The sequence below is a fragment of the Canis lupus genome, chromosome 5, assembly GCF_011100685.1.
Source record: "Canis lupus familiaris isolate Mischka breed German Shepherd chromosome 5, alternate assembly UU_Cfam_GSD_1.0, whole genome shotgun sequence".
Taxonomy (NCBI): Eukaryota; Metazoa; Chordata; class Mammalia; order Carnivora; family Canidae; genus Canis; species Canis lupus.
Window position 1 is genome coordinate 39,490,986 of NC_049226.1, and position 72,089 is coordinate 39,563,074.

The 72,089-nt window shown below is 37.4% G+C and overlaps 1 protein-coding gene across 6 annotated transcripts; it reads left to right on the forward strand.

Annotated features, from left to right (window-relative positions):
- The first annotated feature begins 10,389 nt into the window (after nucleotides 1-10,389).
- Nucleotides 10,390-53,493, forward strand: ZNF624 (zinc finger protein 624). Of its 6 annotated transcripts, none has more exons than XR_005359568.1 (7): nucleotides 10,390-10,487; nucleotides 19,689-19,776; nucleotides 22,064-22,129; nucleotides 37,466-37,592; nucleotides 38,315-38,410; nucleotides 45,581-50,353; nucleotides 50,464-53,493. XR_005359568.1 is itself a non-coding variant. In XM_038536983.1 (6 exons), exons 2-6 carry the CDS (start codon nucleotides 19,744-19,746, stop codon nucleotides 47,797-47,799), a joined length of 2,541 nt encoding a protein of 846 aa, XP_038392911.1. In that variant the 5' UTR covers nucleotides 10,390-10,487; nucleotides 19,689-19,743; the 3' UTR covers nucleotides 47,800-50,362. The 6 variants fall into 6 exon arrangements, 4 of the variants coding, with proteins under 4 accessions (XP_038392911.1, XP_038392912.1, XP_038392914.1 ...); XR_005359570.1 differs by having other exon boundaries at nucleotides 45,581-50,131; XM_038536983.1 differs by lacking the exon at nucleotides 50,464-53,493 and having other exon boundaries at nucleotides 45,581-50,362.
- Nucleotides 53,494-72,089: the final 18,596 nt, after the last annotated feature.

Below are 72,089 nucleotides of genomic sequence, written 5' to 3' on the forward strand. Positions count from 1 at the left end.
ATTCATTTTGTTCATTGACCTATCCCTAACACTTAGACTGTCTGGCATATAGTGGGCACTCAATAAACAAATATTTGGTGAACGAATGAATCCTTTTAATGATCTCTCCTGTTAGGGGATGAGAGAAATGCTAGTCTTTCCCATCTTCTTTTTTTTAACCCGTATGTAGCTCTTCCATCTTTTTTGTTTTTCTCTCTTCTGTCATTTTCTTTATGACTCATATGTAGCCCTTCATGATGACAAATTTTTCCTGTAATCAAATACACACATATATATGTACATAAATATTCACATGTGGGGACAATGGTCATTGTTTTAAAGAAATGGAATTATATTTTATATACCTTCATATATTGCTTTTATCTTATTTTTTAAACCTTAAAATATCTAGTATAATATTTAGGTCTTTTAAAAATATTTTGTGGCTATATTATATTCCATGTGTAGGTGGATGTGGGAGAAAAGCTAATAAAATAAAAATTCATTGTGATGTTTCTATGCTTTAAACAGATGATTGGAAGTCATTTTAATAATAACTGTGTAGTAGAAAGCTGATCCTTTTCATTTTCATGATCATATTTACACTACAGCAGTTAACTTTCCCCTTTGCATTGGAAATAATCTGCTTTTTCCATCTCTTTCAGGCTGGAAGATCAACCCCCAAACTAAGCAACCTGTTCCTACAACAGATACTTGTGAAGAAGAAACTTGCTAGGGGACCATAATAGGAAGATTCATTAAAAATGACCCATGGAACTCTATTTTAAGAGAATCGCAGAAAAGAGATAACAGATAATTGAGACAAAATAGTTGAGAAAATTTAGGGATGCTGGGTGGCTCAGCAGGTGAGCCTCTGCCTTCTGCCCAGGGTGTGATCTTGGGGTCAGGGGGTCAAGTCCCCCACTGGGCTCCCTGTATGGAGCCTGCTTCTCCCTCTGCCTTTGTCTCTGCCTCTCTCTGTGTCTCTAATGAATGAATGAATGAATGAATAAATAAATAAATAAATAAATAAATAAATAAATGTTTTAAAAATAGTTGAGAAAATTTAAATGGAAGAATAATCACCCATGGAAAAAAATACTCTCACTGGAGAAAGTTACTTCTTGTTGAAGTCTATTCTCTCTCAGGAACAGAGAATTCTTTTTTTTTTTTTAAAGACTTTTTTTTTTTTTTTTTATGTTAGTCACACAGAGAGAGAGAGAGAGAGGCAGAGACACAGGCAGAGGGAGAAGCAGGCTCCATGCACCGGGATCCTGACGTGGGATTCGATCCCCGGTCTCCAGGATCGCGCCCTGGGCCAAAGGCAGGCGCTAAACCGCTGCGCCACCCAGGGATCCCAGGAACAGAGAATTGTTACAGAAGACAGTCATCACAAAAGCGATCTATGTGGACAAAGTTGTAAAGAAAACTCTAAGCTAATTATTCAATCAGGAATCTACTTGGGCAAGACAATTTTCAAGACTACTAAAGGTAGCAGAGATATGGAACAGGCCTAGACTTAAAATAGATAATTAATGGTAAAGAGGAATCTTAAAAATATAATACATGTGGAATTAGTTTTAGGTTATCACTTACTCAACACCAGAGAATGCATACTAAAGAGAAACCATATGAATGTGATAAAAGTGGGAAAGTTGTCAGTCAACCAGCATACCTTAATCAATATAAGAAAACCCTATAAATGTAATGAATGTGGGGAAACCGTCACTGTTTCTTCAACAGTAATTGCATATCAGCAAATTCATGCTGAAAACAACCCTTATCAGTACACTGCGGAAAAGCCTTCAGCTGATGTGCATACCTTACCCAACATCTGAGAATTGATAATGGAGAGAAACCTTATATACCTCATGAATGTGTTAAAGCCTTCAGTCAAACCTCAAAACTTATCAAGCATCAAAGAATTCACATTGGAGAGAAGCCCTACAAAAGTAGTGATTGTGGAAAAACTTTCAATAATAATTCATACCTTACTGTGCATGTGGACCCATTCTGAAGAAAGGCCATTATAAATGTAGTGAATGTGGGAAAGCATTCAGGAGTATCCCAGATTTTACAATACATCAGAGAATTCATACTGGAGAGAAACCCAATAGATGTAACAATGTGGGAAAGTCTTCAGGAGTAACTCAAACCTTGCTCTGCATGTTAGAGTGCACACTGGAGAGAAACTCTATGAATGTAATGAATATGGTAAGTCATTTTGTTGTACAGAAAACTTAATAGAACATCAGAGAATCCATACAAAGGAGAAGCCATATAAATGTAATGAATGTGGGAGAGCCTTTAGAAATAAATCAAGACTTACTGTACGTCAAAGAATTCATACTAGAGAAAAACCATATAAATGCAGTGGATGTGGAAACGCTTTCTTGTATTCCTCATCTCTTATTATTCATAATCAAATTCATACAGAAGAGAAACCATAAGGCTAAAATGAATGCAAGGAATCATTCAGGCTGGAAACGCTTTCTTGTATTCCTCATCTCTTATTATTCATAATCAAATTCATACAGAAGAGAAACCATAAGGCTAAAATGAATGCAAGGAATCATTCAGGCTAAAATCATACCTAATTTTTCACCACAGAATTTGTACTGGGAGAAACCATACACACCAATGTACTGAATGTAAGAAAGCATTCACTCAAATGGTAAGTCTCACAGAACATGCGAAAGTTCACACTGGATTGAAACCATGTAAATGCACCTATTGTGGGAAATCTTTCAGGAGTAATTGTACATCAGAAGACCCATAATGAAGAAAAACCATAAATATAATGAATGTAGGAAATCTCTCACTAACATGTCTCAGCTCAGTCTGCATAAATTATCTCATACCAGTGAGAAACCTTACAAATGTAATAAATGTGATAGTCTTCCCTGCTAATTCAGGCCTCAATGCCCATCAAATAATACAAATGCAGGGATCCCTGGGTGGCGCAGCAGTTTGGCGCCTGCCTTTGGCCCAGGGTGCGATCCTGGAGACCTGGGATCGAATCCCACGTCGGGCTCCCGGTGCATGGAGCCTGCTTCTCCCTCTGCCTGTGTCTCTGCCTCTCTCTCTCTCTCTCTCTCTGTGACTATCATAAATAAATAAAAATTTAAAAAAAATAATACAAATGCAGGAGAAACCACTTATATGTAATGACTATGGGAAGTGCATTCAGCCAAATGATATAGAATATCAGAGAATTCAAACAAGAGACACCCCACAAATGTGATGAATGTGGAAAGGCCTTCAGAAGAGGTTCTTACCTTGCTGTGCATTTGAGAACACAGTGAAGAGAAGGAATATCAGGAAAGTTTTATCAGTGTATTACAGCTTATGTTTGTTGGAGAGTTCATATCAGTGAGAAGCCATATGCATGAAAGGAATGTGGGAACACCTTCAGGAGTAATTCTGACTTTACATTATAGAGTACATACTAGAGGAAAATCTTATAAATGAATGTGAAAAAGCTTTCAGATGTAGCTCAAGCCTTACCATATATCAGCAAACATAGCAAAGAGTATGAATGTAAAGAATACAAGATGTCATACAATGTCCGTTCCCAGAGAATACATGCTAACATATATTCTGTACATTTAATTACCATGGGAAGGTAAATCTTCAGTAATTATTTACAACTCATATTCATCAAAAAAAAAATTCTGGAGATGGGGCACCTGGGTGGCTCAGTGGTTGAGCATCAGCCTTTGGCTCAGGTCATGATCCTGGGGTCCTGGGGTCAAGTCCCATATAGGGAGCCTGCCTCTCCCTCTGCCTATGTCTCTGCTTCTCTCTCTGTATCTCTCATAAATAAAATCTTTTTTAAAAATTCTGGAGAGTGAAACTTACAACTATAACAAAGATGGGAAATTAATTATATATCCAGTTTTATGGCTTACCAGAAATTTTAGAGTTAATAGATTAACCAGGGATCCCTGGGTGGCACAGTGGTTTAGCGCCTGCCTTTGGCCCAGGGAGCGATCCTGGAGACCCTGGATCGAATCCCACGTCAGGCTCCCGGTGCATGGAACCTGCTTCTCCCTCTGCCTGTGTCTCTGCCTCTCTCTCTCTCACTGTGTGCCTATCATAAAAAAAAAAAAAGAATTAAAAAAAATGCATTAACCATAATTGACATGGGATTTTTTTCCTAATATCATTCTTTAGATTTTCACTGAATACCAAAAATGTTTCGGAAATCAATTTTTTAGTACAACAAATGTAGCAGAGTGAACTGTGGAAGTAAGTATTCAACTTCAAAATTGAGAATTAAAATAAAAGTCTTTGGTTCATCAATCTCTTAAAGAATTACATTAATTTGAAAAATAAAAACTAGTAGATAATCTAACATATAGAAAGAAAATAAAATGCAAAATTTTAAAAAATTAATTTTATCTTCTAAAATCTATATAATTATATTGCTAGATTCTAAGGAAGATAGAAAAAAGAAACCCAACCACCCTAATAATCACTTTATTTTTTTAAGATTTTATTTATTCATGGGAGACATGGAGAGAGAGGCAGAGACACAGGCAGAGGGAGGAGAAGCAGGCCCCATGCAAGGAACTGATATGGGACTTGATCCTGGAAATCTGGGATCACGCCCTGAGCCAAAGGCGGATTCTCAACCACTGAGCCACCAGGTGTCCCCTAATATCACTTTGTAATTTTTGTTTATTCCAAGTCTTTATAAAAATTAAAATAGCCTTGTGTTTTATTGTAGAAATAACATTCTTATTGTAATAAGTGTAAAAATAGAGAAAAATGTTAAGTAAACAATCTAAATCTTGCCACCTAGAAACAAGAGATATAACATGTTTATTCTGGGCCATATATATATGTTTTAATCTCATTATACAGATGGGGAGGCACCTGACTGGCTCCATGCTCAAGCAGGAGCATCTGCTTCCCCCTCTCCTTCTGCCCCTCCCGACTCATGCTCTCTCTTTCTCAAATAAATAACATCTTTTAAAAAAAAAAAAACAGTGATATCTAAAATAGCTTTCAAGCAAAAATTAAAAAGTCAAAATAATGTCTACTCTGAGGAAGATAAAGACTGGACAAAGCACTAAGTCTAAAGATTTTTTCATATTCTTCCATCTAGAACAAAAGCTCAATACATGAAGATAAATTTATGAAATATATAGACACATTTGAAGATGAAAACTTGTATTTCATTTTCAAAATGTTTATAATGTGGGATCCCTGGGTGGCGCAGCGGTTTGGCGCCTGCCTTTGGCCCAGGGCGCGATCCTGGAGACCCGGGATCGAATCCCATGTCGGGCTCTCGGTGCATGGAGCCTGCTTCTCCCTCTGCCTGTGTCTCTGCCTCTCTCTCTCTCTCTCTCTCTGTATGACTATCATAAATAAATAAAAAAAATTTTAAAATGTTTATATTGTGTGTACTGTTTTAAAAAGAAGATTCATTTAAAATCATCTTCAGTATTGCCTTCTTTAAACTCTTAGATCCATATTAAGACAATACTTGAACATCATGGTAATGCTGCACACAGATTATTTTTGTTAAAAAAAAAAGATTTTTTTTGTTACATTATGCCTAAATGCAGCTGCAGTTTGCATTAGGCCAAGAGCTAATGTAACTTAAAATGATCTCATTCTAACCTTATATGAAAATATGGAATTCTTAGAGATTATTTTTTATTATATTCAAGAGTTCTGTTCATTTAAGTTCAAGAACAACAAGGCTGAGTAAGAAAACAATCTGTAAATAAAAATAATTTTTTTTAAATTCCAATTTCAGTCAAAGTAAAGATTTTTAAAAATAATTTTTCAGGGGGCACCAGGGTGGCTCAGTGGTTGACTATCTGCCTTTGGCTCAGGTTGTGATCCCAGTATCCTGGAATTGAGTCCCACATCTGGCTCCCCTCAGGGAGCCTTCTCCCTCTGCCTATGTGTCTGCCTCTCTGTGCCTGTCATGAGTAAATAAAATCTTTAAAAAATAATAATAAAATAAAACTTTCAGAGGTACCTGGGTGGCTCAGTCAGTTAAGTATCTGCCTTCAGCTCAGGTCATGATCCCAGGTTCCTGAGATTGAGCCCCGCATTGGGTTCCTTGCTCAGCGGGGAGCCTACTTCTCTGTCTCCTCCCCCATCGTGCTCTCTCTCGTTCTCTCTCAAAAGCTTTTGAATAAATAAATACTTTTTTTTCTAACTCTCTTACTCCTGAAATCCTGGTGCTATATGAAAGAGTTAGAAACAAGTCATTGGATATGCATAAAGAATGTTGGACATGGTATATATACATGTATGTCATTAACAAAAGTAAAGAAATACTCTAAAAAAGAATGGTAGCTAAGGATTGCCACATTACTTTTTCCAATGAGTTCTGTTAGAACACAAAAGGAATTTCTATGATGTTTTTAATGCTGGTAACAATCATGTGGAAATAATTTCCAGAATTGTAAAGTCTTAAATGTACAGTACAGTACTTTTTAAAGTGTACCTTTGAAAATTTTACATTGTACATTTAAAGGTAATGCAATTTTTTTTTCAATGTTTAAAGGTAGACTTTAAAAAGTACTGATATCATAGAACCATCTTTTTTAAGTTGTCAAAAATTCCATTTGGGGGAACATTAAGATGATGACCAGGTTGCTTTTCTATAGCTCTGATTAAGTGAAATATTCTTAAGAATATGCTGGGGTTGGGGTACCTGGCTGGCTCAGTGGTTGAGTGTCTTCCTTCAGCTCAGGTCATGATTCTGGAGTTCTGGGATCTCCCGGAACCACGCAACCACATTGGGCTCCCTGCATGGGGCCTGCTTCTCCCTCTGCCTGTGTCTCTGTCTCTCTCTCTGTATCTCTCATGAATAAATAAATAAAATCTTAAGAAAAAAATATGCTGGGTTTATGATGACACCATCACTCAATAAAGGTGGTGAAATACTTATGAAAATGAAACCTGATAATTCACTACTTTTTGAATACCTAATTTTGAGCTAATGCAGAAATTTCTTTTTCCTATGGAACTAGGATGAAGAAAACTGACTTTCAAGTATAACTGATTTGTATGGCACAAAAAAAGTATGTATTTTTCTACAGAATCCAGGGGGGGAAAATGCATCCCCATGGCCTGATACATTCCACCATGAAAATCTAATGCCTATCAATGTATTTTTCTCATTCCGATGTACCTTTAAGTTGCAGTACAAGGGTAGAAACATGATGGGAAGAATTTTCATTGCATTGTCACAGATTAAATTCAAATTCTGGGTTTACAGTTACTTTCATCACTTGAAAAATTTTGTTTCAGCTCCTTCTGGCCTCCACAGTTTCTTTTCTTTTTAAAGATTTCACTTATTTATTTATGAGAGACACAGGCAGAGACATAGGCAGAGGGAGAAGCAGGCCAGGAGCCTGATGTGGGACTCGATCCCAAGATCATGACCCAAGCCAAAGGCAGATGCTCAACCACTGAGCCACCCAGGTGCCCCTGGCCTCCACAGTTTTTTAAGAGAAGTCTGCTGTCATTCGAATTGTTTTTCTGCTGATGGTCTGTTGTCCTTTTCCTTTTGCTGCTTCCAGGATTCTTTTTCATCTTTAGTTTTCAGGAGTTTGATTATCATCTTAGACTGCACATCTTCGTGTTTATCCTAGTTAGCATTTTCTTAGCTTCTTGAATGTGAAGATTTATGTCTTTAGTCAAATTTGGAGACACTTTGAGGACTATGATACTCTAGATTTTCAACTGAATCTTGTGTTTTAGCAGACCTTCCCTGACACCACTCTGGTGGTGTGTTTTGGTTGGAGAAAGACAGGCTTCCTCAGAGCTTGCGTTTTGTCTTTCTTTCTTTCTTTCTTTCTTTTTTTTTTTTTTTTTTTTTTTTTTTTTTGCCCATTAGCATATTGGGTTGCCAGCTCCTCCAGCACCCAGGTTGGGGTATATGAGGCAAAACAAAAATGAAGAAAACTTATAACTGTGTCTTTCCTCAGGTTGCAAGATCCCTAGCTGGGCTGCTTTCTGTCTAACCTTAATATGCCTTCTCAATTTGTATTACATATATAACATCAAGAGCTTTTAGCTGTAATTAGTGGGAGATACAGAAAGAAGTGTGCCTTTTCCATCTCACCCCACTATCATTTATGACAATATCTTGGTGGGTATAAATTTCTGGGCTGACAGGTTTTTTTTTCTTTCAGTACTTTAAAAGTGCTCCATTGTCCTCTGGCTTTCTTTCTTTCTTTTTTTGATAAATTATCTTTGAACGCAATAAACAGATATCTTTGTTCCTCTAGCTGTTTTTAAGATTTTCCTTTATTACTGATTTGTAGCAACATGATTGTGATGTGCCTTGGTGTAATTTTCTTTATGTGTTTTCTTTGAATTTCACTGAGCTTTTTAGATCTGTGGATTTATAATTTTCATCAAATTTGGAAGTATTGGGGCAGCTCGGGTGGTTCAGCAGTTTAGCGCCACCTTCAGTCCAGGGCTTGATCCTGGAGACCCGGGATCGAATCCCACGTCAGGCTCCCTGCATAGAGCCTGCTTCTCCCTCTGCCTGTGTCTCTGCCTCTCTCTCTCTCTCCTTTCATGTGTGTCTCATGAATAAATAAAATAAAATCTTTTTAAAAATTGGAAGTATTTAGTTATTTCCTCAAATATTTTTCTACTTCCTCACTCTCTCCCCTCCTTCTAGGATTTTAGCTACACATAATTAGGCTACTTCATATTGTTCCATAACTCACTGTTGCTCTGTTCAGTCATTCTTTTTTTCTCCCTGTTTTTCATTTCGAACAGTTTTTATTTCTGCATCTTTGAATACATGATTCTTTTGCAGTGTTGAATCTGCTCTTAATCTAATCTAGTGGGGTGGGGTTCCTTTTGTTGTTTCAGATATATTTGTTATCTCTAGTAGTTTGAAACCCAACATATTATTTTCCTTTCATAGTTCAGGAGTCACTGGGTTATGTAATACTTTCTCCTTTAAAGGTATCCACTGGCTCTTTATAATCCCAAGAGCCCAGTTTGACAATGCTCAGTTTCACTGAGCTTTCCTCCCAAATCATACAAAGAGAGTCTGCAGAGGAACAGTGTGAACAAGGTAGGAAGACTTGGAGTTTGCCAAGGAGATGGTAGAAGATGGTGATGACAGCTTCCTTGAGCTCAGCGGCTGGAGAGAGGTGGGATGAGTGAGGACTGGCTCTTTATCTTTCCTCCTTGGGGTCCCCTGCCCAGGAAACTGGCCCTTTTCTGTATGTGTCTCACAGACTATGTACGTGCAGGAGGTGAGGGGTGCAGGGAGCCAGCCACCCCTACCTTCACACCAAGACCCTTCTCCAGCCAATGACAAAGCACACGGTGGGCAAGAGTGTGGGCAGGTCGCCTCCCCATAGCGGGGTCCTGGCTAGTGGTAGCCACAGGTAGGGGGCTCACTCAATGTGGGTCTCATACACAATTACAGCAGCAGACAATCCAAGGCACACAGAGTAGGAGTGGGTTAGGGAGGAAATGGTTTCATTGAGGGGAAACTGCCCTAGAGCCCTTACAGAGTCTGTTTCACTATGGAAAGTATGGTCTGGATATTAAAACCTGGAATTAAAAAATAATAATAATAATAATAATAAAATAAATTTAAAATAAATAAATAAATATCAGGGAATTGAGGCAAAGGAAAATATGCTTTATAATATGTAATAAGATAATAAATATCAATATAAACAACATATTAAAATATCAGTATAAATTAATATAAATATTAATTATGTTTTAATCTGGATGAGCTGAGGGAAGAAACTTCTAGTTCAAAACCCCAGAGATTGGGACGCCTGGGTGGCTCAGTGGTTGGGCATCTGCCTTTGGCCTAGGGCATGATCCTGAGTCATGGGATCGAGTCCCGCGTCGGGTTCCCTGCGTGGGGCCTGCTTCTCCCTCTGCCCATGTCTCTGCGTGTGTCTCTCACTAATAAATAAATGAAGTCTTAAAAAAAAAAAAAAAAAACAACCAGAGATTATCATGAAAGCATTATTGATTTTTCAGTCAAGAACTTGAAAGACCCGCATAAGTGTGCACACGCTCTAACCAGGTCTACTGGCATCCGAGACTTTAGATAATTTACAGACAGCCTGTATCTTCTGTCAATGACTTTATTTATGTACTCACACTGAAATGTTCAGTGTCAAGGGATAGTGTCATCCTTCTTTGCGCTGCTCCTACCTCATGCTAGTGCTTGATATATAAATGTTGCCTCTCCATACAAGTTTGTCAACTTGATTGGATTTTTTAGGTCGCCCAAATTGTCGATAAACACAGCCAATTCCCTCTTAAATGCAGACAAAAAGGGAGAAAAAAAGAAGAAATGAAAAAGGAAAAAAAAAAAAAAAACTCCGCGCTGAGGATTCTGGGCGCTGTAGTTCGGCCGCCCCGGCTGCGCAGGCGCACTGGCTTGCCTGGAGGCCAGCCCCGCCAAGCCGGCGCCATCGCTGGAAGCGTTCCCGCCCTGCTCTGCGAGTGCCCTCAGTTGTCCTCAGTTCGGCAGCCAGGTACTCGTGGCCCCCGGCGCCAGGCCCCGGTTCCCCGCCGCCCCTCCCACGGCGCTGGGCTCCTGGCGGCGTCCGGGGCGTGGCCGTTCCCTGCAGCGCCTCGGCCCCCGAGCCGACACGCCCACCCGAGAGGCGACTGGGGCTGGGCCTCCTGCCTGGCCGGCGGCGGGGTCTCGCCCTGGCCTGGCTCCCGGGCGGTCGGCGCGCTCGGCGGCGGCGCGGCGCTGGGGTCGGGGAGCCTCGGGAGCGGGGCCCCCGCCTAGGAGGGGTCGACCAGCGCCGGCTGGCCCCTGGCCTGCCTCTTCCCGGTCCCGCGCCTGGGATGGAGGGAGGGGGGTGCCCCGGTGCGCACTTAGGGGAAGGGGGCGAGGCTGGAGGGAGGAGAGTCCGTCCCGGCGTCTGAACCGGCAGGGATGGCTTCACACTTGGTGACCCGACAGGTGGATGAGCGCCTGTCCTTCGGTAACGCAGGCAGCTTTTTTGTTTCCCCCCTGCCTCTTTTTATAGCATGTCAGAGAATCACTTTTAAATCGCTCGTCTCCCCTGGACGGAATAATGGCATCATTGCTGTCATTGGGAGATGCCGGACGGGTCCAGGGCGTTGAAGTTCTCAGCAAGAACGTGGACCCCTTTCATTATTTTACAACCACAAAGCTGGCTTAGGATCCACCCACAAGTGAAATTTCTCAAGTCTTGGGAAGACGGGGTTGGGGGGGGGAGGGTAGGGGAGAGTCACACTATCCAGAAAAAAAAAAAAAAAAGTATCTCGGAAATTACGACTTTGGAGAAGTGTTGGCCTGTAGAAAGATACCTGCATAATGTTAGAGGTGGAATGAGAAAACAGTGTGGTAAGCGTCGTTTGCTAATAGCTTGTGTTCAAGTGATTTGCCGATGGATGTATTTCCAAAGTAGCCAAACCAAAGTTAGAACCTGGGGATGCGGACAGCCACTGCGGAATTTATTCCTACACCAAACTCCTATGTATACATAGATCCTTCTACTTGTCTACTTGGAAAATGCAGAAAAGTAGAAGAAAGTGTAAACATCACAGACCCAGGTCTCAGAGATCATAGTGGAGTTTTGGCTTATTCACTTTTTTTTTTCTTTTTCTTCATGCATTATTCTTACATAGTTGAGATCAAGCTGAATATTTTAAATAGCGTTGGTTATTCTGATTATACAATTTTAAAAGATGTTTATTGCAGTTTGGTGTTAAACATATTTGGCTAGCATTATCTATATAGCATATTGCCAGGGAGGAGTTTATTAATCTTTACAAATTTATTTTAAGATTTTATTTATTTATTATGAGAGATACAGAGACAGAGGCAGAGGGAGAAGCAGGCTCCTTATGGGGAGCCCGATGCAGGACTCAATCCCAGGACACTGGGACCATGGCCTGAGCCAAAGGCAGATGCTGAGCTACCCAGGTGCCCCAATCTTTGCAAATTTAAAAAGAAATGATAACTCAGGTCATTCTTAATTCATTTTAAAGATGCAGAAAGTGACTACTATAGTTCTTTGAAACTGAAAATGTCTTGGGGATCCTTGGGTGGCTCAGCGGTGTGGCACCTGCCTTCCGCCCAGGGCATATCCTGCAGTTCCGGGATTGAGTCCCATGTTGGGTTCATTGCATGAAGCCTGCTTCTCCCTCTGCCTGTGTATCTGCCTCTCTCTCTCTGTGTGTGTATGTCTCTCATGAATGAATGAATAAAATCTTTTTTTAAAAAAAATGTCTTAAGTCAGTCTTTGTAGGTCCACTTTTGTGTTTTGGGAAAAAATGGTTTTATTTATTATTTCTCTTAGCCTATTTTTCTTTCTGCCTTGTAAAACTGGATTTCTTGACTTGAGGTTGAGTATGGGTTGGTTGGAGGTGGAAGTCAATCTTCAAACTCCCTGAAATACTATGCAACATCATATACATGTGCATTATTCTGTGGACAAGGTCAAATTCTGAAATAGATCTGTAACTCCCAAAGTTAAGATCTACAGGTGTTGATGTGCAGTCATTGTTACTGTTTGTTAGAATAGTTTGTTTTTCTTCCTTTTGTTTTTTGGGTTTTTTTTTTTTTTTTTTTTTTAAGAGAGAGGGAGAGTGGGGGAGGAACCATGGAATGGGGTAAGGAACACAGAGAGAGAGGAAGAGAGAACCTCAAGCGGACTCCCCACGAAGTATAGTCTCATGACCCTGAGACCATTGACCTGAGCCAAAATCAAGAGTCACATACTTAATGGACTGAGCCACACAGGCTCCCCAGAAGTTTCAATTACTGTTTTAAACTGTGTTGGAATTTGCCACAAGTGTTGTTTCTTTCTTTCTTTTTTTTTTTTTTTTAAGATTTTATCTATTTATTTGAGAGAGAGCATAAGCAGGGGGAGAGGAAGAGGCAGACATGGGGCTGGATCCCAGGACCCTGGGATCACCAACTGAACTAAAGGCAGATGCTGAACCTACTGAGCCACCCAAGTGCCTCACAGATGTTTCTAAACTGAAGCAAAGAGTGGTTTAAGAAGTACCAGGCTTGGGACACCTGAGTGGGTCAGTGGTTGAGCATTTGCCTTCAGCTCAGGGCGTGATCCTGGAGTTCCGGGATCGAGTCCCACATCGGGCTCCCTGCATGGAGCCTGCTTCTCTCTCTGCCTGTGTCTCTGCCTCTCTCTCTCTGTGTCTCTCATGAATGAATGAAATAAAATCTTTAAAAAAAGAAAAAAAGGAAATACCAGGCTTGAAGCAGAAACTCAGCTAAGGGAACTAGTAATAGGGCCAGCTTTGCCCGGGCTCTAGAATCGCCTTGGTGAAACATTTCAATTGTATTTTCACATGTCAAAGGAAGACTCTTTAATGTGGGGTTTGGGAGGTAGCTTTAGAACAATATTTCTCAAGGTAAAAACTTTAGGTACTTGTTGACAATGTTGACAAAGGATTTCCTTTTTTTTTTAATTTTTTTTATTTTTGTATTCATGAGAGACACACACACACAGAGGCAGACACACACACAGAGGAAGAAGCAGGCTCCACACAGGGAGCCCGATGTGGGACTTGATGTGGGACTCGATCCCGGGACTCCAGGATCACACCCTGAGCGGAAGGCAAAGGCTCAACCGCTGAGCCACCCAGGCGTCCCCAAAGTATTTTCTTTTCTAAAAGCATGCCTAGGGGCACCTGGAAGGCTCAGTTGGTTAAGTGTCTGAGTCTTGATTTTGGCTCAGGTCATGATCTCAGGCTCGTGAGATCAAGCCTGGTATTGGCTCTATGCTTGGGCTCCTAGCCTACTTAAATTCTCTCTCTCCCTCTGCCCCTCGGTCTCCACCCCCCCCCCCACTCTAGCATACTCTCTCCCTCTCTCTAAAAAAAAAAATAACAATAAAATAAAAATTTTAAAAAGCATGCTTAGTGAGCTTTTTGCATCCTCAAATATAATTAAGATACAGGAGTTTTCTAATTATATTTAGAAGTTTTCTGGTAGAAGAGTCATTTTCATTAGATCTGCAAAGGAATTCATGACCTAAAACAATGTAGAGAAACACTGGTAAAAAAGAAAGAAAGAAAGAAAGAAAGAAAGAAAGAAAGAAAGAAAGAAAGAAAGAAAGAAAGAAAGAAAGAAAGAAAGAAAGAAAGAAAGAAGAGAGAGAGAGAAGAAAGAAAGAAAGAAAGAAAGAAAGAAAGAAAGAAAGAAAGAAAGAAAGAAAGAAAGAAAGAAAAGAAAGAAAGAAAGAAAGAAAGAAAGAAACACTGGTTATTAGTAACTCTTGAGACTTCGGTATAAGAATCCTCTCAGATTTTTCATTCTTTATTCAAGTCTTCTCTTCGCAGTACACCATGTTTTCCTCCTTCAACTTCTTATTTCTTTCTCACCAAAAAAATCTTTTCATTGTGCATAGTGAAACCCCAGGGTCATGGAACAAATTACATGTGAGGGTCTCCTGATAGGGGGATAGGGGGAGCCACCAAATGTGGGGTGACCTGATCAGGTGGAGGCCAGCTGTGAGGGCCATGAAAGAATTCATCCAAGGTGGAACGAAGGAGATAGAAGTTTACTGAATGCATTGCAAAGGAGCCTGGGCAGGCAGGACAGCAAAGGGGAGACTGTCTGCCCCCCCGGGGGGGGGGGGGTAATAGTTAATGGGGAATGTGAGGGGGGATGGGAATGTATGGAATGTTCCTTTACTGGTACCTGTATCCAGGTGTAAGTACCCCATTCATCAGCCATTATTTATGGATTTTTTGAAGTGGGCTATTGGGCCTGTCGGAAGTCAGCCCCATGGTCACTGTGGGCCCTTATATCTCACTCAGGTTTCCATTGTTCAAGTTGGTTACCTAAAAATGGTCTACATTACAGTCTTAAGATAATCATGTTTTTCTTTTTTTAAGATTTTATTTGTTAGAGCACACACGAACAGGTACGAGCAAGAGTGGGGTGAGGGAGAGAAAATCTGAACCAGACTCTGTCCTGAGTGCAGAGCCCTACTCAGGGACTTGCTCTCATGACCCTAAGATCACAACCTGAGCTGAAACCAAGAGTTGGATGCTTAGCCTACTGAGCCATCCAGGCACCCTGATAATCACATGTTTTCTTGATTTAACTAATCCTTACTCACCCCTCCTTACCTGAGAACTTCACATTTTTCTTGCATGACCTTTCATTCTACTAATTGGGAATTCAACTTTTCAGATTTAGTAGAGTCCATGTCATTTGAACAAGAAAGACATTTCTTTCTCATATAAAAGTCTGAGTTGTTAGGTTGTGAGCAGTGATAAGGGTAGGCGACTTTCATCTATTAGGTCATCTAGAAACCCAGGGTCCATTCACATTTTTGCTTCACCACCTGCTGGGGGTGTTGTCTTTACTATGGCAGAAGCTGGCTCACTCTAGTCTCCTTGCATTCCAGGCCTTTGGAAGGGGAAATGAAGATCTGGAAGCCAGGCAGCTCCCTTGTAAAGATGTAACATTACCTCTCTTACTCAAATCCCTTTCACTATAATTTGGTCACATGGGCATACCTGCCTGCATGGTGGCTGGGAAATGTCTCTAGCTGGGTGACCTTATGTCTGGCTGAGATTTCAAGCCTTTGTCAAGTGGAAGAGGAGACTGGCTATTGGAAGGCAATTTGCTACATTGGCCTACTTATGTTTCCTACTGCTTGAGTCAGTCTTAGGAAATTTTTAAGCAAAAATTGTTCTTTGGGAAATTTTATTTTTATTGGCATACAGTTTTAAGATGATTTATATGTTATAGCCCCTTTCTTGTTTCTAATTTTGGTTTATTCTGTTTTTTCTTCTTTGGCTGGTAGCTTATATATTTCATTATTTAGAGAATCAGCTCCTGCTTTTGTCAACTGTTTTCTTATTTATTAGTTTCTTTATTATTTCCAATTTATGGTTTGCTTGTTAATTATTTTTCTTACTTGAATATTTAAAATTTTTATTCTTTTAAAAATGTTTGTTGAATATATTTAGAGATATAAATTTTATCTTTTTAAAGTTTTGGCATTGACCCATGAATTTTTCATCTATAATTCTCCCATTTTCTAATTTATTGGCAATTTAAGTTCTCTCTTTGACTTAATAAGTTCTCAGGAGGGTCTGTTTTAATTCCCTGGTGATTGGGTTTTTTCCCTCTCCAGACATACATTTATAATTCTACTACATCATGGTTGGTTAGAGAATGTCATGAATCCAGTTTTTCCTTCTTTTTTTTTTAAGATTTTATTTATTTTATTTTAGAAAGAGAGAGTATGTGAGAACAGGGAGAGGGGCAGAGAGGGAGAGAGAGAACAACAAGCATACTCCCCTCTGAGCACAGAACCCCACATGGGGCTCAATCCCAGGACCCTGAGATCATGACCTGAGCCAAAACCAAGAGTTAGACACTCAACCAACTGAGCCACCTAGGCAACCCATTGGCATGATGACTTATTTTTGTGTGTTTGTAGTGAGAGCTAGCTTTATTTTTTTTATCCACAAAGATACTTATTATTTCATTTTTAATTGAAATATGATTAACACATAAGTTTCGGGTATACAACATGGTTCAATATATGTATATATTGCAAAGTGATCATTGAAAATCTAGTTAACATGGATATCACCACACATAGTTACAAATTTTTCTCTTGTGATGAAAACTTTTAGGTTTTATTCTTATTAACTTATATAATACAGTATTGTTAACTATAGTCACTGTTCTGTACATTACATCTCCAGGACTTACTTATTTTATAACTGGAAATTTATAGCTTTTGACCACAATTGCCCATCTTGCCCACTGGTCAACCTTGCCTCTGGCAACCATCTCTAACCATCTTTTCTCTGTATCTAGGAGTTCAAGTTTCAGGGGTAGGGTGGCTTTTTTTTTTTTTTAAGATTCCATATAACAGTAAGATGATACTTATCTACAGATGTTTCACTGGTTTGACCTAACATAATGCCTTCTTGGTCCATTCATGTTTTCACAAATGTCAAGATTTCCTTCTGTTTTGTGGCTGAATAATAATCCTGTGTGTATCACATTATCCATTCATCTGTCAACAAACACTTCAATTCCTTGGCTATTATAATTAATGCTACTGTGAACATATAGCTGTGGATATCTTTTTTAATTCATTTTTTTTTGTTTCCTTCAGATAAATGCCAGAAGAATTGCTGGAAAATATAGTAATATTTTTAATTTTTTAAGGAAACTTTCAAGAAATTTTAGTATGATTTGTTTTAGTTTTGTAAAAAATGTTGTTGGTACTTTATAGGGATTGTATTAAATTTGTAAATTGCTTTGGGTAGTATGGACATTTTAACAATTCTAATTCTTCCAATCCATGATCACAGAATATCTTTCCATTTAATGTCTTTTGGTTTCAATGTACAGGTCTTTCACCTCCTTGGTTAAATTTATCCCTAGGTATTTTATTCTTTTTTTTTATTCATGATGCAATTGTAAATGAGATTATTTTCTTAATTTCTCTTTCTTACAGTTAATTATTAGTGTATAGAAACAACTTATTTTTATAAGTTGACTCTGTATCCTGCAACTTTATTGAATTTGTTTATTCTAATAGTTTTTTTGGCAGAGTCTTTAGGAGTTTCTATATATAATATTATGTCATCTGCAAATAGTAACAGTTCTTTTCCAATTTGGATGCCTTTTATTTTATTTTTTTCTTGCCTAATTGTTCTGGCTAAGACCTCTAATATTATACTCTATATAATGATAAGAATGGGCATCCTTGTCTTATTCTGTTCTTGATCTCAGAAAAAAAAAATTATCATTTCACCATTGAGTATACATGGCTTTGTTGAGAGTTTTCATCATGAAAGGATACTGAATTTTGCCAGATGCTTTTTTTTTTTGCATCTTGTGAGATGATCATAGGATTTTTATTCTTCATTTTTTAAAATATTTTATTTATTTGAGAGAGAGAAAGCAATAAAGAGAACATGAGGGGGGTGAGGAGCAAAAGGAGAAGCAGACTCCCTGCTGAGCAAGAAACCCAATATGAGGCTCAATCCCAGGACTCTGGGATCATGACCTGAGCCAAAGGCAGACACTTAACTGAGCCACCCAGGCACCCCTATTCTTCATTTTGTTAACATGGCATATCACATTGGTTGGCTAGCAGATACTGAATCATTTTCGCATCCTTGTAATAAATCCCACCTTGATTATTGTATATGATCCTTTCATATATTGTTGAATTCGGTTTGCTAATATTTTGTTGAGGAATTTTGCATCTATGTTCAACATTGACTTCTAATTTTTTTTTCTTGTGGTGTCCTCGCCTGGTTTTGGTATTAAGATGGTGGCATTGTAAAATGAGTTTGGAAGTGTTCCTTCTCTATGATTTTTAGAAGAGTTTGAGAAGGATTGGTATTAATTCTTCTCAAATGTTTGATAGAATTCACCAATGAAGCTACCTAGTCCAGGACTTTGTTTTTTGATGGATTTATTATTATTATTATTATTATTATTATTATTAATTATTGATTCAATCTCCTTACTAGTAACCAGTCTGTCAAATATTCTCTTTCTTCATGATTCAATCTTGGTAGTTTGTATGTTTTAGGAATTTACTCATTTCTCTAGGATGCCCATTTGTTGGCATGATCTTTTTTAGATCCATATTGTCTTAAACTTTAATATGTTCATATGAATCAGCTAGGGGGATCTTATTAAAAAGCTGATTTTGATTCAATAGGTTCTGTAGTTTGTACCTCAGATTTTGCATTTTTCACAAGTTCTCCAGTAATGTTTGTACTGCTGTTTTTCAGACTACACTTTTGAATACAAAGCTCTTGGATGTGAATTCCTAATAGATGTAAATTATCTATGTAAGGCAGAGACAGATTCAGCATAACCTTGCATAGATTCTTTTGGGCCCCAAAAGCCCTACTGCATGGTGAGAGTGTCAGACTTCCTAGGAAACTGTCATTAAAAAGAATTTCTCAAAATCTGGGAAGCTTAATTCTTACTGCTCCACTGCCCTTTTATGTGTCTTATAGCATCATTCTGCGATTATGCACTTATTTACAAACATAACAGTCTTATTTTGTAACCAAACTTAGCACTTTTTTTTCCCCTGCTTCCTTTTTCTTTGGATTTGCCTGATATAGAATGAGTAGATAGATCTATTTGAATATGAGACTGAGGGAGGCATGTCAGGGCTTCTTCTGAGAGTTGTGGTGTTCTCTTTACATGAAGCTGAAATCTCTGAAAATGTTACAAATTGATCATCAATGAAAGACAGGAAAAGAGGTTCTTAGAATGTTTCATTTTTAGATGAGTAGGTGATTGTGGCAAAGAAAGATTGAATTATTTTCTTTCACATCACACAGCAAGTTGATTTAATGGAAAAGTTGTGGGCATTGGAATTAGACCGATTTGGCGTCATACCTGGCCTTGGCTAATAGTGTAATTTTTCTAAGCCTCATTTTCCTGATCAGTGGAATGAGAATATAATTTCCATTGGATTAATGTGAAGTTCAAATTAAAAGCTCCTTATACAATGTCTGGCCTGCTAGCTGTGACCACACTTAATTAAAAAGCCAAAATTTCCAGGAACAAAGATGTCTTTTTCCTCACTGATCTTGGAGTTTAATCTTGTATTCTTTAGGGAAGTCATACTTACTTGTAATGTCAGGATTGCAACTAGATAAGGCTGAGATTTCCAAGGCAGGATTGATTTTCACAGCTTATTTCTCTTTCTCAGAATGCCTTTGTAGGACTCCACTCTTGCCAGAGAGGGGAACACAGAGGAAGAGACTATGGCTGCTATGGTTTTTACAGTTGGACCTCTGGTAAGTTGGGGTTTCCTCTGGTCCTCACCTGCCTCTTGTTTTAAGAGCATGTCCATTTTTCCTGAAGTCTGTGACTTCCATATCTTACCCACATCCCTTCTGGTATCTGAATCAAATTGTTTCACCCTTGAAAATTGGGCTCATCATAGTAAAGCTTGTAATCTATAAGAAGATTCATTATACATGTTGAACCAAATATCAAGACACATAATCTTTCAAAAAATACTTTTGCTATTTTTGATAAATAGGCAGTCTAGGACATTTACTTTTTTTTTTTTTTAATTTTTATTTATTTATGATAGGCACACAGTGAGAGAGAGAGAGGCAGAGACACAGGCAGAGGGAGAAGCAGGCTCCATGCACCGGGAGCCTGACGTGGGATTTGATCCTGGGTCTCCAGGATCGAGCCCTGGGCCAAAGGCAGGCGCCAAACCGCTGCGCCACCCAGGGATCCCTAGGACATTTACTTTTGATGTTAAATCCCGGAAATTTCAGTTATTTATGGGGTAGAAGAATGGAATATTTTAAATTGGAAATTTTGTGTAGGAAATTTCGGGAAAAATATATACATATGCACATAGACTCACCCACCACACACCCTCTTTAATTAAGAGGGACCCTTCCCCTTGTGCCCACTCTCAGTGATCTCTTTACTACCCATTAAGAAGTGACCAAACTTAATAGATGACATGGAGAGAAAGATGTTTAAGTCACAGTGCTTGGATGTAGGGAGCTTAGTCTTATTGAGGTAAAGCATATACAAAAGAAAGAGTTACATAATTTATTTAGGTGAATGATAGTTACTTAGCCATATGATAAAGTGCTATGGAAGAAAAGAAATAGGACATGAGTATGGGCAAAATTTGTCACAGAAAGTCCATGAGGAGGGAGCCCCGGTGGCCCAGTGGTTTAGCGCTGCCTTCAGCAAGGGTGTGATCCTGGAGACCCGGGATTGAGTCCCACATCAGGCTCCCTGCATGGAGCCTGCTTCTCCCTCTGCCTGTGTGTGTGTCTCTCTCTGTGATGAATAAATAAAATCTTTAAAAAAAAAAAAAAAAGACAGAAAGCCCATGAGACAGTTGGACTTAAGGTGGTATCCAGTTACAAGTGGGATTTAAATTGTCATAAAGTATTTATGAGGGTGCTTCAGGTGAGAAAGGAGTTCAAGGGCAAGGTTCTGGGGCAGAGAACAGTGGGGTAAGCTAGGGATTCCAGTTGGAAAGTTATGAAAGACAGGACTGGGATATTTAAGCTAAATCTTTTAATGTTTAATGTTTTCCTGAAGACATTTAAGTATACGTGTGTATGTGTGTGTGTGTGTGTGTGTGTGAATGTGTTTGAGATAGGTGTTAACATGATAAAAGCTGTATTTTAGCAGTGATTTTCTGAAATAGGAGATTCCAAAGAATGATGATAGCAACAAATATCATTTGTTCTAATAATAATCTGCAGTAACCTGCAGTTGTGATCTTCTACTCTTTCTAGTTGGGATGTACAATGTAAATAGTCCTTAAAACATACACTTGAAAGATAAATACAGGGCGCCTGGCTGGCTCATTCAGTTGAGCATCCAACTCTTGATCTCAGCTCAAATATTGATCTCAGGGTCTTGGGTTTGGGCCCCACGTTGGGGTCCATGCTGGGTATGGAGCCTACTTTAATAAAAAAGAGAGAGAGAGAGAAAAAATAAGAACCAAAATGTTGCACTTGATCAGTAGATCCAAAGTGTTTGTCTAGTATTGACATGGTCAAACTCATCCCTAATTACCACATTTTCTGGAAGCTGAATATTTGTAATTTTTAGATAAGAACTTGGGAGAACTAAGGTAGCATTTTTTTCTCAATGAGCTTTTAATAGTTGTATTACCCATAGTTTTTAAAATGGCACACACAAAACCTAAAATTGTTAAATACTAATGGAAGGATAGCATAAGAGACACCTGGGTGGCTCAGTGGTTGAGCATCTGCCTTTGGCTCCGGGTGTGATCCCAGGTCCTAGGATCAAGTCCCACATCGGGCTCTCTGCTTGGAGCCTGCTTCTCCCTCTGCCTGTGTCTCTGCCTCTCTCTGTGTGTCTCTCATGAATGAATAAATAAAATATTTTTTAAAAAACAAGGTCAAAGATTAGAATTAGATATTATGAGACCTTAATTCAGCCCTAAGTAAAACAATAAAAGAGGTTATTTCATATATGCCATATCCACGGTGGACTGATGTTGCTTGATGAGGCTCTGCTATAAATCATGGGCAGCCTGTCACTGAATGATCTTATCCTGTATCCCCTCAGAATCCTGAAGATTCCCAGCCAGAAGAAGATTTTCACCTTCAGGCAGAAGAACCAGAACTGGTAAAGGTAATACTTAACATGTATGTAAGGGGAACGAGAAGGGCCACTTACACTGACCCTGGTTCTTAATGTTCCTAGTTGATTGCAGGTTCACAGTGAATACCATCATGCTAAATAGCTGTAGTAACCCCAGGGTGGTACCATCAGTTTGGCAGATTTCATTTCTCTCGGTGGTGACAAGCCTAATGTGGCAGATAGTCACAGCATAATTTCTAATTGATAAAGTATCCAATATCACATCCTCTGATTTTTGCTTTGCATTGTAAGTCTCAATACCATTAAAAATACCAAGAATGCATCAGTGTGAGTGGAAACATTCCTAAGATGTGTTAAAATTAGTTTAGCTATTTTTATTTCATTATATTTGTTAAGCTTACTTTTTTATTTGTGAGTATAGTATCTACCTGATTTGTCCATAAAATATCAAAGTTAGAAATTTATGAATTGGGATCCCTGGGTGGCGCAGCGGTTTGGCGCCTGCCTTTGGCCCAGGGCGCGATCCTGGAGACCCGGGATCGAATCCCACATCGGGCTCCCGGTGCATGGAGCCTGCTTCTCCCTCTGCCTGTGTCTCTGCCTCTCTCTCTCTCTGTGACTATCATGAAAAAATAAATAAAATCTTTAAAAAAAAAAAAAAAAAGAAATTTATGAATTATGTTAAGAAAAAATATCTAAAACTTAGAAATAAGGCAAGAGATAAATGTATGCCTTTTCAGTGTCATATTAGACATGTATTATTCTGGCATTCCTTTTTCTGCTATCAATAGACAGCTGTTTTTCAATCTCCCTTGAACCAACTTTGTCAAGCAGTTAATCTCCCATTAATGACTTAAACAAATCTTCTGCATGTGTTGACAATAACTTTTAGAATTGTGGTTTAAAAAATTTTTGAAATATAATTGACATACAAGGTTACATTAGTTTTAGGTGCATAGCATAGTGATTGGACAGCTCTATACATTACAGTGTTCACCACAGTAAGTGTAGTTATTACAATATTGGGACGCCTAGGTGGCTCAGCGGTTGAGCATCTGCCTTTGGCTCACGGTGTGATCCTAGAGTCCCGGAATTGAGTCCCACATCGGGCTCCCTGCATGGAGCCTGCTTCTCCCTCTGCCTGTGTCTCTGCCTCTCTGTGTGTCTCTCATGAATAAATAAATAAAATCTTTAAAAAAAAGTTATTACAATATTATTGACTATACTCCCGATGCTATATTTTTTATCTTACTTTATTTTATAATTAAAAGACTTATTTATTTTATAATTAGAAGTTTCTACATCCTAATCCCCTTCACCTATTTCACTCATCCCCCTCCCTCCCTAGCAACCACCAGTTATGAAGTTTGATTTTGCTTTTTGTTTATTCATGTTTTATTTTTTAAATTTCACATATAAGTGAAATCATATGGTATTTGTCTTTCATTTATTTCATTTAGGATAATACCCTCTAGATCCATCAATGTTACCATGAATGACAAGATTTTTTTTCCTTTTTTTGGATGAGTAGTATATATAGTATATGTCTTCTTTATGCATTCACCTATTGATACGTGTGTTGCTTCTATATCTTGGCTATTGTAAATAATGCTGCAATAATCAGGAGTGTGTATATCTTTTTGAATTAGTATTTTCATTTTCTTTGGTTAAATAGCCAGCAGTGGAATTACTAAGTCATATGATAATTCTATTTTTAATTTTTTGAGGAACCTCCATACTGATTTCCATTGCAGCTGCACCTGCTTGCATTCTCTTTGGCAGTGCCCAAGTGTCCCCTTTTCTCCATACCTTTGCCAATTCTTGATATTTCTTTTCTTTTTTTATTTTGGCCAGTCTGACAACTGTAAATTTCTCATTGTGGTTTGGTTTGCATTTCTTTGATAATTAACAATAAGCATCCCTTCATTTATCTGTTGGCCATCCATATGTCCTCTGTGGAAAAATGTATATTCAGGTCCTCTGCCCACTTTTCAATTGGATTATTTGTTTTGTTGTTGTTGTTGCATTGTGTGCATTTTTATATTTTGGATATTAACCCCTTATCAGTTATACCATTTGCAAATACCTTCTCCCATTTTTGTGTTGTTGATGGTTTCTTCCATCGTATAAAAGCGCTTAAGTTTCCAGTTGTTTATTTTTGCTTTTGTTTTCCTTGCCTGAGGAGACATATTTGGAAAACTGTTGCTAAGGCCAATGTCCAAGAGTTTACTGCACATGATTTCTTTTAGGTGTTTTATGGTTTCAGGTCTTACATTTAGCTCTCTAATTCATTGTTACTTTTTTTGTGTATGGTATAAGAAAGTGATCCAGTTTTATTCTTTTGCATGGAGCTGTCAAGTTTTCCCAACACCATTTGTTGAAGAAACTATCTTTTCCCCCATTTATATTCTTGCCTCCTCTCTTGTAGATAATTATGGTTTTTAAAAAAAGAGTATGTTGAAGTTCAGCTTTTTTTTTTAAGAATTATGTTTTTAAGTTTCTTAAAATTACACTTTGGAAGTTGGTTTTATTCCAAAAATATTTTGTGTAAAGCTGGGCTTTTCTTTTTGCTTTTATAAGAAAATACATTCTGAGACTCAGTCTTACACATAATTTTTATATAGTTTTTTTGAAATTTAATATTGAGCCAGTCATTCTTAAAATTGTCCTTTAACATATGACAGTTTAGACTTAAAATTTTAAGGTGAAAATAATAGTTTCAGACTTTGAATCATGAACTGTAGGAAAGTACCATTATTTTTGACATGATGAATAATTCATGTGATTTATTTTTGTTCTGACAGAAAGTCCTTGGCAGAAGATTAATTCTGTCTGGCTCTTTCTTAAATTCTGCATCCTGTTTATAAGTACTGAGCTCAGTTTTGTTTAAATTTTTTTTTTAAGTAGTCTCCATGCCTAGCATGGGCTTGAACTCACAACCCTGAGATCAAGACTTGAGCTGAGATCAAGAGTTGGGTCCTTAACTGACTGAGCTCCCAGGTGCCCCTAGTTTTGTTTAATTTTGATTTGAGTAGAACCAATGTTTTAATGGTAATATTTAACATTTCTGTGTCTACAAAAAAAGGCAGAATTTTCATAGGGCTTGTGTTGAAACTGTTGATCAATTTGGGAAGAATTACTGTGTTAATATTAAGTTTTCTAATCCGAAGAATATAGAATGTCTTATTTAGGTATTCTTTAGTTTCTTTCAGTGATGTTTTATCATTTTTTCTCTATGTATCTTGAATATCTTTTGTTAAATTTATTTCTAAGTGTTTTATTCTTTAAATGTATTTTTTGCTACTTTAAATGGATTTTTTCCTTTTTTTTTTTTTTGGAATGTTCATTGCTAATGTATAGAAATAGTTGACTTACATATATTGATCGTGTGGCCTAAACCTTGCTGAACTAGTTTCATTGTAGAAGGGATTGTGGTTTTTTTTACACTTGCATGTGTGTGGATTCTTTAGGGTTTTCTGTATGCAAGATAATATCATCTGTAAATAGAGATTTTGTCATTTCCAAATAGAAATTTACTTCTTTTCCCATCTAGATACCTTCTATTTGTTTTCTTTCTCTAGTATCTCTTGCTAAAACTCATAGTAGTACAGTGTTGAATGGAAGTGAGGAGAGAAGACATTTTGTAAGGTTTGTGATCATAAGAAGAATGCATATGGCCATTCACCATTAAGTATGATGCTAGATTTGTGTTTTTATAGATGGTCATTATCATGTTAATGAAGTTTACTTCTATTTCTCGTTTGTTGTGTTGTCACATAATTTTTTTTAGTCTGTTAAGATAATTGTGTGGGTCTTGTTCATTATTCTATTAATATGGTATATAGCTTTGATTAATTTTAAGATATTAAGTGAACTTTGTATTCCTGGGATAAATCCCATTTGGCTGTGGCATATATTATGTTTTCTTTGTTGCTGAATTCAAATTGAATCAGATTGAATTAATTTGTCTGACTTTTCCTTAAAATTTACATCTATCTTGCTTTCATAATACTGGCCTCAGAGAATGAGTTGAGAATTGTTTCCTTCTATTTTTTGGAAGAGTTAATGAAAGATTGGTATTAACTCTTCTTGAAATGTTTGTTGGAATTCAGTGAAGACACCTGAACCTGGGTTTTTATTGGAGCGGAGGTTGTTATAGCTCTATTCATATTTTCTATGTCATCTTGAGTCAGTTTTGGTAGTTTGTGTCTTTCTAGGAATCTGCCCATTTTGCCTAGATTTTCTAACTTGTTGGCTTACAGTTGTAGTTGTTCCTAGTATTCTCTTATAATCCTTTTATTTCTGTAAGGTCAGTGGTAATGTCTCCTTTTTCATTCCTGATTTTAGCAATTTGAGTCTTCTCTCTTTTCTTAGTCTAGCTAAGGGTTTATAATTTGGTAATCTTTTCAAGAAATCAACTTTTCCATTTGTTGATTTTCTCTATTGTTTTTCTATTCTCTATTTTATTTTCATTTTAATATTTGTTATTTCCTTTTGCTTTAGAAAAATTTTAATTCACTCCTCCTTTTCTAGTTCCTTAAGGTACATATTTATTTTGTATTTTTTATTTTAGTTCCAGTATAGTATATACAATGTTATGTTAGCTTCAGGTGTTCAATAGAGTGATTCAACAATTCTGTACATTACTCAGTGCTCATCAGGATAATTGTACTCTTATGCTCCATCACCGATTTCCCTTATCTCCCACCCAACTCCCCTCTGCTAACCATCGGTTTGTTCTCTATAGTTAAGAATCTGTTTCTCGGTTTGTCTCTTTCTTTTTTCTTTTGATCAATTGTTTTGTTTCTTAAATTCCACATAATGAGTGAAATTGTATGATATTTGTCCTTCTCTGACTTATTTCGCTCAGCATTTTACTCTCTAGATACATCCATGTTGTTGCAAATGGCAAGATTTCATTTTTTATGACTGAATGACATTCCATTGTATGTATATATACACCAGATATTCTTTGTCCAGTAATCTTTTTTTTTTAAAACTTCTTTTTTTAAATTTTTATATTTTATTTATTTATGATAGTCACACAGAGAGAGAGAGAGAGGCAGAGACACAGGCAGAGGGAGGAGCAGGCTCCATGCACCGGGAGCCCGATGTGGGATTCGATCCCACGTCTCCAGGATCGCGCCCTGGGCCAAAGACAGGCGCTAAACCGCTGCGCCACCCAGGGATCCCTGTCCAGTAATCTTTTGATGGACACTTGGGTTGCTTCCATAATTTGCCTATTGTAAATAATGCTGCAGTAATCATAGGAGTGCATATATGTTTGGTAAATAACCAGTAGTATAATTCCTGGGTCATAAGGTAGTTCTATTTTTAACTTTTTGAAAAACTTCTATAGTGTTTTTCACACTGGCTGCACCAGTTTGGATTCCCAACAGTACACGAATATTCCTTTTTCTCCACATCTTCACCAGCAGTTGTTTTTTGTATTTTTTATTTTAGCCATTCTGACAGGTCAAGGTGATATCTCATTGTAATTTTGATTTGCATTTCTCTAATGATGAATGGTATTGAGCATCTTTTAATGAGTCTGTTGACCATCTGTCTTTTTTTTTTTAAGATTTTATTTATTTATTCATGAGAGAGGCAGAGACACAGAGGGAGAAGCAGACTTCATACAGGAAGCCCAATGTGTGACTCGATCCTGGGACTCCAGGATCACACCCTGGGCGAAAGACAGGCTCTAAACCGCTGAGCCACCCAGGGATCCCAAGCCATCTGTCTTTTTTTTTTTTCTTTTAAATATTTTATGTATTTATTCATGAGAGACACACAGAGAGAGAGGCAGAGACACAGGCAGAGGAAGAAGCAGGCTCCATGCAGGGAGCCCGACATGGGACTCAATCCTGGGTCTCCAGGATCAGGCCCTGGACTGAAGGCGACACTAAACCACTGAGCTGCCCGCTATCTGTCTTCTTTAGAGAAATGTCTATTCATGTATTCTGCCCATTTTTATTTTTATTTTTTTTAAGATTTTATTTATTTATTCATGAGAGACACACAGAGACAGAGACACAGGCAGAGGGAGGAACAGGCTTCATGCAAGGAGCCCGATGTGGGACTTGATCCCGAAACTCCGGGATCACGACCTGAGCCAAAGGCAGATGCTCAACCACTGAGCCACCCAGATGTGAGGTTTGTGATCCTATTCTGCCCATTTTTAAATTGGATTATTTGATTTTTGGGTGTTGAGGTGTTAGTTCTTTATATATTTTAAATACTAATGCTTTATCAGATAGGTCATTTGCACATATCTTCTCCCATTCAGTAGGTTGTCTTTTAGGTTGTTGGTTGTTTCCTTCTCTTTGCAGAAGCTTTTTATTTTGATGTAGCTCCAATAGTTTATTTTCACTTTTATTTCCCTTGACTCAGGAGACCTATCTAGAAAAATGTTACTGTGGCCAGTGTCAGAGAAATTACTGCCTGTGCTGTCTTCTGAGATTTTTATTGTTTCAGGTCTCACATTTAGATCTTTAATCCATTTGAGTTTATTTTTCTATATGGTGTGAGTAGTTGTCCAGTTTCATTCATCTGCAAGTAGCTGTCCAGTTATCCCAACACCCTTTATTAAAGACACTTTTTTTCCATTGTATCTTCTTTCCTCTTTTGTTGAAGATTAGTTGACCATGTAATTGTGGGGTTATTTCTGTGTTTTCTATTCTGTTCTATTGATCTATGTGTCTGTATTTACACCAGTACCATAGTGTTTTGGTTACCATAGTTTTGTAACATAACTTGAAGTCTGGAATTGTGATACCTCATTTTGTTTTTCTTTTTCCAGATTTCTTTGGCTATTCCAAGTCTTCTGTGGGTCCATACAAATTTTAGAATTCTTTGTTGTAGTTCTGTGAAAAATGCTTTTGGTATTTCAACAAGGATTGCATTAATCTGTACATTGCTTTGGGTAGTATAGATATTTAACATTATTTGTTCATCCAGTCCATAAACATGGAATGTCTTTCCATTTCTTTGTGTTGTCTTCAGTTTTTTTTTCATCAAAGTTGTATAGTTTTCACAGTACGGGTGTAGTACAGTGCCTGGTTCCATAAGGTATAAATTTAGATTACTGATTTGATATCTTCCTTTTTTTTTCTTTTTTCTTTTTTTTCTAAGAATTTATTTATTCATGAGAGATACGGAGAGAGAGAGAGATTGAGAGAGAGAGGCAGAGGCACAGGCAGAGGGAGAAGCAGGCTTCGTGCAGGGAGCCCGAGGTAGGACTTGATCCCGGATCTCTAGGATCACACCCTGGGCGGAAGATGGCGCTAAATCGCCGAGCCACCGGGGCTGCCCCGATATCTTTCTTTTTTCTAACATAGGCATTCACAGCTCTACATTTCTAACTGAGCAGTGCTTTTACCGTCTCCCACAAGTTTCGATAGAGTGATTTATTTTCATTTGTCTTAAAGTATTTTCTAAATTACCTTATGATTTCTTTGACTCATTAGTTTTATAAGAGTCTGTTGTTTAATTCTTACATATTTTTGAATTTTCTAGTTTTTTTCTTAGTGATTTGTAGTTTCATTTTGTTGTGATCAGAAGTGATACTTTGTATGATCCTAGTCTTTTAAAATTTATTTTTTTTATTTTTTTTTTAATTTTTATTTATTTATGATAGTCACAGAGAGAGAGAGAGAGAGAGAGAGGCAGAGACACAGGCAGAGGGAGAAGCAGGCTCCATGCACCGGGAGCCCGACGTGGGATTCGATCCCGGGTCTCCAGGATCGCGCCCTGGGCCAAAGGCAGGCGCCAAACCGCTGCGCCACCCAGGGATCCCATCTTTTAAAATTTATTAAGATTTCTCTTGTTACCTCACATATGGTCAATCTTAGAGAATATTCCATGTACACTTGAGAAGAATATATGTTCTGCTATTACTGGGTACCTCCGTGTTCTAAAGATGTCTGTTCAAATCATGTTTCCTTGTTGATCTTCTGCCTTGTTGTTCTATCCAGTATTGAAGTCTCTATTTTTGAATTATCTTTTTGTTTCTTCAATTCTATAAATTTTGGTTCTTGTATTTTGAGATTCTTTTAAGTGAATATATGTTTAAGTTTTTTCTGTCTTACTGATAAATTAACAGTTTATCATTAAAAAATACCTTTGTTTGCTTCTAAGAATAATTTTTGTCTATTTTGTCTGTTAGTAATACAGCTAATCTAGCTCTCTTTTGTGTACTGTTTACATAGTATGTTTTTTCCATCTTTTACATTCAACCTATTTGTGTCTTTGGCTTTAAAGTGTGTCTTGGGATCCCTGGGTGGCGCAGCGGTTTGGCGCCTGCCTCTGGCCCGGGGCGCGATCCTGGAGACCCGGGATCGAATCCCACGTCGGGCTCCCTACATGGAGCCTGATTCTCCCTCTGCCTGTGTCTCTGCCTCTCTGTCTCTCTCTGTGTGACTGTCATGAATAAATAAATAAAATCTTTAAAAAAATAAAAAATAAAGTGTGTCTTCTGCAGATAGCATTTATTTGTATCACTTTAAGAAAACTCCCTTCTGCCAATCTCTGCCTTTTGATTAGAGTGTTTGGTTTATTACTTTTAATTTAATGACAGATAAGGTAGGATTTGATGTCCTCCTTTTTGCTATTTGTTTTTTCTATGTCTTACCACTTTTTAAAATTTCCTTTTCCTTTATTGTTTTGTTTTTGTTAGATATTTTGTAGTATCCCATTTGATTCCTTTATCTTTTTAATACTTGTTTATTTTTATCTTAATTCTTTCCCTGGGGATTACAATTAACATCTTGACATAAAACTATGTATTTCAGATTAATGACAATTTAATAGTATATAAGTCTTTGCTCCAATATAGCTTCATTCCCTCGATCTCCTATATACTCTTATTGTCATACAAATTATACCTTTTAAGGGTGCTGTTGGGCTCAATAGACCATGTGACTCTTGATCTCAGAGTTGTGAGTTCAAGCCCCACATTGGGTACAGCAACTATTTACAAATAAAATCTTAAAAAAAAAAATTAAAAACAGGGGCACCTAGATAGTACAGTTGATTAAGCATCTGACTGTTTTGGCTCAGATAGTGATCTCAGAGTCATAAGATCCAGACCCTGGTCACGCTCTGTGATCAGCATGGATCTACTTGAGTTTCTTTCTCCCTCTCCATCTGCTCTTTCCCCTGCCTTCTCCCACCTCTGCATGCATTGTACATGCACACTCTCTCTCTCTCAAATAAATAAATCTTTTTAAAGAAATCAAAAACAAATTATACCTTTTTATACCTTATAAGGCCATTAACACAATTTTATGATTATTGTTTTATGCAGTTGTCTTTTTTTTTTTTTAAAGATTTTATCCATTTATTCATGAAAGGGAGAGAGAGAGAGAGGCACAGATACAGGCAGAGGGACAAGCAGGCTCCATGAAGGGAGCCTGATGTGGGACTTGATCCCAGGTCTCTAGGACCACACCCTCGGCTGAAGGCGGCACCAAACTGCTGAGCCACCTGGGCTGCCCGTGCAATTGTCTTTTGAAATAAGAAGAAAGGTGCCTAGGTGGCTCAGTTGGTTAAGGTCCAACTCTGGATTTCAGCTTAGGTCATGATCTGAGGGTCGTGAGATGGCATGCTCAGTGGGGAGTCTGCTTAAGATTCTCTTTCTCCCTCCCTCAACCTCTCCTTCCCCCACATCCGTGCTCTCTCAAGTAAGTAAATCTTTTAAAAAAATAAAATAAAGTAAAAGAAAAAGTTATATAGATAAAAATACATTTATATTGTCTGCAAAGTTATGTTTACTGGTGTTTGTTAGTTCTTTATGTGGACTTGTGTTACTGTCTAATGTCCTTTCATTTTACTTGAAAGATAATGTTTAGAATTTACTATGGGCCAGATGTGCTAACAATGAACTCTCTCATTTTTTGTATATCATTTTTGAAGGATAGTGTTTCTGGCTATAGAATTCTTTGTTGACTTTTTTCTTTCAGCATTCTGAATATGTCATAACACAACCTTCTACCTTTATTGATTTCTGATTAGAAGTCAACTGACATTGTTACTGAGGATCCCTTGTATATAAGGTGTCCCGTTTGTTTTGCTGCTTTCAAGATTCTCTTTGTTTTTCATCATTTTGACTATGACATATCTAGGCATGTGTCTCTGATTTTATTTTACTTGGTGTTCCTTGAGCTTCTTCTCAATTAATGATCATCAAATTTGAGGAGTTTTTTGACCATAATTTTAAAAATTTTTTTTATTTATTTGAGAGAGAGAGAGCGAGAGACCATGAGTGGGGGGGAGGGGCAGAGGGAGAGGAGAAAACATGCTCCCCACTGAGCAAGAAGTACAATCCTGGGCTGTGTCCCAGGATCTTCAGATCACAAGCTGAGCTGAAGGCACTCAACAGACTAAGCCACTCAGGCACCCCAGCCATTACTTATTTATTTTTTTTTTAATTTTTTATTTTATGATAGCCACACAGAGAGAGAGAGGCAGAGACACAGGCAGAGGGAGAAGCAGGCTCCATGCACCGGGAGCCCGACGTGGGATTCGATCCCGGGTCTCCAGGATCGCGCCCCGGGCCAAAGGCAGGCACTAAACCGCTGCGCCACCCAGGGATCCCCTTATTTAAATATTCTATCTGCCTCTTTCTCCCCTCTCCTTTGTGGACTCCCATTATGCATATATTGTTATTCTCATTGTCCCACAGATCTTTGCCATTATGTTAACTTTTTTCATTCTTTTTTTGCTGTGTTCCTCAGTCTAGATAATCTCATTTTATCTATTTTAAAGTTCACCAATTTTTTTTTTTTGCCTGATTATTTTAGTCTGTTTGGACTTCTTTAGACAAATGCAACAGACTGGGTGGCTTGTAAACAACAGAAATTTACTTATCATATTTCTAGAGACTGGATGTCTGAAACCAGGGTGCCAGTGTGGCCCAGATAAAGGCTCTCTTTTGGGTCACAGTCTCATTGTATTGTCAGCAGAAGGAGCTAGGGATCTCTCTGGAGCCACTTTTATAAGGCACTAATCCCATTCATGAGGGCACCCTCCTGACTTAAGCATCACCCAGAGGCCCCCACTGCCTAATGTCATCACATTGGGCATTATGATTTCAGCATATGCATCGGTGCATGGGGTGGAGGAAAAGGATACACAAACATTCAGAATATACTGCTGCTCAATTGCTGTTTCACTAAAGCTCTCTAGTGGATTTTTTTTCAATTATGAAAAACTATGGAATTTCTATTTAGTGAGATACCATTTTCACAATTTTGTCTCATTCTTTAGATTTGTTTTTCTTTAGGTTTTTGAATATGTTTGTAATACTCATTTAATGTACTCATTTAGTAAATACAACTTCTTGACTTCTTTAAGGACACTTTCCATTGACTGTTTTTTAACTCTGTCCCATGCTTTCTTGTTTCTTTATGTATGTTGAAACTTTTTCTCAGGACAAATATTTTAAATAAAACAATGCGGCAACTCTGGAAATCAGATTCAACATTCCCCAAGGTTTGTTCTTGCTGCTACTGCTGTGCTTTGTTTATTTAGGGACTTTTCTGGACTAATTCAATCACATTTGTATTCTTTGTCATATACATTCTCTGAAATCTCTGCTTGGTCAACATAGTGATTAATGACTGGACATAGATTCCCTTAAGGGATGTCTCGGTGGCTCAGCAGTTTAGCATCTGCCTTCAGCTCAAGATGTGATCACAGGGTCCTGGGATCAAGTCCTGCATCAGGCTCCCCACAGGAAGCCAGCTTCTTTCTCCCTCTGCCTCTCTCTGTGTGTCTCTCATGAATAAATAAATAAAATCTTAAAAAAAAAAAAAAAAGATTCCCTTAAATGCCTTAAACCAGCAAGTCTTCTAGCATTTGCCAAGAGGTTTTTGTATGTGGTAGGCATACCTTCTATTCCTAGCCTTAAGTAGGCAGTTTATAACTCTTGCTTGCACAGACCTTCAAGGTAAGCCAAAGGTAAGAGCTGACAGCCTTCTTATGTTTTTCCTGAGACTTAGCTCTTGATGGAAAAAGAAAATAAAACCCAGTAACTTATAACTTCATTATAACTTCATTATAATATGAGTGACATGAGAAGTGATTAACAGTAAAGTTTATGTACTGTCATTATCTCCCATATTAGCCATATTTTATTCTTAGCAGAATGAAAGTTTGCTTCATGAACTTTCAGGTACAAATAGATTAAAAGGTTTAAGCAATCTGACAAGCATACATATCTATATGACAGGAAAACACCCCAGAGGAAATCTGTCTCTCATGCTATAGAGCAAATCTTAGCCAAGTATACTATAACTTGAGACCTTTGCCTGCCTAGTCAGCTAATTAGGATTTTTAGTTTACTAAGTCATAGAGTTAGTGATTATGAGTTTGAATTCTGGAACCAAACTGAATTTGAACCTACACTTTACCTTTTCTGAGAACTTGGGCAAGATGTGGAAGATGCCTCACTTTTCTTATTAGCACCTTGTCATTACATAACAAGCTGTTAGATCATACCTGATAAATATGCACTATAGGTATACAAAAGGAAAGAGTAGTTTCATGAATCCCTTTGTACCTAATGCCTATATTCAGCAATTATCAGCCCCTGGGTAATCATATTTCATTTAGGTTTTTTTTAAGATTTTATTTATTTATTCATGAGAGACACAGAGAGGCAGAGACACAGGCAGAGGGAGAAGCAGGCTCCATGCAGGAAGCCCAATGTGAGACTTGATCCCGGAATTCCAGAATCACACCCTGAGCCAAAGGCAGATAGATGCTCAGCTGCTGAGCCACCCAGGAGTCCCAATCATATTTCATTTGTAATCTTACACTCTCATTAATTATTTTGAATCTGTACAAGACATTATATGATTTCATCTATAAATATCTCATTATATATCTATAACATATTTTTTAATGTAAAATATATTGCCATGGTTTCAGCTAAAAAATCAGTGGAAAGTCTTTTTTTTTTTTTATAAGTTTCTTTTTTTTTTTTTTTTAATTTTTATTTATTTATTATAGTCACAGAGAGAGAGAGAGAGGCAGAGACACAGGCAGAGGGAGAAGCAGGCTCCATGCACCGGGAGCCCGACGTGGGATTCGATCCCGGGTCTCCAGGATCGCGCCCTGGGCCAAAGGCAGGCGCCAAACCGCTGCGCCACCCAGGGATCCCAGTGGAAAGTCTTAATATCAACAAATGTTGACTTGGTATTTGTTTCACCAGTTGATTCTTATGTTACGATTAGTTAGTATTGTCTCTTAGGTCACTTTTAAGCTAAAGTTTTCCCCCTCCCTCTTTTTTTCCCGTTGTAATAATTCATTGAAGAAACCAAGTTATTTGTAGTTTCAAGCTGTGTTGTCCAATATAGTAGCCACTAGCTACATATGGCTCTTGAGCACTGGATATGTAACTATAGTCCAAACTGAGATGCACTGTAAATTTAAAATGCACATCATATTTCAAAGACTTAGTACAAAAGATAGTGCCTCATTAATAATTTTTACATTGAGTGTATGTTCACATTATAATATTACACATATATTAGGCTAAATAATATTATTTCACTTGTTTTTGGCAGTAGTATTTTATGTATCTGATATGTACCACCAGAAGGCACATAATGCCTAGTTGAGGCCTCTTTGATATATTAGCAGCTATTGATGACTCTTTAATTCATTAGAGATTGCAAAATGATGATATTCTAATTTTTTTAATTCTTTTCATGTATTAGCTGGAATCCTTCCTTAAAGAGAAATCTCTCTCAACTATGTGATGACACTTGATTACTATACAAGCCCTATATATTTTACATAGGAAAAGGACAAAAGGTTAACTCTGTTTATTTACTAGTTTCCAGGCATCCTCTTAAAAAATAAAATCAATGAGTATTTTTATAGTAGTATTATGAAATCATGAATTTAAATGTGTGTTTCTGAAACCCATTGTATTTATTATCCTCACTGATGTTCAAATTGTCCCATTATTATTAACTAGTGGGAGCCTCTTTAAGTTGTCTCTTATGTCTTAGGTATGATCTTAGTAGTCTTTGATAGCTTCCTTGCCTTTTGGTATCACAGAATGTTCCAGGCCCTGATTCCTTTTAGTGAAAAGTAATAATTAGAGGCTATAGTCTAGCTTGCATAGTGTTACCTTACTAATTATTGTTTTTCTTTTTTGGCCTTTTCCATGGATGAAACTAGAAAATTCATTTTTTTCCCTTAAATAATTAATGAGTTTATACTGATACTTCCAATTCAAATTTGGATCTGTGGAGTTATTATATAATCTCATCAATATTGCATTTATATCTTATTTATATCTTATTCTTCCTGCCAAATTTATTTGATCTCAGTGGCATTGATATACTAATTTGCCTTATCAAACACTACAGGCACAGCAGTTACAAAATAGCATTTTTATCACTACCACCAACAGTATGATTATTCATTGAAAACATAGTTTTTGTTTTTTTGCAGTTCTTTTTCTTTTGGGGGCATGTTTCACAAAGAAAATACACAAAATTGTTATGTTATAAAGTCACTTAAAATATTTCATCTTTGATGAATGCCTATGCTCAAACCTGGTTTCATTTTCCTTTTAATTTTTAGGGATGACTTTTTATTTTAATTTTTCTTTTATAACATATTTACATGGCTCAAAACTAAAATCCACAGAATAAGAAATATCCAAAAGAGTCTAGCTTCTAATTCCAGTCTTCTCCTTTCTCTCTACTCCCTCTTTCCTCTAACAGGTAACCACTAAAAAATTTTATGGCTCATTCTTATATTTTATTATACAAGCTCATATATAATTCATATCTTGACCAAAGAAGTTCTCCAAAGTCCCTATGATTTCTTATTTTTCTTGCTCAAAGACAGAGATTACAATATCCTTTATCTACAATCTGAAGGATAAACTGTATTTTCTATTAAGTCATGTTCTGTAGATTTGGAACTGAGGAAGAGCAGATATTATAGATAAGCCAGTTTGAGGGAGAAAGGATGATTTGGGTAGAAACTACTAGCTATTACCAAATGTTAAGACTTTCTAGCGAAGGAAGAAACCATGCTCTTTGACTCCTGATAATATAGGAAGACCAGTATTTCAAAGTTAGAGAAAGCCAGATTTGAATTAGTCTGAAAAGAGAATCCTACTTCAAGTAAAACTCAGGAAATGGAATAGGCTTTCTCTTATGGTTTTAAGTTCTTATCACTGGAGGGATTCATTCATCCATAAAGAGTTGAACTGATTGACTTCTGTGGTCATTTGATGATTCTGATTTCTGGAGTATTCCTCCAGCTTTATAAGTATTATTCTGCCCAACAGGTCTCATTGTATATAGTCCCTGGGTGATCACAGTGTATTTATTTTAGGATTCTGTGACATTTAAAGATGTGGCTATAGACTTCACATTAGAAGAGTGGAGGTTGATGGACCCTTCACAGAGGAACCTACACAAGGACGTGATGCTAGAGAATTATAGGAATCTTGCCTCCCTGGGTAAGAATAACTTGTGTCCATATATCTATCCATTTGAGCAGGTTTGCTGAAGATCTAGAGCCTCTAAAGTACTTAACTGAGCTTGGGGTTAGAGTTCAGGCATTAAAATCTCTTTTTAGGTGTATGTTGTTGGGAGTCATGCTATCCCTTGCTCTTAATTAAGTGGCCCACCCATTGTAGAGTAAGAAATACATATTTCATTGGAATCTTGGAGATCGTTAACAGTCCACCACATTTAGGACTAAAGTTTTTTCTGATCACTTTTACAAATGGGAGTTATAAGTACCTCCAGAAAGAAAAGGACAAATGTGTTCGTTTTCTTTCTAAACTCAGATTATTCCGATGATCTATTATCCTAGAAGACCTGCGGTCATAGTGTTGAGCTCCTCTGTAATCGTCTGTAACACCACCATACAATAGAATGTCTGCTGTACTGTGAACGTTCTGTATCTATGCTGTCCAATATGGCAGGCACTAGCCCCCCTTGAGGCTACTGACAACTTGAAATCTGGCTAGTCCAACTGAAGAACTGAATTTTAAATTTTATAAAGTTTTAACTAATTTAAATAGCCTCATTGGGCTGTTGACAACTGTATTAGACAGTGTATCTCTAGAACTTCCCAAAAATAGCCACTCTGCACAGAAGATTAAAAGCTGAGACTGAATTTGGCAATAGTTCTTACTCAGACACAGTCAAGTCTTACTGATTTTTATCTGCACAGGCCTTGCAGTTTCCAAACCAGACATGATATCTCATTTGGAGGATGGAAAAGGACCATGGGTGGTAGTAAGAGAACTTGCAAGAACCCCTTATCCAGGTGAGTTAATAAGAACCAGGAGGACTGGATTTATTTCAAGTTCATAGGTTATGGATGGAGCAAAACATCTGAAATATTTTGAGGAGTATCCTTGTTCAAAACTATCTCAGAAAAATTCACTCCCTCCCTTGCTCTCTCATCTGTTTTCCTTCTCCTGTTGCTTCTCCTCTCTCTATTCTCTACTTTTGATTCCCATTCCATCCTACTTTGCTTTCTTGAGGACATGATCTTCATAATTAGTCTTTCATTCAAACATGCATAAATAAAATCTTTAAAAAAAAGATAAGTGTACTCTTAATCCCCCTCACCTATTTCACCCATCCTTCACCTACCTCCTCACTGATTACCACCAGTTCTATTTAAGAGTCCAGGGGTTTTTTAATCTTTTTTTCTTTGTTCATTTGCTTTGTTTTCTATATTACATTCAGACTGACTTATTTCACTTAGCATAAGACCCTCCAGTGCCATCCATGTTGTTGCAAATGGCAAGATTTCATTCTTGATTGTGGCCAAGTAATATTCTCCTGTATATACATACCACCTCTTTATCCATTCACCTGTCACCGGACACTTAGGTGGCTTCTATATCTCAGCTATTGTAAATAATGCTGCAATAAACATAGGGGTACATGTATCCTTTCAAATTAGTGTTTTTGTTTTATTTGGGTAAATACCCAGAAATGGAATTACTGGATCATATGATAATTGTTTTTAATTTTTTGAGGAATCTCTATAGTTTTCCTCAATGGCTGCACCAATTTACATCCCCACCAACAGTGCACGAGGGTTCCTTTTACTTCACATACTCACCAACATTTTTAATTTTTTGTATTTTTATTTCAGCCTTTCTGACACGTATGAGGTGATACCTCATTGTGGTTTTAATTTGCATTTCCCTGATAAGTAGTGATGTTGAGCATCTTACCCTGTCTCTGTTGGCCATTCTGTATGTCTTCAGAAGAATGTCTTTTCATGTCTTCTACCCATTTTTTAAAATATTTTATTTATTTATTCATGAGAGACACAGAGAGAGAGAGAGAGAGGCAGAGACACAGGCAGAGGGAGAAGCAGGCCGCATGGAGGGAGCCCAATGCGGAACCCGATCCCGGGTCCCCAGGGTCATGCCCCGGGTCGAAGGCGGCGCTAAACCGCTGAGCCACCGGGGCTGCCCAATCTATTTTTGAGCCAGTGCCATACTGTTTTGATTATTGCCACATTGTAATATATCATGAAATCTGAGTTGTGAAACTCCCAGCTTTGTTCTCTCTTTTTTTTTTTTTTTTTTTTTTTAAGAAAGAGGATGGAGATCATGACAGTTGAAATCAAGAGTCAGACACTTATCTGACTGAGCAACCCAGGCATCCCTGTTCTTCTTTAAGATTGCTTTGGCTATTTGGGGTCTTCTGTGGTTCCATACAAATTTTAGGACTATTTGTTCTAATTCTATGAAATATGTTGTTGGTATTTTGATAGCAATTACATTGAATCTGTAGATTGCTTTGGGCAGTATGGACATTTTAACAATATTGGTTCTTCCAGTCCATGAACATGAAGTATGTTTAAATTCATTTGTATCATCTTCAGTCCTTTTCATTAACATTGAATGTTGAAAATATTATATATTTAAGAGAGTGAATGAAAAGTAGGCATTGGAGACAGTTTTAGAGGACTCTTTAGAGAAGGCTCCCCACCCCCATGAAGAGGGAAAGACAAATGGGGCAGTAGCTACAGGAAAGTATGCAATGAAGAACAAAACTCTTTTGTTTTATATTTGAAATGGGAGTTTTTATGGCATATTTGAGTGCTGATAAGAATGATGCCACAATGGAGAGGCAGAAATTGACATTGCAAGACCAAGATGGGATCACTAAAGAACTAAAACTAAAGTGTGTAAGAAGGTTAAACGGAATAAACTCAAGAAAGGAAAAGGAAAGATTCACCATTGATTAGCAGAGAGGCCACTTCGCTATAACCCTAGGAAAGGTGGAGAACGTGGGTGCAGATAATAGGTCAACCAATGGTGGGAAGATCAAGGCATTCTATTATAATAGCTTCTGAATTGAAAGTAAAATATGAAGCAAAGCCATCAGTTTATATTGAGGAGAAGAAAGAGTTGTGAGAGACGGAAAGATACATATTTTAAGATACATAGATTTCGCTGTAGAAGCCATGTTGGCCTTATGCTTTTATTTTGGAACTTGTTTATAGCTTCTGTTCTTTCTGTTGTTAATAGGACTATTAATATTTTTTGTTGTTTCAGTTTAGTAAATTATGTTTATCTGGCAATTGATCCATTTTATCTAAAATTTAAATTAATGGCATACTACCTATCCTCTCTTTTAAGTGTCTGTATGGATCTGAAGTGATGTCTCTGTTTTCATTCCTCCATTGATTTTTTTTTCTCTCTTTTATCTTAATCAGTCTTGCCTAGGGCTTGTCAATCTTATTTAGCTTTTAAAGAATCTTTTTTGGGGACCTGGGTGGCTCAGCGGTTTAGCACCTGCCTTTGTCACAGGGTGCCATCCTGGAGTCCCAGGATAGAGTCCCACATCGGGCTTCCTGCATGGAGCTTGCTTTTCCCTCTGCCGATGTCTCTGCCTCTCTCTCTCTCTCTCTCTGTCTTTCATGAATGAATGAATGAATGAATGAATAAATAAATAAATAAATAAAATCTTAAAAAGTAAAATAAATAACCTTTTTTTACCTCTGATTTCTATATCATTACTTTCTTCTCTTTATTTTCTTTTTAACCTTTTTTAGCATTTAATTTGCTGATCTTTTTTAACTTCCTGAGTTGGATATCAGGAAGTTATATCATTTGATTTTCAGCCATTCTTTTTTTATAACTCATTCAAAGCAATCTAGACCACATCACACCCCATAAATGACCAAAAATAAATAAATAAATAAATAACAACAATAAGCAAAAAATAAACCTGTATCACACTTTTTTTATGTAACAACTTCAAAATTATTGAGCTCAAAGCATTTGATAATTTCCATCATGATGTCTTTGTCCCTCATGTTATTTAGAAGTATTTTTCTTAATTCTGTACCATCTGGGGATTTTCTAGTAATCTTGCTATCTTAATTTTTCCTGTGGTCAGAGATGCTGTGTATGATTTCAGTCTTTATAAATTTAAACTTTGCTTCACCACATGGACAATTTTTGAAGACATTTTGTGTGCACTTGTGTATCCTATAAATATTATAGAGTGCAGTTTTACATATATCAAGTTTTTGTTTTAAGGTTTTCTTTATTTATTTGAGAGAGACCATGCAAGCACGGGGAGGAATGGAGGAAGAAGGAAAGAATCGCAAGCAGACTGCACCTGGCATGGAGCCCTATGCAGGGCTCAGTCTCACGACCCCAAGATCATGACTTGAGCCAAAATCAAGAGTCAGAGGCTTAGCTGATTGAGCCACCCAGGCACCCTAGATGTATCAAGTTCTTTAGGTTGCTAAAATATATACTTATTGTCAGCTTATTCTGTCAGTTATTGAAAAATATTTTTTTAATGTTTTGCAGTAAGACTGTAGATTGGTCTCTTCCTTGTTTTCGTTACTTTCATTTTTGCTTTATGTATTTTGAGGCTGTGTTATTAGGTAAATACGAAGTTATAACTGTTATATCTTTCTGTTGAATTGGACCTTTTATTCCTCTGAAGTGTCTTCTTTATCTCCATAATGGTTTTTGCCTTATTTTTTTAAAAGATTTTATTTATTTATTTATGAGATACAGAGAGAGAGAGGCAGAGACATAGGCAGAGGGAGAAGCAGGCTCCATGCAGGGAGTTTGATGTGGGACTAGACCCCAGGACTCCAAGATCATGCCCTGGGCCAAAGGCAGACGCTCAGCCGCTAAGCCACCCAGGCGTCCCATGGCTTTTGCCCTAAAGTCTATTCTGCCTTGTACTAGTAACACTGTAGCACCTTTCTTTAAGTTATTGTTTATATGGTACCTCATTTTAGTTCTGTTCACTGTCATCTTTTATGTATCCTTGTATCTTTTTATCTTTTTTCTCTTATAAGTAGCATATTATTATTAGATTTTTGCTTTAAACAGTTGTTAGATTTTTGTTTTAAACAGATTTTGTTTGTAACCCAGATGGTACAAAATTACTTCTAAATAACCTGAGAGACAGTCCATATCTTTCAGAGTATTTAGTTCATATTTACATAATATAGTTACATAATGTTTAAATCTGTCATCTAACTTTGAAAGTGTCTTGCCTGTTCCATGTTTTCTTCTTCCCCATTCATGCATTTAGTTTTATTATCTTTTATTTTTTTATGTCCCCCTCTAATCACTTGGTAATCATAAATTTCTAAAATTATTTGCATAGTGGTTTAACTTTGCGATTAAAGCATTCATCATTGATACAGCAGTCTTAGATTTTCTCTTTTCCCAAACAACACTAGGATCTTAGAACAACTTATTGAACCTAATTTATATGTTGTTGAAATTATGTATTTTAATCCTATCTGTTGAATTACGTATTTTAATCCTATCTATATGTCGTATCTCTTAGACTATGTTCTATGCAGTCAACATTCATTTAGATTTTTTTGCCCAAACTTTCTCTTCATTTTTTTCTTCTTTTCTAAGCTTCTCCTTAGGATTATTTTTCTTCTGCTTAAAGAATACCCTCTAATATTTAACTTTATTTGCATCTGCCAGTATCATATTCTCTCCATTTTTCTTTTCATCTAAAAATATTTTTAATCTTCATTTTTGAATAATATTTTGGCAAGTTTGACTTCTAGGTTTGTGTTATATTCTTTCAGTATTTCAAAAGTATCATTCCGTTGTTTTTTGTCTTACATAAAATCTGTTGACAAGTCAACCATCTGTTTAATTCAGGAGTCAGAAAATCTTTTCTGTAAAAGGTAAGACAGTAGATATTTTAGGCTTTGTGGAAACATGGTAGGTCTGTCACAACTATTCCATTTAGCAATTATAAGCACAAAAGCATCCAAAGACAAAATACTAGCCAACGAATGTGATTTTTTAAGATTTTATTTATTTATTCATGAGAGACAGAGAGAGAGAGAGGCAGAGACATAGGCAGAAGGAGGAGCAGGCTCCATGCAGGGAGCCTGATGTGGGACTCGATTCTGAGACTCCAGGATCACTCCCTGGGCCAAAGGCAGACACTTAACCACCAAGCCACCCAGGTGTCCCCAAAGAATGTGATTATATTCCACTAAAACCTTTATGGACAATAAAACTTGAAGTCCATATAATTTTAGTATGTCACAACATATTATCCTTTTAGTATATTTTTCAACCATTTAAAAATGTGTATTCTTATCTCACTGGTAATACAAAAACATGTAGTAGAACAGATTTGGCTGTAGTTTGCAACCTGTGATCTGATTGTTGCTCCTTGATGGAAATCTTTTAGTTTCTTCTATATTTACTTTGTATTTCTCCTACTTGGAATTCATTTGGCTCCTAACATATGTGGCTTGGTATTTTTTATCTGTTTTGGAAAATGCTTGGTGTTATGTCTTTGAATTTGATTTCATCTCATTCTGTCTCACTTCTCTTTCTAGACTTCTGGGACTTTTACACCTGTGATAGACCTTTTCATGCTATCCTATATGTCTCTAATATTTTTAAAATAATTTTTCAAGTTTTTCATCATTCTGTACTTCATATGCATATTTTCTACTGACCTATTTTCCATTCTGTTGACACTCCCGTGTCATACCTACTGTGCTTTTAGTTTTTGAATTCTTACTTTCCAGTTTAGAATTACCATTTAGTTATTTTACACTTTTCAATTATTTGGTGAAATTATTGGTCTTATTTTCTTGAGTACTAATCATGATTATTTTAAGCTTATGTCTAAGACCTCAACTATCTGGATACCTTTTAGGTCTGTTTCTATTATGGTTTTTTTTTTTTCTCTTGAGTTTTTTCTTTTCTTTTTTCTCTCTCTTTTTTAAAAAGATTTATTTATTTGACAGAGAGAGAAATAGAGTGCAGGAGGGAGGGGAGAGGAAGAGAGAAATTTAAGCAGACTCCATACTCAGCATGGAGTTCAACAAAGGGTTCAATCATGTGACCCTGAGATCATGACCTTCAGGAATGTTAAGACATAAAAAGGTTGTAAACGACGAATACCCACCATGTGTTTCAACGTGGATAGAACTGGAGGGTATTATGCTGAGTGAAGTAAGTCAATGAGAGACTCCTAACTCTGGGAAACGAACAGGGATTAGTGGAAAGGGAGGTGGGCGGGGGGGACTGGGTGACGGGCACCGAGAGGGGCACTGGACAGGATGAGCACTGGGTGTTATACTGTATGTTGGTAAATCGAATTCCAATTAAAAAAATATACAGAAAAAAAAACATAAAAAGGTTGCAAAACTATCATTGATAATCACTATTTGAAATATTAGTAACTAAATATTAATTTTGACTAATTTGCTGTTCAGCATACTTTCTGAAAAATCAAAATGTTTTTTCCATAAACGTTTGATTAAAAAGTACAGGGCAGCCAGGGTGGCTCAGCGGTTAAGCGCCACCTTCAGCCCCGGGCCTGATCCTGGAGATCCAGGATCGAGTTCCACATCAGGCTCCCTGCATGGAGCCTGCTTCTCCCTCTACCTGTGTCTCTGCCTCTCTCTGTCTCTCTCTGTGTCTCTCATGAATAAGTAAATAAAATCTTTTTTAAATAAAAGTACATACAAAGACTTCAGTAAGCTGATCTGACAGGGAAATTTGAGAAAGCCCTCATACAAAAATCTAGCAAAGAATGAGAACAAATAGAAAGTATGGTTGGGAACAAATACCTGGTTTGTAGAGTAAATGGGAAGCAAGGAAGTAGTCACAACTTATGAAGAGTGGTCTGGAAAAAAATATTAACTGTAAAGGGGATGAGAAAAGTATTTGAGATACTTGGATTCTAGGAGGGTTACCATAAATGATTTTTTTTAGTAGGGGAAAATCTCTGAATTTACTACTTTGATTCTTGGTTCAATCAGCCTCCCTCAACCCTACCTCTTTCTTCTTAGAAAATAAGGCCAAGTTTGCAAGCAGTTAAAACTTTATATTCATTATCAGCTGAGGTTTCCCTTTTACTATCCTGTTTACTGAGATCTTCCTAACTTAGGAAATAGAAATCATTTGATTTGATTTATCTCTTTCCCCCCCACCAGAATTGGAGACCATACCTGCAACCAAGAATGCTGTATCAACAGAGGATATTTCTGAAAATGTATCACAAGAGACTATACTAGATAAGCTCACAGAGAATGGTCTGTGGAACTCCAGAATGGGAGGATTATGGAAATGGAATGAAAGGATATTGAGATTGCAAAATAGTCAGGAAAATCATTTGAATCAAAGAATAGTTACTCACAAGAAAATTCCCTCTGGTCAAAGAGGCTTTAGATTTGAATCTATTATTTTTCCTGAAGCAGGAGTTATCACAGAAGAACTCCACAGCAAATGCCAAACACATGACGATTTCCCTGAGAATTTAGATTTGATTACAGATCCCCATCTGGGGAAGAAAATTTGCAAGGATACAGAAAGCAGCAAAGCCATAAGGCCTACTTCAGAACTTACTTTAGGGAAAAAATACAACAATAGAGAAAAACCCTATAAATGTAGCACTTGTGAAAAGTCCTTTCGTTATAGATCATTACTCATTCAACATCAGAGAACTCACACTAAGGAAAAACCTTATGAATGTAGTGAATGTGGGAAGATGTTCAGCCAGCCTTCATATCTTAGTCAACATAAAAAAATTCACACTGGAGAAAAACCCTATAAATGTAATGAATGTGGAAAAGCTTTCATTGCTTCTTCATCACTTATGGTGCATCAGAGAATTCATACTAAGGAGAAACCTTATCAATGCAATGTCTGTGGAAAATCTTTTAGCCAGTGTGCTCGCCTTAATCAACACCAGAGAATTCAAACCGGAGAGAAACCCTATAAATGTAGTGAATGTGGGAAAGCCTTCAGTGATAAGTCAAAACTTGCAAGACATCAGGAAACTCACAATGGAGAGAAACCCTACAAATGTAATGATTGTGGGAAAGCCTTCAGGAATAAGTCATATCTTAGTGTACATCAGAAGACCCATACTGAAGAGAAACCATATAAATGCAATGAGTGTGGGAAATCTTTCAAGAATACCACAATTTTTAATGTCCATCAGAGAATTCATACGGGAGAGAAACCCTTTAGGTGTAATGAATGTGGGAAAGCCTATAGAAGTAATTCAAGCCTTATTGTACATATAAGAACTCATACTGGAGAAAAACCCTATGAATGTAATGAATGTGGGAAAGCATTCAATCGTATAGCAAATTTCACAGAACATCAAAGAATTCATACAGGGGAAAAACCTTATAAGTGTAATGAATGTGGGAAAGCATTCATTAATTATTCATGCCTTACTGTACACCACAGAATGCATACAGGGGAGAAACCTTATAAATGTAATGAATGTGGAAAGGCCTTCATGCGTTCTTCATCCCTAATTATACATCAGCGAATTCATACTGAAGAGAAACCTTACCTATGTAATGAATGTGGGGAATCTTTCAGAATAAAGTCACACTTAACTGTACATCAGAGGATTCATACTGGAGAGAAACCATATAAATGTACTGACTGTGAGAGGGCATTTACCAAAATGGTAAATCTCAAAGAGCATCAGAAAATTCATACTGGAGTGAAACCTTATAAATGCTATGATTGTGAAAAATCTTTCAGGACTAAGTCATACCTTATTGTACATCAAAGGACCCATACTGGAGAAAAACCATATAAGTGTAATGAATGTGAGAGAGCTTTCACTAATACATCACAACTTACTGTACATCAAAGAAGGCATACTGGAGAAAAACCTTATAAATGTAATGAGTGTGGGAAGGTTTTCACAAGTAACTCAGGCTTTAATACCCATCAGAGAACACATACTGGAGAAAAACCATTTAAATGTAATGACTGTGGGAAAGCATTTAGCCAGATGGTACATGTCACAGAACATCAGAAGATTCACAGTGGAGAGAAACCCTATAAATGTGATGTCTGTGGAAAAGCCTTTAGGAGGGGTTCATACCTTACAGTGCATTGGAGAACACATACTGGAGAAAAACCCTATACGTGTAAGGAATGTGGCAAAGGTTGTATCACTCTATCGCAGCTAACTCTACATCAGAGAATTCATACTGGGGAAAGGCCCTATAAATGTGAAGAATGTGGAAAAGCCTTCAGAACCAACTCAGACTTTACTGTACATCTGAGGATGCATACTGGAGAAAAACCCTATAAATGTAATGAATGTGGAAAAGCCTTTAGGAGTAGCTCAAGCCTTACAGTACATCAAAGAATACATCAAAGAGAAACTCAGCTAATATAAAGATTAATAAATCATTCATCTAGATGCTAACTCCACAGGAAGAATCATAAACTGTGTCTTTTATGAATGTGGGAAAACCAGGTGTAAATCACCAGAAAATACACACTTAAGAGATACTTGAGAGGGAGCACCTGGATAGCTCAGTCAGTTAAGCATCTGCCTTTGGCTCAGGTCATGATCCCGGGGTCCTGGGATTGAGCCCCAGAGCAGGCTCCCTGCTCAGCATGGAGTCGGCTTCTCCCTCTGCCCCTCCCCCTGCTCGTACTCTCATGCTCTTCTCAAATTTTTTTGGAAAAGATACTTTAGAAATATAAGAATGTGGTAAAGCATACAATCATATAAATGTTAGTTCTAATAAAATTCACAATAGAGAAAAATAATGGACAAATGAAAGTCTTCATCCAGGTTTCATACTTTATTCACTTAAAAAGTTATCTTCAAAGAATTACCTATATATTTTTTGCCTGTTTTCTATTGGTTTGTCTTTCTTATAAATCTGGAGGTGCTTTTTATATATTTGAAATATTAATCCTTTGTCATGTGTGTTGCCAATTTTTTAATCTAGTGATTGTCTTTATGCTTTTTTATATAGTAAAAGAAATTAACATTTTAATTTTTCATAATGAGATATTTATATATTTTCCTTTTTAGATTGTTAATTTGCTCTTTTAGTTAAAAGGCTCTCCTTAATCCCTAGGTTATACAATAGTCTCCTAAATTTGTTTCTAAGATTTTGGTTATTTTTTATATTAAAGTCTAATCTGTCTGGACTAGATGGCTAATCATAGAAGAGTAAATGGCCATTCATCTCTGAAAATGTTATGAACCTAAGTAGTACTCAGGGAAATGCAAATTAAAACAACCAATAAGACGTAACTTCCACTTCATGGAGTTGGCAGAAATGAAGTGATCTTTTGCTAGTGGACTTGGGGAAAACCTCTTACAAAAAGGTTATATCAACTCTTATTTTTTAAAAAAAACTCATAAAAAGGTTATTTATATCAACTTGTATTTCCACCAGCAATTCAGTAGTATATATTTAAAATTTTTTAACTTTAAAATTAAAATACTTTGGCCTAGCAGTCTCACTTTGGGAATCTGCCCCCACAGAAATAACATCATCAGTACACAAAAATACACACAATAAGAGGTTTTGTTGAAGTGTCATTTACAGAGGCAAAGTTGAAAATCAAGTGGAGATAAAGTGAATGCCAAACAATGGGATAATGGTTGAATAAGTTGTGATATAGCCACTCTGGAACAGCATGAGAGTAATTTTTAAAATTAGTTATATTTACACTATTGATCTGAAGGTATCTTAACAATTTTTGATAACCAATTGCTTTATTACAGAGCTTTATGTGTACAAGATTTCATTTTTGTTGATGATCACACCCACTTATGTATATATGTGCGTCTGTGATGAGCATGGAAACAAGTATATATACCAGAAGAATATATACCAGGCTGTTGTTATTGGTTACCTTGAAGAGAGGGAAAAGAGGAGTAGAGAGAGAAGTGGGGGGAAAGACTGGAATTTTTTTTAATGTAAGTGCAGCATGTATGGTACAAAACTCTATGTAAAACTATTTGTTTAGACTTTTGAGAACCATGAATGAAAGGATGGTCTTCAAAAAGTTAATGATTGTTTTAGAGTTGGTGGAGTATCCAGTATTTTTTGTTTGTCTGACTTCTGCACTTTTCTGTATTTCAAAAGTTTTTTTCCAATGAGCATGTGATATTTACATAAACAGGAAAAGCCTATTTTACTTGTGGAAATAATTTATTGGATACCTGTTATGTACCAAGAATTACCCTGATATATTGTCAGGGTAGGGACAGTCATGGGAATCTAAGAGCATGGGAATTGGTTCTGATGGTTCTGATGATTCCAAAGAAGTTATCCAGCACCTCATTCCCCCCACCCTCTTGGTTTCATTTGGAGAAGGAAGTAATTTCAGAGTATCCAAGGGTATCTGGAACTTGTGTCCAGGATATAGACCAGAAGCTTGTAAGCCTCAAGAGAAATTCCACCTTCAACATGGCACTGAGAAAAAGGTCACAATGGTGAAAAGTTCCATGTACACCCTCACAGAATGTTGCATGATGGATTGATTATAGGGGAGACAGCCAAAGATACCCAAGTCCATAAATGAAGTCTGAAGTTCTGGAAATACTAAGAGTCCTAGAACAGAAATGAGAACCTAGAGGCTGCAGCCCTGATACCAGAAAACCCTAACAGACCATGGACCTGATATCCAAAAAGGACAAGACAATGAGCTATGTTTCAGTGGAGGCTGAAGAAAAGAGAATCCAGTACCCCTCCCATAATGTTAGAATATATGTATCTATTTAATATTGGGATAGGGATATTGGAAAAAGATACAAGCTACCTTCCATTACAAGTTAATAATTTGATGCTTTAAAATGACCATTTCTGATTGAATTTTAATAGTGGAATACATGAACTATTACCAAGAGACTTTCCTCCTTTGGATGTAATATACCAGTTTCTGATTGGAAAGTTTGAGCGTTAAACCATGAAATACTACCCGTAAGAGACTCTGCTGTTAAAGAGTTGACATGATTTGATGCCCACTCTATTAACTGCTCCTTTCTACCTCCTAACCCTCACTATATGTAAAACTCTCTTTCCTGCCTTAGAGCCAAGCATTTCAAGAGGAGCATGGTCAGCAAGTTCAAATGACATAACTGAAGAGTGTCCACAGGGTTAGGGGATGGAGATGACAGAGACCACCTTTACTAGAGCAATTTCAATGGAGAGGAAAGGCGAAAAAACCTGATTCTGGTGTGTAGCAATATCTCATTATAGGTTTAATTTGAATTTCCTTTGTGACTAATGATACTGAATCTCCTTTTAGGTGCTTATTGGCTTTTTGAATATCCTCTTTTGAGAAGTGCCTTTTCGAGACTTTGGTCCATGTTTTTTCATTGGAAACTCTTTGTTCATTTATAGGATTCTTTCTGTATTCTGGGTGCAAGGTATTTTTTAGATACTTGTGTTGTAAACATCACCTCTCCATCTCCAGCTTGCCTTTTCACTCTCTCATGATATCCTTTGATGAATAGAAGCCTTTAATTTTAATTAAGAACAACTGGTCAACTTTTATGATTAGTGTTTTCTGTGCTCAGTTTAAGAAATTTTTTCCCAATCCAAAGTCATAAAGATATTTTCCTACATTCTCTTCTGTATGTCCACTGTTTTACTTTTCACTTTTAGGTCTATAATCCATCTAAAGTTAATTTTTATGTGTGGTGTGGGGTAGAGGTTAAATTATTATTTTCCATACAAATACATAATGTATTTGACATCATTAATTGAAAAGACCATTTTCTCCCCTCCCCCTTGTGTTGTAGTGATATTCTTATGATAAGTCAGATGATAATATGTGGGACTCTATTTCTAAACTATTCTGTTATCCCATTTAACACCAAATGTTCTTAGTGTAAACAGATTTATAGTAAATCTTGGCATCTGGTGGTATGCATCATCTAATTTTCTTGTTCAAAATTGTCACTGCAATTTTAGGTCCTTGACATTTTCACATATATTTTTTAATCTTTTTTTTTTCAATTCTTCCATACTGAAAAAGTTGATATTTTAATGGGCATTACATCAAATATATAATTTTGGAAGAATGAACACTTTAACAATATTAGACATCCAGCCTATGAGCATGCTACATCTTTTCATTTACATACATCTTTTAATCAGGAATTTTTGTATTTTTTGAATGTAGAAATTTTTAACATTTTTGTTAAGTTAGTCCTATGTATTTAGTGTTTTGATGTTATAAATGTTATTTAGTTTACTGATTTCTACCAACATATTCAATTTATTTGAATTTCAAATATATTTCAAATATATACAGTTGATCCTTGAGCAACACAGGTTTGAACTGTGCAGATCCACTTATACACGGATTTTTTTCAATAAATACATTGGAAAACTTACTGAAGATTTGCAACAATTTGAAAAACAGTGAACCACGTAGGCTAGAAATATTGAAAATTTAAGGAAAGTATATCATGAATGCACAAAATTTATGTAGATAATAGTCTATCACTACCATAAGACATACACAAACCTATTATAAAAGTTAAAATTTGTCAAAACTTATGCATGCAAGCAAGCAGAGCATACGTGACACCATTTGCACTTGAGACAAATGTAAACAAAGATGCAGCAGTAAATGAAAATTAACTGTAGTACATACTGTACTATAATAATTTTGTAGCCATGTTGCTTTTGCCTTAAGTTCAAGTGTTGTGTCCACTTAAAACGCTGTGTGACACTGATCATCAAGGAGCAGTTCATCTCTGATAAATTGTATATTACAGTAAAAAGTCACCCGTCAACAGTTAACATATTTTTCATGTTTAATGAAATACTATAAACCTCAAATAACACCACAGGATCCATATGAAATGCCACTAATGATGATGGAAGTGCTCCCTAGGAGCAGAGAATTTGTGATATTATAAGAAAAATTATAATTGGGACGCCTGGGTAGTTCAGTGTTTGAGCATCTGCCTTTGGCTCAGGGCATGATCCCAGGGTCTTGGGATCAAGTTCTGAATTGGGCTCCCCATAAGGAGCCTGCTTCTCCCTCTGCCTGTGTCTCTGCCAATCTCTCTGTGTCTCTCATGAATAAATCAATAAAATCTTAAGAAAAAGAAAGAAGTTGAATTGCTTGATATGTACCATAGATTGAGGTCTATAGTTGTTGCCTGCCATTTCAAGATAAATGAATCCAGTATAAAGATCATTGTTTAAAAAAAAAATAGGAAGCCATTACTGCAGCTAACTAAATGAGCAGGCATGAAAATTTTGCACTTTTTATGAACTACTGTTTTATTATACTGAAAATGCAGCTTTTATGCAGGTGCAGAACTGTTATAAGTAAGGCATACCTATAGACTAATATGATTTGAGAAAAAGTGAAGTCTATATGGCAACTGTAAAAGAAAAAGAAGATGAAGTATCTAAAGCTGGAGGATTTAATACCACCAATGTCTGGTTTGATAATTTTAGAGGTTTGGCTTTTAAAATGTCAACAGAAGCAGCTTCTGCTCACCTTGAGGTAGCGAATTAGTTCCCAGACACCATTAAGGAAATCATTAAGAAGAAAGACTATCAGTCTGAAAAAGGTTTTAATGCAGACAAAAGTGCCTCATTCCAGAAGAAAAAAAAATTGCCACAAAGGACATTTATTAGGAAGAGCAGCAAGTACCAAAATTTAAGGCATCAAGGGATAAAGCTAGCTACCATTTTGTGCAAATGTAGTTGGGTTTTTGGTCTCAGGCTGCCCTTCTCTATAAAGCTGATAACTCTTGAAAAGCTATTTAACAGCTGCCAGTCTTTTGGGCTATACAAGAAAGCCTAGACAACAAGAACTGCCAACTATGCCCCACAACCACCACCACCCCCAACCGCCCCCCCCCCGCTGTTTTTTAGAAACTTTGTTTCCATTGGTTCCAACAATGCTTTGTCCCTGAAGTCAGGAAATACATTGCAAGTAAGGAACTGCCTTTTAAAGTTCTGGACAATGTCCCTGCCCACCCAGAACCTCATGAGTTCAACACCGAATGTGTCAAAGTGGTCTGTTTGCCCCACACAGTATCTCTAATTCAGCCTCTAGATCACAGGGTCATAAAGACCTTTAACTCTCATTTCACATAGTACTCTATGGAAAGAATGATCAAATTGATGGGAGAGCCCTGACAGATTATCAAAAAAGTCTGGAACAATTACACCACTGAAGATGCCATTATTGTTATGGAAAAAGCTGTAGAAGCCATCACTCCTGAAATGATAAAGTCCTGCTGGAGAAACTGCCTATCAGTTTATCATCATAGGTAAGTAATTTTTCAAAAAATTTAACAATGTTTCCAATACTGCATTATGAATATGACTGTAATATAGTATGCCATAAAAATGTTATAACAATTTATTCATTGGTATATAGACTAGGCTACCATAAAGCAATCATATTGCTCCTTTTTTTGTTTTCAATGAGTGATGTGTAATACCTGTAAATAAATGTACATTTTTTCACAGTATCTTTTCATTGCTGAGATCTACTGCTAAGTAATATATATAGCACCACAGTATTTTGTATCATAAGACAGTAATGATATAGGTACTGACAGATAATTCATCTTGTAAACAGACTATGTAAACTTAGAGTATCAATAATTATCATACAGTTCTGTAAAATGTATTTTCTTTTCCTTATGATTTTATTAACACTTTATTGTCTCTAGCTTTATTATAAGAATATAGTATGTAATGCATATAATATATAAAATATGTGTTAAATGACAGTTTATCTTATCAGCAAAGCTTCTGGTCAATAAAAGACTATTATTAGTTAAGTTCTTGGGGAGTTAAAAGTTATGTGTAGGTTTTTTACTGGGGAACATCAGTACCCCTAACAACCACATTGTTCAGGGGACAACTGTATTAAATGATACACATATTTTATATTTTATATGGTATAATATATGTATTCTATAGTATTATATATTAACATATAATGGATATATATCACACCCAAAGAAATGAACAAACTTTATAATACAAACTGACCTATCCATTGGCCTTGATAAATTCACTTGTTAATTATAATAGTTTATTTTATTGGACTTTGTATACAAAATGTCATCTGCAAAAAAGTAAAATTCTTTACTTCATCCTTCCCAATTTTTATACCATTTTTTCCTCACATTTTTGCACTGGCAAAGACCTCCAGAGGTAGGGATTGTAGACATCCTTACCTTTTCCCCAGAATCTAAAAGAAAACCCTAAATATTTTACCATTAGGTGTGATATGAGGTGTAATTTTGTTTGTAGGTAATCTCTAACAGATTAAGAAAGTTTTCCTCAAATCCTACTTTGCTGAGATTTGTTATAATGAAAAGGTGTTGAATTTCAGCAAATACATATTTTGCATCTATTGAGATGACCATATATATGGCTTTTCTCATTCTGTTAATGTGGTTGAATTATATGAATTGATTTTTTTCACTTAAAAAATTGTGGTAAAATACACATAACATAAAATTTATCCTGTCAACCATTTTTAAGTGTGCAGTTCAGTGAAATTTAGATACATGGATATTCAGAAAGGGAGACAGAACATGAAAGACTCCTAACTCTGAGAAATGAACTAGGGGTGGTGGAAGGGGAGGTGGGCGGGGTGGGGGTGACTGGGTGACGGGCACTGAGGTGGGCACTTGACGGGATGAGCACTGGGTATTATTCTATATGTTGGCAAATTGAACACCAATAAAAAATAAATTTATAAATACATGGATATTGCTGTGCAACCATCACCACCATCCATCTCCAAAACCCTTTTCGTCTTTCTAAGCTGAAACTCAATACCCATTAAACAATAACTTCCCATCCCCCCTCCCCTCAGCCCCTGAGAACTACTGTTCTATTTTCTTTATTTGTGAATTTGTTTGGTACCTTATATAAATATTTGTTCTTTGGTGACTGGCTTATTTCATGTAGCATAATGTTCTGAAGCTCATCCGAAGGATTGATTTTTGAAAATTAAGGCAGCCTTCCACTCCTGGAATAGATTCCATTTAGGCATTGCATATTATCTTTTTAATATATTATTGACTTCCATTTTTAAATTTTTATATAGGATTTTATGTCTGTCCATGTTGTTTTTTGTATGTTTCCATTCTTGTAGTAGCCTTTTCAGGGATTATTACCGGAATAATGCTGGTCCTTTAAAATTAATTGAGAATCACTTCCCCTTTTTCTCAAACTCAGAAGAGTTTGTCTAAGATTATGCATTATTGGTATTATTTTTCCATAAGTGTTTTCTATGAAAATCACCAGTAAAACTATCTGAGCTAGGAGTTTTCTATGTAGGAAAATTTTAAATAATAGATTCAATTACTTTGATAGACCTAGAACTATTGATATTTTCTATCTCTGTCAGTTTTAGTATTTTTCATTTATCCATATCATTTCATTGAAATATATATTACCTTTAAATTATTTGTATCTGCTTGTTGTGTTTTTAATATCTATAGAATTTAAAGCAATATTCTCTTTTCTGTCTCAGTATTGATAATTTGTGTAGCCTCTGTTTTCTTGATTAGGCATTCTCAGGATTTAACACTTGATTAATCTTTTCAAAAGGTCACCTCTTCACTATATAGCTGATTTCTTTTTCACTGGTTCATGCTCTTTTATAATAACAGCAACCTAATTTAAATGAGCAAAAATTTTGAATAAATATTTCACAAAAGAGTTAGAAGTGACCACTAAACACCTGAAAGAGGGCACCTGGGTGGCTCAGTGGTCAAGCATCTGCCTTTGGCTCAGGTCGTGATCCCAGGATTCTGGGATCTAGTCCAACATTGGGTTCCCCAGAGAGAACCTGCTTCTCCCTCTGCCTGTGTCTCTGCCTCTCTCTCTCTGTCTCTAATGAAAAAATAAAATCTTTTAAAAAATAAACACATGAAAGACTGTTTCTATCTACTTTATTTGAATTTAATCCATTGGAATTTTTTTCTAGCTTCTTGAAATTAAATCTTAGATAACTGATTTTTTTTCAACCTTTGTTTTTGGCTAATATTTTCATTTAACAGTCTAAATTTCTCACAGGAACCCATCAAACTGCACCCAGTAGGGGTTTTTATCACCTTTATTCAGACATAATTTACATACAATAAGTTGCACTAAATTTAACTTTACATTTTTTATGTATTTGGGTAAATATACAATACATTTTTTATGTATTTGGGTAAATATACAATCTAATATAATTACTGCTAAAATCAAGACGTACAACATTTTCATCACTCCAGAAATGCCCTGTATCCATTCCCAGACAATTTTCCTCACCTCTGACTCCAAGAAACCATTAATCTACTTTCATTGTATGTGAGAATTGTCTTTTCTAGAATTTTTACCGGTGGAATTCCATTGTATATACTGTTCTGTGCCTACCTTCTTTCTCTCAGCTTAAATTTTGAGATTTATTTATTGTGTGTATTATGTTGCAACCTATTGTATTAATATATCACTATTTATTTATGTGTCCATTGATGAACATTTGGACTATTTCCAGTTTGTTGAGACTGTTATGAATAAACCTGCTATGAACATTCATGCATAAGTTTTTGTGTAAATATTTTCATTTTTATTGTATAAATACCTAGGTTTGAAATTACTGGGTCATATGGTAAATGCATGTATATCTTTATAAGAAACCACCAAGTTGTTTTCCCTGGTACTTGGTAGCATTTTGCAAGCCACCAACAATGTATGTGTGTTTCAGTTACTCCTAGTCTTGCAACTTGTGGCATTGTCATTCTTTAATTTTACTGATTCTAATGTCCCTAGTACTACTTCATGGTGGTTTTAGTTTGCATTTTTCTGATTTAATTGTGTTGAACATCTTTCATGTGGTTAATAGATATCTCTCTCTTGTGAAGTATTTGTTTAAACTTTTTGCCGCCCCCCCCTTTTTTTTGGAGGCAGGGAGGGAAGGGGCAGAGAGAGGAAGAGAGAGATTTGCAAGCAGGCTCTATGCCCAGTGCAGAGCCCGACACCAGGCTTAACCTCACAACCTTGAGATCATGACCTGAGCTGAAATCAAGAGTTAGTTGCTCAACCAACTGAGCCACCTAGGTGCCCCAACCTTTTTCCCATTTAAATTAAGTTGTTGTTATAATAATAATATTGTTATATTTATTATCATTCTGTAGTTTAGATACAAGTCCTGTATGAGATGTATGTGTCGCAAATATTTTCTCCCAGTCTTTAGCTTCTCTTTTTAATTTTTCTTAGTGTTGTCTTTTGAATATCAGATATTTTTTATTTTGGAGGATATTAGCTTACCATTTCTTTTTTATAGGTCATGTTTCTTGGATCCTTTGTAAGAAATATTCACCTACTCTAAGGTCCTTAAGTTTTCTTTCCTATGTTTTCTTCTAGAATTTGTATCACTTAGATTTTATATATAGGACTATGATTGATTTTGAGTTAATTTTTCTGTGCACAAATTTTGCTGTGTTGTATTTTTATTATCCTTCAGTTAAAAAGATTTCCTATGGGGTGCCTCGGTGGCTCAGTGGTTGAGCCCCTGCCTTTGGTTCAGGTCATGATCCCGAGGTCCTGGGATCAAGTCCTGCATCAGACTCCCAGCGGGGAGACTGCCTCTCCCTCTGCCTGTGTCTCTGCTCTCTCTCTCTCTCTGTGTCTCTCATGAATAAATAAAATAATATATTTTTTATTTTATTTTATTTTTTTTTTAAATAATATATTTTTTAAAAATATTTCCTAAGCTACAGTGTAACTTCTGCCTTTACAGTTGGGTTATTTATAAATATATTGTTTAATTTTAAAGAATTTGTGGATTATTTATTTATCTACTTTGGATTTCTAGTTTAATTCCACCATGACTAAGGAACGCACTGTATTACTTCAATCACTGGAAATTTGTTGATACTTTCTGGCCCAGCCTGTGATCTATTTTGGTAAATGCTCCATGATCACATGAAAATTGTGTGGAAATAAGAGTTTTCACTTGAAACTCCTGCAGTTAGGTGTAATGTTCTATAAATACTAGTTAGATTAAGGTGGTTAGTAGTGTTCTTCAACTTAGGATGCCTGGGTGGCTCAGCGGTTGAGCGTCTGCCTTTGGCTCAGGGCTTGATCCTGGGGTCCTGGGATCGAGTCCCACATTGGGCTCCCTGTGAGGAACCTGCTTCTCCCTCTGCCTATGTCTCTGCCTCTCCCTGTATGTCTCTCATGAATTAATAAATTTTTTTAAATCTTAAAAAAGTAGGTTCTTCAACTCTATATTCTGACTTTTTCTGCTTGTTCTATCAACTACTAAGAATGTTGTCTTCAGATCTCTGATTGGGAACTCATCTCTTTTATTTCTATCAATGTTTGACTTATATATTTTGAAGTTATAGTATTCACTACATATAAACTTAGCATTGTTATACATTGAGTTTACCATTATGTATCCATCTCTATCCCTAGTAATTCTTTGTTATAAATTCTACTTTTTTGATATTAATATAGTTTTGATTAGTGATTTCATGGTATGGTAGACAGGATTTTAAAATGATCCCCAGATGCCCAGCCCCTCATATACAAGCAGTTCCCAGTTATTCAGTTAAACACCAATCTAGGTGATTTCTGTGAAAAGATTTTGCAGATGTAATTAAGGTCCCAAATCAGTTGACTCAAAGATAAAGAAATTACACTGGGTGGGCCTGACCTAATCAGGTGAGACCTTAAAAAGCATAGGACTCTTCCCGGTGAAAGAGTTTTGATATGTGGGAATTCAATATGAGAAAAATTCTACATTGCTGGCTTTAAAGATAGACGGGTATGTTACAAGGAATGTGGCCATTCTTTAGGAACGGCAAGCATTTTGTGGCAGATAGCTACCATGAAAAGATACCTCAGTCCTCTAACTTCAAGGAACTGAATTTTGCTAACAAGTTGAGTGAGTTTGGAAATTGATTCTTCTCCAGTCTCCATACAACACTCAACTCATTTGACTCCTTGATTTCAAACTTTGAAACCTGAGTGGAGAATCCATTATGCTATACTTGAACTTCTGATCTACAGAACACTAAGCTAATAAAATAGTTGTTGTTGTAAGCTGTTGTTTGCATTAATGTGTTATGTAGCAGTAGAAAACAAATCCACATGGATTTTATTCTTTAAACTTTTCTGTGTCCATATATTTAAAATGTATCTCTTATAAGCATTACATATTTTGGTCTTATTTTTATCTATATGGCAATCTTTGTATTTAATTGGAGTGTTTAATCCACTTATAGTTAATAGAATTACATATTTAGGTGTATCTATCATTTTGTTATTTATTTTTTTATTCTATCTGTTTCTTTTATTTTTCTTTTCTTTGACTTCTTTGGGCTAATCAAATACTTTTCATTATCTCATCTTCACTCTATTCAATTTAATTATAAATTCACTTATTATTTTGGTGGCTACCTAGAGCCATGTTTCTCATAACTATTTTCATAATAATTCTTTTTTTTTTTTTATAATGATATTTTTTTTTATTGGTGTTCAATTTACTAACATACAGAATAACACCCAGTGCCCGTCACCCATTCACTCCCACCCCCCGCCCTCCTCCCCTTCTACCACCCCTAGTTCGTTTCCCAGAGTTAGCAGTCTTTACGTTCTGTCTCCCTTTCTGATATTTCCCACACATTTCTTCTCCCTTCCCTTATTTTCCCTTTCACTATTATTTATATTCCCCAAATGAATGAGAACATATAATGTTTGTCCTTCTCCGACTGACTTACTTCACTCAGCATAATACCCTCCAGTTCCATCCACGTTGAAGCAAATGGTGGGTATTTGTCATTTCTAATAGCTGAGTAATATTCCATTGTATACATAAACCACATCTTCTTTATCCATTCATCTTTCGTTGGACACCGAGGCTCCTTCCACAGTTTGGCTATAGTGGCCATTGCTGCTAGAAACATCGGGGTGCAGGTGTCCCGGCGTTTCATTGCATTTGTATCTTTGGGGTAAATCCCCAACAGTGCAATTGCTGGGTCGTAGGGCAGGTATATTTTTAACTGTTTGAGGAACCTCCACACAGTTTTCCAGAGTGGCTGCACCAGTTCACATTCCCACCAACAGTGTAAGAGGGTTCCCTTTTCTCCGCATCCTCTCCAACATTTGTTGTTTCCTGCCTTGTTAATTTTCTCCATTCTCACTGGTGTGAGGTGGTATCTCATTGTAGTTTTGATTTGTATTTCCCTGATGGCAAGTGATGCAGAGCATTTTCTCATATGCATGTTGGCCATGTCTATGTCTTCCTCTGTGAGATTTCTGTTCATGTCTTTTGCCCATTTCATGATTGGATTGTTTGTTTCTTTGGTGTTGAGTTTAATAAGTTCTTTATAGATCTTGGAAACTAGCCCTTTATCTGATATGTCATTTGCAAATATCTTCTCCCATTCTGTAGGTTGTCTTTGAGTTTTGTTGACTGTATCCTTTGCTGTGCAAAAGCTTCTTATCTTGATGAAGTCCCAATAGTTCATTTTTGCTTTTGTTTCTTTTGCCTTTGTGGATGTATCTTGCAAGAAGTTACTATGGCCGAGTTCAAAAAGGGTGTTCCCTGTGTTCTTCTCTAGGATTTTGATGGAATCTTGTCTCACATTTAGATCTTTCATCCATTTTGAGTTTATCTTTGTGTATGGTGAAAGAGAGTGGTCTAGTTTCATTCTTCTGCATGTGGATGTCCAATTTTCCCAGCACCATTTATTGAAGAGACTGTCTTTCTTCCAATGGATAGTCTTTCCTCCTTTATCGAATATTAGTTGCCCATAAAGTTCAGGGTCCACTTCTGGATTCTCTATTCTGTTCCACTGATCTATGTGTCTGTTTTTGTGCCAGTACCACACTGTCTTGATGACCACAGCTTTGTAGTACAACCTGAAATCTGGCATTGTGATGCCCCCAGATATGGTTTTCTTTTTTAAAATTCCCCTGGCTATTCGGGGTCTTTTCTGATTCCACACAAATCTTAAAATAATTTGTTCTAACTCTCTGAAGAAAGTCCATGGTATTTTGATAGGGATTGCATTAAACGTGTATATTGCCCTGGGTAACATTGACATTTTCACAATATTAATTCTGCCAATCCATGAGCATGGAATATTTTTCCATCTCTTTGTGTCTTCCTCAATTTCTTTCAGAAGTGTTCTATAGTTTTGAGGGTATAGATCCTTTACATCTTTGGTGAGGTTTATTCCTAGGTATCTTATGCTTTTGGGTGCAATTGTAAATGGGATTGACTCCTTAATTTCTCTTTCTTCAGTCTCATTGTTAGTGTATAGAAATGCCACTGACTTCTGGGCATTGATTTTGTATCCTGCCATGCTACCGAATTGCTGTATGAGTTCTAGCAATCTTGGGGTGGAGTCTTTTGGGTTTTCTATGTAGAGTATCATGTCATCGGCGAAGAGAGAGAGTTTGACTTCTTCTTTGCCAATTTGAATGCCTTTAATGTCTTTTTGTTGTCTGATTGCTGAGGCTAGGACTTCCAGTACTATGTTGAATAGCAGTGGTGAGAGTGGACATCCCTGTCTTGTTCCTGATCTTAGGGGAAAGGCTCCCAGTGCTTCCCCATTGAGAATGATATTTGCTGTGGGCTTTTCATAGATGGCTTTTAAGATGTCGAGGAATGTTCCCTCTATCCCTACACTCTGAAGAGTTTTAATCAGGAATGGCTGCTGTATTTTGTCAAATGCTTTCTCTGCATCCAATGAGAGGATCATATGGTTCTTGGTTTTTCTCTTGCTGATATGATGAATCACATTGATTGTTTTACGGGTGTTGAACCAGCCTTGTGTCCCAGGGATAAATCCTACTTGGTCATGGTGAATAATTTTCTTAATGTACTGTTGGATCCTATTGGCCAGTATCTTGTTGAGAATTTTTGCATCCATGTTCATCAGGGATATTGGTCTGTAATTCTCCTTTTTGGCGGGGTCTTTGTCTGGCTTTGGAATTAAGGTGATGCTGGCTTCATAGAACGAATTTGGAAGTACTCCATCTCTTTCTATCTTTCCAAACAGCTTTAGGAGAATAGGTATGATTTCTTCTTTAAACGTTTGATAAAATTCTCCTGGGAAGCCATCTGGCCCTGGACTCTTGTGTCTTGGGAGGTTTTTGATGACTGCTTCAATTTCCTCCCTGGTTATTGGCCTGTTCAGGTTTTCTATTTCTTCCTGTTCCAGTTTTGGTAGTTTGTGGCTTTCCAGGAATGCGTCCATTTCTTCTAGATTGCCTAATTTATTGGCGTATAGCTGTTCATAATATGTTTTTAAAATCGTTTGTATTTCCTTGGTGTTGGTAGTGATCTCTCCTTTCTCATTCATGATTTTATTAATGAGTCTTCTCTCTCTTCTTTTTAATAAGGCTGGCTAATGGTTTATCTATCTTATTAATTCTTTCAAAGAACCAACTCCTGGTTCTGTTGATCTGTTCCACAGTTCTTCTGGTCTCGATTTCGTTGAGTTCTGCTCGAATCTTTATTAACTCCCTTCTTCTCTTGGGTGTAGGATCTATTTGCTGTTTTTTCTCTAGCTCCTTTATGCGTAAGGTTAGCTTTTGTATTTGAGTTCTTTCCAGTTTTTGAATGGATGCTTGTATTGCGATGTATTTCCCCCTTAGGACTGCTTTTGCTGCATCCCAAAGATTTTGAACGGTTGTATCTTCATTCTCATTAGTTTCCATGAATCTTTTTAATTCTTCCTTAATTTCCTGGTTGACCCTTTTATCTTTTAGCAGGATGGTCCTTAACCTCCATGTGTTTGAGGTCCTTCCAAACTTCTTGTTGTGATTTAGTTCTAATTTCAAGGCATTATGGTCCGAGAATATGCAGGGGACAATCCCAATCTTTTGGTATCGGTTCAGACCCGATTTGTGACCCAATATGTGGTCTATTCTGGAGAAAGTTCCATGTGCGCTTGAGAAGAATGTGTATTCAGTTGAGTTTGGATGTAAAGTTCTGTAGATATCTGTGAAATCCATCTGGTCCAGTGTATCATTTAAAGCTCTCGTTTCTTTGGAGATGTTTTGCTTAGAAGACCTATCGAGTATAGAAAGAGCTAGATTGAAGTCACCAAGTATAAGTGTATTATTATCTAAGTATTTCTTCACTTTGGTTAATAATTGATTTATATATTTGGCAGCTCCCACATTCGGAGCATATATATTGAGGATTGTTAAGTCCTCTTGTTGAATAGATCCTTTAAGTATGATATAGTGTCCCTCTTCATCTCTCACTACAGTCTTTGGGGTAAATTTTAGTTTATCTGATATAGGGATGGCTACCCCTGCTTTCTTTTGAGGACCATTCGAATGGTAAATGGTTCTCCAACCTTTTATTTTCAGGCTGTAGGTGTCCTTCTGTCTAAAATGAGTCTCTTGTAGACAGCAAATAGATGGGTCCTGCTTTTTTATCCAGTCTGAAACCCTGCGCCTTTTGATGGGGTCATTAAGCCCGTTCACATTCAGAGTTACTATTGAGAGATATGAGTTTAGTGTCATCATGATATCTATTCAGTCTTTGTTTTTGTGGACTGTTCCACTGAACTTCTTCTTAAAGGGGAATTTTAAGAGGCCCCCTTAAAATTTCTTGCAGAGCTGGTTTGGAGGTCACATATTCTTTTAGTTGCTGTCTGTCTTGGAAGCTCTTTATCTCTCCTTCCATTTTGAATGAGAGCCTTGCTGGATAAAGTATTCTTGGTTGCATGTTCTTCTCATTTAGGACCCTGAATATATCCTGCCAGCCCTTTCTGGCCTGCCAGGTCTCTGTGGAGAGGTCTGCTGTTACCCTAATACTCCTCCCCATAAAAGTCAGGGATTTCTTGTCTCTTGCTGCTTTAAGGATCTTCTCCTTATCTTTGGAATTTGCAAGCTTCACAATTAAATGTCGAGGTGTTGAACGGTTTTTATTGATTTTAGGGGGGGATCTCTCTATTTCCTGGATCTGAATGCCTGTTTCCCTTCCCAGATTAGGAAAGTTTTCAGCTAGAATTTGTTCAAATACATATTCTGGCCCTCTGTCCCTTTCGGCGCCCTCGGGAACCCCAATTAAACGTAGGTTTTTCTTTCTCAGGCTGTCGTTTATTTCCCTTAATCTATCTTCATGGTCTTTTAATTGTTTGTCTCTTTTTTCCTCAGTTTCCCTCTTTGCTATCAACTTGTCTTCTAGGTCACTCACTCGTTCTTCCACCTCGTTAACCCTCGTCGTTAGGACTTCTAGTTTGGATTGCATCTCATTCAATTGATTTTTAATTTCTGCCTGATTAGCTCTAAATTCTGCAGTCATGAAGTCTCTTGAGTCCTTTATACTTTTTTCTAGAGCCACCAGTAGCTGTATAATAGTGCTTCTGAATTGGCTTTCTGACATTGAATTGTAATCCAGATTTTGTAACTCTGTGGGAGAGAGGACTGTTTCTGATTCTTTCTTTTGAGGTGAGGTTTTCCTTCTAGTCATTTTGCTCAGTGCAGAGTGGCCAAAAGCAAGTTGTATTGGGAAAAAGAGAAAAAGAGAGGAGAGAAAGAAGGAAAGAAAAGAGAAAGAGAAAAAAAAAGGGAAGAAAAAGAAAAAAAAAACGAAAAAAAAAAAAAAGAAGAAGAAAAAGAGAAAGAAAAAGAAAGGAGAAAAAAAGGGGGTGGGGGAAGGAAACAAATCAAAAAGCAAAACAAAACAAAAACAAAAACAAAAACAAACAAACAAAAAAAGAACCACCGGGGAGTATCTTCTGATTCTGTGTACTTTAAGTCCCTTGGCTTCTCCTGGAAGTTGTCCGTCTAGCTGGTGTTCTGGGGGAGGGGCTTGTTGTGCTGATTTTCAGGTGTTAGCAGTTGGGGGAGCTGCTGTGCCCCTGCCTGGTGCAGGGCTCGGTGGGGGTTGTTTACCCCGTGAGGCCGCAGGAGGAACAGCCCCAGTGGCGGGGCAGCTCTGGAGCCCTGGATTCAGCTCCGGCAGGAACTCCGTCTGCAGGGCCTGGAGGCTCCGGGGCGGGGCCGCTGATGTGCTCAGCTGGGGCAGGAGCGTCCTTGCTGTCCTGGGCCCTCCCGGCCTCTGCCTGTCCCGGGGGAGGCGGGATCCTGGGCTGTGTCCCGGCGCCCTGTGCTCCGGAGCCTGCGCTGTTGGATTCGCGCTCCCGGGCCGCGCAACCCCCTCCGCGGAGCCGCCGCCCGAGCCCCTCCGAGCTGCTCCTGGAACCGCGCAGCCCCCTCCGCACGGAGCCTCTTCCTCTGCCCGAGCCCCTCCGAGCTGCTCCCGGGGCCGCGCAGCCCCCTCCGCGGAGCCGCCGCCCGAGCCCCTTCAGCTGCTCCGGGTCCCGCCGGGTCCCGCCGTGCGCGCTGCAGCCCTTAGGGAGCTCGGCGCACTCTCCTGGGTGCGCAGTTGCTGTTACTGTCCCCGGGAGCCCGAGGGCATCCCCGCCCTCCTGGGTCCTGCTCCAACTCCCCGCGAGCCCCTTTCCGCCCGGGAAGGTCGGTGCAGCTCCTGCTCCTCCAGGACGGGGCTCTCCTGTCCTGGGGACACTCGCCCCGGCCTCAGCCCGGCTCCTCGCGGGGCCCCTCCCCCTTGGAGGCCTTTGTTTCTTTACTTCTTTTTCCCCGTCTTCCTACCTTGATAGAAGCGCGAACTCTTCTCACTGTTGCATTCCAGCTGGTCTCTCTTTAAATCTCAGGCCGAATTCATAGATTTTCAGGATAATTTGAAGGTTTTCTAGGTAGTTTGGTGGAGACAGGTGATTTGGGGACCCTGCTCTTCCGCCATCTTGCTCCTCCCCCTCTATTTTCATAATAATTCTAAGACATTATTTACCTCTGTTACTCTCATTTTTCTCATGAGTTTAGATTGGTGTTTTTCAGAAGCTACATGATGTGATGTTACAAATAACTTAATGCAAAAAGAGATCTGAGTGATAATACAAATCACCTAATGTAAAAAAGAGATCTGAGAGTTTGGCTATCCTCTATTAAGCCATTGTTACTGACTCAATTGTGTGCCCCCAAAATTTTTATGCTGAAGTCCTAACACCCAGTACCTAAGAATGTGGCTATATTTCAAGATAGAGTCTTTAAAGAAATGATAAGTTAAAATGAGACTGTTAAGGTGGGCCCCAATCACATCTCAGTGGTATACTTCTAAGAGGAAATTTGGATTTACAGAGAGACACGAGGAATGCACATATACAGAGGAACAGCTATGCAAAGAGGAAACAAGATACTGGCTATCAGCAAGCCAAAGAGATGGGCTTCAACATACCTTGATGTTGGACTTCTGACCTCCAGAACTGTGAGAAAGTTAATATCTCCTGTTAAAACCACCTCTGGTATCTTGTTATAGCAGTTCTAGCAAACTAATACAGTCAAACATTAAGGAGATTTGCAAAAATGTAGAATCGTACCACTCTGCACTGATTTTGTTTTGAAAATATTTTTACTGAAATACGATTTTTTCACTATCATGTCATTATCTCCAATTTTAATACATTAATAAATATTTTTTATTTTTCAATTTTTAATTTCAAATATGATAAATATAAATAGATATAACCTATATAAATAAAAGCTTTTTGGGGTGTTTGGGTGGCTCAGTCAATTAAGCATCTGCCATCAGCTCAAGTCATGATCCATGATCCCGGGGTCCTGGGATTGAGCCTCACGTTAGGCTCCCCGCTCAGTGAGGAGCCTTCTTCTCCCTCTCTGCCCTTCCCCCTCACTTGTGCTCTCTCAAAATAATTTTTTTGTAAATATCCCTTTCCCTCTCCCTCTACCCCCACCTCTCTCTCTTAAATTTTTTTTTCTTAAATAAATAAAAGCTCTTTGGTTTCCTCAATAATTTTTAAAATTATAAGGGTGTCTTGAGACTGAAATGTTTGGAAACCATTGCCCTTAAAATTTCCTATGAATCTTTGACTTAATAGAACACTCTTGAAATTAATATTTTAACATTTCAAAGCAATGAAGAAACTAAGTTTAATTCCATTTACTCCTTGACTTTTGTCCCATTGTTACATATTTTATTTCAACATATATTTTAAACTCCAAAATATATTACTGTTATTGTGTAAGCAATATTTATTGATATTTACACACATATTCACCTGGTTTTCTTCATTCTTTCCTGAAGGATCATTTCCCTCTGTCTAGTTAATTCCTTTTGACATTTATTATAGTTTTCCAGTGGGTTATCTTAGTTTTTGTCTGAAATACTTGTTTTTGCATTAATTTAGAAAGAATATTTTCCCGTGGATTAAGATTCTATGCTGGCATTTTGTTTTTTGTTGTTCTTTTGTTTTTATTTTTTGTATTTTTCTTTCATCACCTAAAATAAAATGATATCACATTATTATCTGGCTTCCACAGTTCCTATTAAAATTAAAAAGTCAATTATACATTTGGTCTTGTTTTTATCTTTCTATACCTGCTTTTAAGATATTTTATCTTTGCCCTTGGTTTTTATAAGTTTTTTAGAGAACATTTTATTTTAAGTAAACTCTACACCCAACATGGGGCTCAAACTCATGAACTCAAGATCAAGAGTTTCATGCTCTACTGACTGAGCCAACCAAGTGCCCCATTTTCATAAGTTTTAATGTGATGTGCCTAGATGGGAAGGACTTTTGGTTTATGTTCAAATCGTATTTAGTTTGTAGTGCTTCTGGAGACTGTGCTACAATGTTCATTAGTATGAGGAAATTCTTAGTGTTTCCTTAAATATTGCTTCTATCCCATTTTTTCTCTCCCTCATTCTAGGATTCTAATTATGTATAAATTAGACCTTTTATATCTTCCAGATGTCTTTTAAGGTTTTCCGTATTTCCTAACCTTTTCTTCTCTCTCTGCATCAAACTGGATACTTTCCATTGACTTGCCTTTCCATTAACTAAAATCTATTGTGCTATTTTTATTTTGTTTTTATTTTTTAAATTTTTATTTACATTCAGTTAATTAACATATAGTATGTCATTTGTTTCAGAGGTAGAGTTCAGTGATTCATCACTTGCATATAATACCCAGTACTCATTACAAGTACCCTCTTTAATTCCCATCACCCAGTTACCCCATCCATCCACCCAGCTCCCCTCCAGCAACTCTCAGTTTGTTTCTGAGAGTTGAGTCTTTTATGGTTTGTCTCCCTCTCTAATTTCATCTTAGTTTATTTTCCCCTCCCTTCCCCTGTGATCCTCTGTTTTGTTTCTTAAATTCCACATATGAGTGAAATCATATGATAATTATCCTTCTCTGATTGACTTATTTTGCTTAGGATTATACCCTCTAGTTCCATCCATGTCATTGCAAATGGTAAGATTTCTTTTTTTGATGGCTGAGTAATATTCCATTGTATTATTCTGTTGTTTTTAATATTCTATTAAACCCATGTCTTAAATTCTTAATTTTAGTCAAATTTTTGTGTTTCTGGAATTCTTATTGTCTTTATATAGATTCTATGTATTTGCTGAAATTCTCCATTCTTTTCTCAAATTTCTTAAATCTTTTCAAATGTTTACTTCAAAGTCACTGACTATTTTTTTTTAATTTTTATTTATTTATGATAGTCACAGAGAGAGAGAGAGGCAGAGGGAGAAGCAGGCTCCATGCACCGGGAGCCCGATGGGGGATTCGATCCCGGGTCTCCAGGATCGCGCCCTGGGCCAAAGGCAGGCGCCAAACCGCTGCGCCACCCGGGGATCCCCAAGTCACTGACTATTAACTGCATTAGTTGAATCACTTCTGGGTATGCTCCTATGTCTGTTGTTTTTCTTGCTGTCTGGTCAGCAGATCTTTCTTTTTTTTTTTTTTTTTTAGCATGCCTTCTAATATTCTATTTGATGCCAGACATTATAGATGAGAAAAATCCTATAGATCTCTGATTTATCTTCCTCTAAAGAGGAGGGGGGTCAAGTTTTATTGTAACAGACAGCTAGAGTACTAATGGATCACCCTGACCCCACTTATGATTGACTCTAGGCTTTATTAAAGTTGATCTATTTCAGTTTTGCCTCTTACTTCTAGAGTCCCTTATTTCTTCTAGAGTCTCAATGGAAACTCCAAAGTGTTTACTTGGTAAGGCTTGATCTTGAACAATAATCTCCATCTTTCCAGTGTTGGACAGATGTTAAAATCCATGCTTATTCATTTGGCCTCTCAGGTGCTGCTCTTTTATGGAGTTTTTCCTCTTTTCACCATCCACAGCTCAGAATTCAACTAAATATTTGAGGAAAATTATGTGCGAGTTTTAGGGCTATCTCCTATAGGATATTGCCCTTAATCTTCCAGTGACACCCCTAAATTCTGACAGTAAAAGGGTAATTTTCTGCCTGGGTTCCATGAACTAGAAATTGCTCATAGAGGAAAATCTAGGTAAACGTGAAGCTCACATTTTACATTTCATTTCTATCAAAGATCTTAATTGATGTCAGTCAGCTTCTAGCATTAGTCACCCAATGCTGACAAAAATATAAAGATTAATGAAGTATCCATGGTGGCAGAGATGGAAGTTATACATCTGCCCAACATCACAGGCTGCCTCTTTCCAAGATTCATTTAGTTACTGCAACTGCTGAATATCCAGTCTTCCAGCAACAGAGTCTCCAGTGCTAAATCTTCAGTATGGCTACCATTTCACTAGGAAATCAATGACTAGGAAAACAATCAGCTAGTTAGCTATACTGGACCCTTCTCTTCTGGATAGCATATGCAGAAATGGATATGACCGGAATCAATCCATATTGTAGGTTATATGTTTGCCTCTCCTGTTGGCAAGGCCTCAGACAAAACCACTGACTATTCTCGGGCTTATAAAATGCTTGATTCACTGGCATGAGGTCCTATATAATGTCACATGAAACCAAGGAACCTACTTTATAGCAGAGGAAGTAAATGGATGTGCATATCATCATGGGATCCACTAATCTTACCACATCCCCCAAAAGCTTCCAGGCTGATTAAGTGATGAAGATGGAAGGGCTGTTGAAGACACAACTGAGGTGCTAGCCTGAGGCAAGAATGGGACACTATATTCAGATTTCAGTGGATATTTTAAATCCACTACCTGCTTATAATTGTGTTTCCAAAGATAGAATACATCAAACTGGGAACCAAGGAGTAGAAGCAGGAGAGACTTTGCTTACCATCACTCCCAGTGAGTCAGTTGAGGAATATACGTTTCAATTTCTCAAACCTGGGTGCTGAAGGCCTAGAAGATTTGTTTCCCAAGGCAGAAGATTTTGTTCAGAAAACATCAATTTTGAGCTCTAAACTATAGCTGCTGCCAAGAGACCAGCCAGCAAGAAGAGCCACCATTATGAGAAGGATATTTGGTCCTGATCGTTAGGAAAAGGTAGGGCTGTTGCTACACAGCAGAAGTGAGGAATATGTTTGACACCCAAATTATCCACTAGAGTACCACTTGGTACTATCTTATCCATTTTCATAGTAAACAGATATGTACACATAGCCTGAGAAGCACATTGATGACCAAGGCCTCAGAGATGAATATCTGAGTATCCTGCCAACTGCTAAGCCACCCAGACCAACAGAGGTGCTAGCTGAGGTAGGTTAAGAAGCATCCAGAATGGATGCTAGAGGAGAGCGACATCGAATATAGTTTGCAGCCCTCGAACAGCACAGGGGGAGGGGAGGCTATATGTTCAATCCTCTTCTAAGTTTCTTCCAGAAGAGACCCACCAGAATCCTGGAGTTGATTCTCCAAAAACTTTCATGAAGAACTGAGTCCAAGTTGTGAAAGATGAGGGTTATTGGGGTGCCTGGGTAGCTCAGTGGGTTAAGCATCTGCCTTCAGCTCCAGTTATGATCCCCTGGAATCATACCCTGCCCCAAGCCTGCTTCTCCCTCTCCTCCCTGCTCATGCTCTCTCCTGCTATCTCTGCCACTATCTCTGTCTCTCTCAAATAATAAAATCTTTAAAAAAAAAAAAAGGAAAAGAAAGAAAGAAAAGAAAAGAAAGGTGAGGGCTATAATGGATGCTGCCTTGGGCCACCCAGTCCACTTTTCTGCACTGAAGAATCTTCTCCAGGGGCTGGGAGTGCTACTGGCATGCTGTGCCCCCGTTAAGACAGTCTCCCTACTCAACAGTACAGCCCATTCCTGGGACAGCCAAGGAACATTGGAGTAAAGAACTGGCTCTTCTATGCAATACTGGGGCAGTTTTGAGGGGCCACCTCAGGTCCAGGGCACGTAGAAGGGTCAGCTATGCCTTAACTGAGATGACATGGCAGCCCAACTTCTCTGTCTACCCGGTCCTGTTGCTTTCTCTTCTATGCGTGTGAGCCTCCACGCAAATGTCCACCTCAGAGTTGGCTTCCTGGGGAACCGAAACTGGGATGGTCAGCTTCCCTGACTCTCATATTTATTTTGAAAATCTAGACTCCAATTTTGGAACAGAGCAGCCAAGATTTCTAATTTTTCACTATTACAAGCACAATTTTGATAACCCTGCTGGAAAATCTTTCCAAACATCCTTAATTGCTTCCATGGTGTCATTAAAAACTGGATTTCTGGGGCAAAGTACACGTATTGATAAAGCCTTTTAATACACATGCTGGGGTGCCTGGATGGCTCAGTCGGTTGAGTGCCTGCCTTTGGCTTAGGTCATCATCTGGGGTCCTGGGATTGAGTCTTGAGTCAGGATCACTGCTCAGTGGAGAGTCTGCTGCTTCCTCTGCTCCTC

What these genes read in the sequence shown, in the direction of transcription:
- ZNF624 (XM_038536983.1), top strand. Translation starts at nt 19,744, where the DNA reads ATGGCTGCTATGGTTTTTACAGTTGGACCTCTG. An exon ending in TTTTTACAGTTGGACCTCTG is followed by an intron (nt 19,777 to 22,063) that starts GTAAGTTGGGGT and finishes GTATCCCCTCAG; the next exon opens with AATCCTGAAGATTCCCAGCC. An exon ending in AAGAACCAGAACTGGTAAAG is followed by an intron (nt 22,130 to 37,465) that starts GTAATACTTAAC and finishes TATTTATTTTAG; the next exon opens with GATTCTGTGACATTTAAAGA.